Raw genomic sequence first — 72089 nt, forward strand, 5'->3', positions numbered from 1 at the left:
TGATTTACTTCTCCATCATTTGGAGGCAACCAAACTTGAAATTGGACCAAGGTTCAAGGGTACGCGCTACCGGCATAAGGCCTTTTGAACACTGGAGATTTCGTCCATTAATAGGGACGCTTCATAATTATACTTTTGTTCCTCTATCCTTTTGTTTCTCTATCCTTGCTCTGAAGAAGCGCTTGTGAAGGGCGGAACGTGTTTGGCTGTTTCCGCATTTGTACAAAGGACTTTGAAAATGAAAAGACTTGCAACAGACATGGACGTCTTCTCAATTAACTCTTCTTTTTGTGTACTGTACTATTGTTGATCTTTTGTGTTGTCTATCATCAGCTTTTTCTCATGATACAGAAACTGCTGGTTATCGAATGTGAAGAGGAACATGACAATGGCATAATCATTGGATCGGATGGAACTTAATTAAATTCAACCACTTTAAGCATTGAGAGCAAAATTGAATCATCTTATTTGAACATGGTATATCGCTCCAGCTGTACCAAGACCTGTCGGCAATCATGCTGCAAAAGAGAAGAGAGTTTCGTCCAGTAACTGCATTCCTTTGAGAGCACAATAGCTCTTACACCTGGGGCCACCCCTTCCGCTTGATTTTCACGTGGGGGGGGGGGAAATCTCTCCAACTGCGGTCCTTCAAAGCAGCCTGTACCCTTCTCCAGATCGAGCGACCGGAGGAATCAAATGTAGGGGTGAGAGGAGAGGAGGCCAAGACCGGCTGCCGGGAGAGACAAACATGGAGTCAGTGGGGCAGGGGGCCCCTAGGGCCTAATCCCGAAGCAATGGCGCAGGAGAGAAAAGCAGTTCTGGAGAGCCTGGCGGGCGATCATGGGACAGGGGAGCCAACTAACATTGTGCAATTCGCCCGGCCCACTGTCAGGGCACACATCAGAAGCCTACCGGGGCTGGGGGGACGGGGTGGGGGGGGGGGGGGTGATCACCAAGATGACTTCAGGCCACCAAGAACCCATCCATGTGGATTTCTCTTCGAAGGGTGGAGACCGCTGCGACGGGCATCTCCCTTCCATTGACTTTGTTTGTTATTCTGGAGTTTTGTATTTTCTTGTTTCTAGTTTATTCATGCTTACTTGAAATGTACCACTATGCAGCACTGGGTCAGGGCGCAAAGATGGGGGCGACAGGGACACTACTGTATAACTTCCCACACCTCGGCCTGCCTAGGTATCGCTACACAATGCTGTTAGATAGACAGCAGGGTGGGCCACTACCTCATCATAGCATACTGGACTCAGTCGCCATGACTGTAGGTGACACCTTAAAAGTAATCTCCCTAAATGTATGTGAAAGGCCATAACAATCCTGTGAAGCGCAAAGCTGTCCTTTCATATTTGGACCATACGGGGGCAGATATCTGCCTCCTCCAGGAGACTCATCTTGTCACGTGCGATTCTCAGCGGCTTAAATCTAGATCCTTCCCACAACAACTCTTCATGGCGTAAGGTGGCAGGGGTAGCTATTCTATTTTCCTGTCCCTTCCAAGGTTCAATTGACCATAAATTGATGGAACTTAAGGGCCACCTTCTGATCTACCAGATACAGTTCGGCTCACCAACACTAACCCTGGGTACCAACTACGTACCCAACGAAGGACAGGAGCACTACATTCGGGAGGATTTGGAGGGGACCCTGATTACACAAGATAGATTGGTGCTGATAGGAGGAAACTTCAACATAGTCTTCAATGCACAGGTGGATCACTCCATCCAAATGGATGGGGGAACCGGGTCGATAACAGTGGACGGGCTCGCTTGGTTCAGAGAAACTGGTATAATAGTGATAATGGAGATTCACAATCCCCAACAAAGGCGTACGCGATGTCGTTGGCGACTCAGGGATTCAATATTGCAGAAACCGGAGGTGGTCTTGCGGCTTAAGAAGGCCATTAGTGACTACTTAGCAGTTAACAACAAATCGAAGGTGCCGCTGCCCGTCATAAGGGATGCACTGAAGGCAGTTGTCAGGGGTGAACTGATATCTATCTCGGCTGCCGAAAATAAGCAGCGTAAGCTCAAACGGGCCAAGTTGCAGGAGCAGGTGAGAGAACTCAAATGTATTCATCACCGGACAGGCACCCCTAGGGTCTGGCGCCAGCTGGAGGCTGCTAGGATAATTAAAGGAAAGCGACATTCTGGAACAAGTAAAAGGATTGGCTCATGAATGAATGATGTGAGTTTCTGATAGATACTTCAAACCGGAGATGCCTAAGCTTGTATATCTCCCCAGGTGCTGCACTGAATCAGAAAACTCTTGTAACAGCTTCTGAGAGTCGACTGGTGGTGCCATAGGCCCCGGCTGCAACTCTATCGCATATCCAGAATTAGAGTGGTAAAAGGGCACCATCTATGTGCACTAACCTTCGTTTTCTATTTTTCCGCACCATTCTACACAGATTCAGAGTTTAGCTCCATTGATTTTCAAACTTGTTTTCTTCTCGAAACCTATTTTACAGTGTGCAAGGATTATCACACCCCATAATGACAGAGTTTAAACCATGACACACATGTCACAAGCAATAATTGCTTGATGCACCCAATAACCATCAGGGCGTGGCCAGCTAAACTCTACATTACCAAACATAAGAGACATGGTCCCACACCAAGTCAAAAAGCTGTTTCCATTTACAATCTTTAGGTAAGTCCTAGACGAAATCAAGAGATAAATCAATGAGAAAACACAAAAAGTCCAAATGGAGCGGTTTGCCTTCTCACTGAGGTCACATAGTGGCGCTTTAAAGGTCTGAGTCGATGTCAGATTCTGATTCAAAACCAGTCCTGGAGCTGATGCACCCAGAGTTCCCTGAGCCAGAAATCATTGACATCATAGCTGATTGCAGCCTTCAAGGAGGCCACAGGATGGTTCTGGATCCTTCTGGTGCTTCTTTGGTGCCACAGATCTGTCAGGACCTCAATTTGTGCTTCTGCGGCGGGCACTCCCCATGTGCCTATGGAATATTCCCAAAATGAAGGTGAGGAGGAGGCAGATCATTTACTTCCCCCTCATTCCATTAATGCTGGCTTATATTTTGACCATCAGAATGCCAGTGGCTTAGACACTTCACCTGAAGCTGAAATGAATTTGTCCTTGGAGAAGAGAATTCTTTTTGTAGTGTTTTAGGACCCACTGAGGTGCTAGACTTGCAGCTGCCTTCATTGGAGACAAAGGTCAAGCTTATGAATTAAAGCATAGGCCCTCCACTTTAGAGCCCTCGTTGCCATTCAAAGAAGCCTGACTGAGACCCTTTTGGTGGCCTGCTCCAAGACTTTCTCGACCCTGTGATTGAGTTACCCGCTTGCTAAACAGCACAGACATACTCCAAGTGATGCAACTTTTCTGATACAGTATCCTGCTCCTGAAAGCCTTATAGTTCAAGCCTCTATGTCCAGAATCAATTCAGCTTTTCCTGCCGCTTCACCAGAGTGAGAATCAAAGAAAATAGACCCTATTGGAAGAGGAGTTTTTTCATTGGCTATCCTGGAGCCCCCGATCCTTACATGTGTTTTTTAGGTCTCGTGACCTACAATGCGCGCAAGCGCATTGAGGGAGCGAGAATTCAAGTGCTCGAAATCCTCGTCAAACCAAGGGCTTCGTTCCTTGCGGTTTTCTTGAAGTTCACGTGGCCACAGGCACGCGCTTTTGGGCCATAAACTCTGTTCCCCACAGCCTTACATTCATTTCTCCTCCCCCTCCCCAGCCAGCTTCCCCCAGGCCGTAGCAGCACTCCTCCCACACACCAGCACCTCCCCTCTCTCTCCCCGCAAACACAGCCTTTACTTTAATTTCTCCTCCCCCTCCCCAGAAATGCCGAATTCTCCTCCCACCTCCCACGGCCGTCCTTTCTGCCCGCACAAGCCTTCTCTTCTCTCTGCTCTCCCCTCAGGCGCCGTGACATACTTCAAAGGCTTATCACTTCACACGGCCGCAGGCCGTGCAACCAGAGCACTTCAGTTGGTGCGCAGCCCCCCTCCCAGCACTGCCTTGTTACTCTCGGCAGCCAACTTTCGTTTCATGGTGGAACAAACCTCACTGATAACTATCGTCTATTGTAGCGAACAACACCAGGTTCAACTTGTGACTTCAGGCGCTACACGCATCTTTGCAGGGTGTGTGCACAACCTAACGCCATTTTTTGTAGCTACCTTTACGAGTATCATTGGGTATTACGACCCTGTCTACGTGCCTTGAAGTAGCATCCTGATGGCTTAAGGCGCTTGCTCACAAGTCCGCACTCGATGCACTCTCTTATCTTCTCCTTCCTGCTACCCAGGCTCCGCATTTCACCCATTGAAATAACTTTAGAGCAGCATAAAAGGGTATACAAACAAAGTAATGTAACTAAACAGAACATATATTCTTAACTAAATGTGGCATATACATGGATAATATATGGAACGTATGTAAGCATACCATATGTAGAGTGCAGAGTGCAGATTCAGAGTGCAGTGTGCAGAGTGCAGATTGTGAGTGCAGATTGTGAGTGCAGATTGTGAGTGCAGATTCAGAGTGCAGAGTGCAGATTGTGAGTGCAGATTGTGAGTGCAGAGTGCAGATTGTGAGTGCAGAGTGCAGATTGTGAGTGCAGAGTACAGATTCAGAGTGCAGAGTGCAGATTCAGAGTGCAGATTCAGAGTGCAGAGTGCAGATTCAGAGTGCAGATTCAGAGTGCAGAGTGCAGATTCAGAGTGCAGATTCAGAGTGCAGATTCAGAGTGCAGATTCAGAGTGCAGATTCAGAGTGCAGATTCAGAGTGCAGATTGTGAGTGCAGAGTGCAGATTGTGAGTGCAGAGTGCAGATTCAGAGTGCAGATTCAGAGTGCAGAGTCAGAGTGCAGAGTGCAGATTCAGAGTGCAGAGTGCAGATTCAGAGTGCAGATTCAGAGTGCAGATTAAGAGTGCAGAGTGCAGATTCAGAGTGCAGATTCAGAGTGCAGAGTGCAGATTCAGAGTGCAGATTCAGAGTGCAGATGCAGAGTGCAGATTCAGAGTGCAGATTCAGAGTGCAGATTAAGAGTGCAGAGTGCAGATTCAGAGTGCAGATTCAGAGTGCAGAGTGCAGATTCAGAGTGCAGATTCAGAGTGCAGATGCAGAGTGCAGATTCAGAGTGCAGATTCAGAGTGCAGATTCAGAGTGCAGAGTGCAGATTCAGAGTGCAGATTCAGAGTGCAGAGTGCAGATTCAGAGTGCAGAGTGCAGATTCAGAGTGCAGAGTGCAGATTCAGAATGCAGATTCAGAGTGCAGATTCAGAGTGCAGATTCAGAGGGCAGATTCAGAGTGCAGATTCAGAGTGCAGGTTCAGAGTGCAGAGTGCAGATTCAGAGTGCAGATTCAGAGTGCAGAGTGCAGATTCAGAGTGCAGAGTGCAGATTCAGAGTGCAGAGTGCAGATTCAGAGTGCAGATTCAGAGTGCAGAGTGCAGATTCAGAGTGCAGAGTGCAGATTCAGAGTGCAGAGTGCAGATTCCAAGTGCAGAGTGCAGATTCAGAGTGCAGATTCAGAGTTCAGATTCAGAGTGCAGATTCAGAGTGCAGATTCAGAGTGCAGATTCAGAGTGCAGAGTGCAGATTCAGAGTGCAGAGTCAGAGTGCAGATTCAGAGGGCAGAGTGCAGATTCAGAGGGCAGATTCAGAGTGCAGAGTGCAGATTCAGAGGGCAGATTCAGAGTGCAGAGTGCAGATTCAGAGTGCAGAGTGCAGATTCAGAGTGCAGATTCAGAGTGCAGAGTGCAGATTCAGAGTGCAGATTCGGAGTGCAGAGTGCAGATTCAGAGTGCAGAGTGCAGATTCAGAGTGCAGAGTGCAGATTCAGAGTGCAGAGTGCAGATTCAGAGTGCAGAGTGCAGATTCAGAGTGCAGATTCAGAGTGCAGAGTGCAGATTCAGAGTGCAGATTCAGAGTGCAGAGTGCAGATTCAGAGTGCAGAGTGCAGATTCAGAGTGCAGAGTGCAGATTCAGAGTGCAGTTGCAGAGAGAACTCAGCAGCACCACCACCACAGCATCACTCAGCACCACCACAGCATCACTCAGCACCACCACAGCATCACTCAGCACCACCACAGCATCACTCAGCACCACCACAGCATCACTCAGCACCACCACAGCATCACTCAGCACCACCACAGGATCACTCAGCACCACCACAGCACCACTCAGCGCAATCCCAGCATCACTCAGCGCCACCACTGCATCACTCAGCGCCACCACAACATCACTCAGCGCCACCACAACATCACTCAGCGTCACCACAACTTCACTCAGCGCAATCCCAGCATCACTCAGCACCACCACAGCATCACTCAGCGCCACCACAACATCACTCAGCGCCACCACAACATCACTCAGCGCCACCACAACATCACTCAGCGCAATCCCTGCATCACTCAGCACCACCACAGCATCACTCAGCGCCACCACAACATCACTCAGCGCCACCACAACATCACTCCGTGCCATCACAACATCACTCCGCGACATCACAGCATCAATCTGTGCAACCATTCAACAACAACTGGTTCAATTATGTTCTCTCAATGTTTCAAGCTTTATTACAAATGTCACAAAAAGATGTTATTTCACTTCTGTTCTTGGATTTTCATCACAATAAAATACACTGAACATAATCTTCACAAACGTTATTTACAAAAGTTTAAGCTATTGCCAATATAAATTACAATCACTTTTATTTAAGTATTAATTATTAAAAAAAATTAAAAGCCGTTGCTATTTGTAATATCAATACATCTAAGTCACGTAAATACAAAACATGTTGCATTACAAATGCTATAGTCGTCACATGTGCGAAAGTTATAACTATTGGCATTGAAAATGACAAAGCTATTAATTTAGCTATTTTCAAAATCAACACATAAATAAAAAAATTGTCATTTACAAGACCAATAGCTCAAACTTTCATAATGCGAGACCTATTGCATTGCAAATGCTTGTTCTCTTTGATCGCTACACCTATGGCCTCTGGGCCATGGTGAATTGGCTTTTACCAGCAATACTTTAATAGAAAGTGTATTTTGAGTTTTGTCCTCGACCATTTTTTGTGTTGCCCATCCTATGGGCATCAGCGCTGTCATCGGGCACCACACTTGCATGTGTGCCACCTAGTTTTCAGTGACGTCCGTGTCTGACTTGTAGAAATACCTTTTGAGGAGGAACAATTGTTTGGCGAAGAGGCAGATTCTGCCCTGGAATGTGTCCTTGGATAGGAGAGTTATGGCTCTTTCTTTGGGTTTGCTTTCCGATGCTCACCAGTTCCAACAACAGTTTCAGGAGGTCACAGGATATTGAAACACCTTGCCTATTGTGGGAGAGATGCCTTGCAACCAGTTCAACCATGCTTACTTTAGCCCTTTCTTGGCTCCAGGGATTGTGGTAGGGTAAGAGGTTACAAACAGCTGCAACTGTCCTCCTCACCCAGCGTTGCTGCCGCCAAACCCCTTTTTTCCAGGTTAAATACTTTATTTTGGTCAAAGATCTCAAAAGCACCAATGAAATATAAAAACTTGACATTGCTCATTTGTCAATTCGTAACAACAATCTTGAGGAACTTAATTTAAAAAATGTTTGTTCCCAGACCACAGTCAAAATTTGGGACTACGTATAAAAGTCTTAAAAAGAAAGTTTAAATAAGATACAGTCATGCCTAAAAATGTGTTCATGAGAGTAAAACGTACATGTTGTTGTACTAAAAAATTGGTGTGCTTAAAAGTTCTATAAAAATTATGACAATAATTGTTCTACTTTAGTAATAGATCAGTAAGAGTGCAAAAGTATGTTATTAGATAATACTATTGTGCAGGCAACTTAGTGTAACAGAACTGCAATTTGCTTTTGCCCATACAATTGATTAGTTTTTAGGCGCAGTGGTAACAGCTACTACTTGTTTTACAACCTTTTTGCGGATAGGCCAGGCCGATTCAAGGAATTTGGCAACAGAAAAAACAATACATGGCCCGGTATCTGACCAGCAGACTCTCATGGCCAATTTATATGGTTGTATTCCCAGGTATCTGTACAAGGGCACAATCCAGCGCCTTTGTTGTCTTTCATACATAGGGCAAAAGAAGGGGAAATGGTCTTCCGTTTCATCAGTTTCCCTGCAAGCTAGGCAAAGTGCACTGCCCTCTGGGCAACACCTCAATTTGCTAGTGAAAGATGCAAGCAAGAAGTAAGGTTCCCAGCCTAAATCTTATGTACAATGATCTGGTAAATAGCAGGTCGATCTCATAAAGAAATGTTTCAAATTCGGTTCACACTTTTGATTTAATAGGTCCTTGGGCCACTCTACCATGGCTTGTTGAATAGAGTAATTTCGAGCTTTCTTAGAGCCAAAAGACAAGTGTTATGCTTTTAATAGAGGAAGAGTTCATAAACTCAGGTTGTTGCCAAAGGTCAGTCAATCCTAGTGTGGAAAGTCTGTTCAACATACTTCAACCATGGCAATAAAGCAACACTCCTCGGCAGACTAAAAATATCCCTATCCCTCAGCCATTTCCTATAGGGTGCCAGCTCGGTAGTCAACCATAGTCTGGCCAATACAAGATAGGTTTTAGTCGGAGTATGGCAGTAATCAGTTGTATATCCATATCTAATTTAAAAAAGACCAGGGGCGTACTTTGGAGGAGTTTTAATACAGCCCATAAAAACATATTTATGTTACTATTGCCCCAGAGTTAAGGGCCATAGAGCCCTAGCAGCCACTGCTTGGGCTCTCCAAATTTCCAGTAAGAGAGACATTGGGTGGAAAGTAGTATTTTTTACGAAGCTCAGTGTGGCTGCTGCTCTATGGTTAAGGAGAAGCTCACTCTTGGTAATCTGGCTGTTCCATGAGCTGGTACCAGATAATCGAATACCCAAATAATCTAAATCCACTACCATCTCCAGGTTTACTCCCTCCAATCTCACCATTCCACGAAATTGTTGATGGGGATGTATTGCCCTAAATTTTGTTTGGTTGCAGTTTATGAACAACAAAACAAACCAGGGGTCTAAAGGCCAATACTGTGGCAGGCTGTCTACAACTTCACAGAGATAAGTTGGTACCTAAGTCACAAAGAAGCCAACGGATACTGAACTCACAACATTGTGAATGTGGATGTGATCCAACCCATTACCATAGGAATGGAGATCTCTATGATCAAAAGATACACCATTTCTCTAGCTGGATGACCAAATGATAATACTGATCACGACGAGAAGTTGATGGCAATCCAGATATAGGAGTTTGGTTCTTACCACATATCACTGTAGCGTTCTTCTTCTGTTGTGAGTTCCGTATCTGTTGGCTTCTTTGTGACTTAGGTACCAACTTATCTCTGTGAAGTTGTAGATAGCCTGCCACAGTATTGGCCTTTAGACCCCCGGTTTGTTTTGTTGTTCATAAGTTAGTAATTGGGGATGTGAACCTGGGCTGGTCTTTAAAATTTCCCTTTGACCCTTCCTCTCCCGGTATTGTTGTAGCTGGTTGCAGTTTATGGCTAACACATGGTTAGAAACACAAAAGTCTAAATCTGTCGAGCAAAGTTTCCAGACCCTTTGGGGTTTTCGACATGAAAAGAGTGTCGTCCATAACAACAGGGCAGGGATCTTGGTGCCACCCAGAACCGAGGAGTGATTTTTGCAGCCCATTAAGAACGCAACACAATTATTTATAAATAACAAAAAAAGTTGGGGCAAGTACACATCCCTGTCTAACATCCTTGTCGACCGGTATGCGGTCCGTCATCTCTGCGTTAGGGCCCCAACTGATTTGAGCATAATTCTTAGTATAGTTTTAAGTAAGGTAATGTGAAGGCCCAGGTCTCTCAAGACTGCCCAGAGTGTCTCTGGGGTCCATATAAAATACAGCCTTGAGGTCAACAAATTCTACATAAAGGCTCCCTCTATTTATGTCCACTGTTTTCAATCTCAGCATTTGGAATCAAAAAACTTGGTCAACAGTGCTAATTTGTAGGTGGAATTTGGATAGTATGTTGTTATCTTCTATCCAGGAACTTAGACGGACCAAAACCTGTTTACTAAAATTCTTCTGGGCTGTGTCAATCAGGCTTATACACCGATATTCAGCTGGGTCATATTGCGAGCCCTTCTTATGAATGGAAACTAGTCCTGCTCCCCTCAAGGTATGGGGAATTGGCATTCCAGCCAAACTGGCATTAAAGATTCAATTTAAGTATGGTGCCCAGACGACTGGCTTCAATTTATACAGGTCCCCTGGGATTTTATATAGGCCTGGGGCCTTGCCAGCTTTCAACTCACAGATAGCTTGCCGTGTCTCGTCGAGAGTGTAAGACATTATAACATTAGCCATCTCTCAAGGGGGCCCTTAAGAGTCATCTAGTGAGATGTTTAGGTCAGCGCTCAGTGTCTCTCAATCAGTCATGTCAGGGTCAGCCTTAGTAGTACTTTCCAGACTATAGAGGGATTGGAAGGGGTATCCCAATCCTTGGATAGTATGTTAGATTCTGGCCTCATCGAGTTGGTTTCACCTCCATGGCTGAGAGTGTCCCAAAAGGTTGCCTGGTTCTTGTTACAGGTAGCATCTAGATTATACACCCAAATGGAAGAACCCCAGGTTATCTTGACCTGCTTAAGCTTATCTTTATATCTAGCCATAGCTGCTTGTATTAGGGTTTGGAGACCCCTTGACCAGGTGAGATTGTGCTCTCTGCATTCACTTTTATACCAGGAAGGGTTGTCTATTTGTGGGAAGTTATGTCTAGGTATTGATTTGGCAAAGCAAGTATTCTTCAGGATCTCAAAGCATTTGTCACGTTGATACATTACAGCAAGTGGAGGGTGCTCTGAGTCACACAATGCAGATAGAATAGGGATTAAACTATAGTATAATTGACCAAGAGTGGCATTACTCGTCTACGCTCCCCTTCTGAATGTTGGTCTTCCGGTTGGATCTGAGGGGGGTACGGCCATTACAAGCTCTCATGCGACAAGATAGCGAGAAGTCTATAATTTGTAATGCAGCTTTAGACGTAAAAGCTATACATGGGCCTAGTTGTTGGGGTAGACCCTTCTGCTGGTGTTTATCACTTGTTATGTTCCTAATTAAAACTGAAGGCTCCAAGCATGTGTTGAAGTCGCCTCAGATTGTAGTAGTTGAAGGTTCTATTGGCCACTGATGTGCACTCTCTCAGCTGTGCTTTGACCTTAGATTCCACAGCCTTTGGAGTTTTATATTATAAACATTATACAGAAAGAGATTTTTACTATTCAATGACCGGAATTCTTGCCCTAAGATTTTGTGGGAATTAATATTTAGTTGTTTCACCTGACATCCTATTGAGGAGCAAACCCATATAATGAGGCCCCCAGAGGGTCTGCCAGCACATATTCCCAGGGCATTCTAATGCCTGCCTCAATGACCTCTGGTTAGCCCCTAGGACCAGGCCTTCAAGTTGCCATGGGTCGGTCGCCCACATCAGAGGTAAAAGGAATAGTGGTGCTACAAGTAACCAGGTCATAGGCGGTAGCACTATCAGACCTCGCCTGCCCGGAGGTGGCGCCCCTCCCTTCCTTTCTTCACACGCATCCTTAGGTTCCACAAGGCGCAACAAGGTTGACTCAATGACCAACAGCGGGGAGATGATGGGTTCTAGCTTGGAATTCAAGATAGCCTCAAATTCTGCATTGAGTGAACTGATCAAGCCCCCAAACTGATCAAGTCCCCGTTGATCAAACCCTCCCAGGAAGGAACCTCAGTTGGTGGATCTTAGTTGGTCTGGCTGGGTTTTCCTCTAATGTTTGCGGTCCTCCTCCTGCATTTGCACGCTGGGCTAGGGCTCCGAGAACGACTGGACACCTGTATCAGGTCAGTATCAGATGGCGCAATGGTGTTCAAGGTGTGAGCACATGGCTGATCAGAGAGATCCCGTGTCAAAGGGGAACTCTTGAGTCTGGGCTGGTCTGCGGATACCAAGGAATCACTCCTGGGCAACGGTTCAAGGCTCCTTCTGCGTGGTAGGAGGCCGACCTCTGTCAGAGATAGCCTATGCTGGGCCAGCTCGATCTCTTTGGAGACTACCTCAACAGCCCAGGCCAAAAAGCTGTAGACTGTAGATATTCAGGCAGGCGCCGGGGGACGGTAGTGTTTTTCATGAAGTGGCCTTTCTTTTCCCCATGCTGCTATCAACAGCTCAGTAAGCTCAGCTCAGTAAGCCCAGTAAGTGGCAAAGATACCCAAGAAATTGTATTAATAGAACTAAAACAAGTTACCTGCCCCAATCCAGAAACAGATCAGAGGGGTTGGCCCAGCCCAGGCTCTTCCAGTTGAAGGCAGACGGGGAATCGTAGGCGCTTTTCCTGGCACTATCGGAGGCTCCTCATGCTGCTGCACGAGTGCCCTCTGGCGCACTGGATTCTGGAGCAGAGAATCCCGAGGGGCAGAGAGATGCGTCCCATGGGTAATCATCAATGCTTTTCTTCCACTGTCAGAGGGTCCCCCTGCTGCAGCACAAGCTCCACAGGACAGGAAATCCACACAGGGACAGTCCTCCACCACATGCAGGACTCTCGGCTGGTTTTGAAGTTTTAATTTTTGAAAATTTTTATTTATGATGTTTTTCAGAAACATACAAGAATATATATGTAAGAAATTATGATATTACTTTTCAACATTCTCCGTGAGTGCCTCACAATGGCATGTCCGAACCATAATGCTCCTAGGCGGCAACAGTATACCTGCAAGCATAGTGCATCAATTGGTAGAGATGCTGTTACATGAACAAGGGGATAACAGGAACATAGCAATCCAATACATAAGTGTCCCTCATACAAGTTGATTGTTGGTCAACAATAGGGCAGGCATATATACCAAATTGCCATTTATCTAGTGATCTCGAGTCATCTTCCAGTAGTCATGAACCATTCTTCACAGAGGTATCGGAGCCCCCTTCCCCCCCATGAGCGAGGTATGCATGAAGTGGCCCCCATATATCCCTTGGTCTAGAGGCCACCGGCGGTGTTTCCGTATATACAGATGTTTGTTCCTGGCAATATATGACATCACGCATCCATTCCTTAAACTTTGGGGCTCGTCCCCTACCCCAACGACAAGCAACCCTGCGTTTGACTAGAAGAAAAGCAATATCAAGGAACTTTCTATGCTGCTTGGGCATGTGTGCAGTATACCCCAATATCATACCCAATGGGTCCTTCGACAGCGTGGTATCCAGCTTGTTTTCAAGGACTGCATACACCTGTGTCCAATATTCCCACACCATCGGACACTCCCATGCTAAATGCAGGAAGCCCGCTCCAGTTCTCCCACACCTATCGCACCTATCGTTATCCGACAACTGAAACCTGAACTTCTTGGCAGGCGTGTAATATACTTGCTGCAAGAATTTGTAATGTATTACTTTAAACCTGCAAGTAGCCGAAATATGTTCTGTTATCTTGCAGCAGTATCTCCATTGATAGTCTGTCACCGCCACTCCCAAGTCTTCACTCCAATGTATGCGGGCTGAACCCTCTATACTCTGTCGATGCATGCGTATGCACCTATACAGTCCCGACACCATATGCTTCCCATCCGGAGAGCTAAGCATGTAATGTAGCGGACCAAAAGTCTCCGGCTCACGGGGGAAATCTGGAATAACCACCTTCATCCCTTGCCTCAATCGCAAATACAAAGACATCTAAGGGCGTGGGTTGCACCCCCCGAAACAATTGCTCCACGAAACGAAACAAACCATCCTGGAACAGGTCTCCCCAAGTATTGACATGAAGCCATTTGCACAGAGCCCGAAATCCCGCTTCCTGCAGTAAGACCATATTTGGGTGATATGTTAGTGGAAGCCGCGGAGGGTATAATAATGGGAACCCCAGGAGAGCCACCATGCGCCTCAAAGCATCCACAGTGCTAGTGACCGTCGTGAGTGGTGTCTCTATAGCACGCACAGGTCCATGTATAAGACCACTCAGTGGAAGAGGATGTGCCAGCCAATCCTTAGTAGCCAATTGTGGCATGTACGGCGTAGGTCTCACCCAGTATATGCATAATGTGCCTGCGCACTAATATAGGATATTTAAAAATCTGGGATGTCGAATCCACCCCATTGTAGGGTTGCGTGAGGATGGACCATTTAAGTCGTGGCTGCCTACCTCCCCATAGTAGGCGAGTCAATTTGGCGCGTAGGGTTTTAAAGAAAACGTTCCGGGATAATAAGGGACATTTAAAAATAAGTAAAGGAACTGGGAGAGAACTACCATTTATGAGAGACACTCTTCCTGCAAGCGACAGGGGCAGAGAGGTCCAACGCGTGACATTATTTGTCAATCTCGTTATCGCTGTACCATAATTTAATCGGATCGTTTCCTCCCTATCCCTGGACACCTGTATGCCCAAGTATCGAAGAGCGGAGTCACACCATTCAAGGGGGAAGTCTAACTGAAATTTGGAGACCGCAGACGTAAGCGGAAAAAATTTGATTTTCCCCAATTGATATTAACACCTGACAGATGACCGAACACTAGAAACTCCCACAGTAGGGGGTTAATATTCTGTTGCGGATCTCTAATGTATAGTGTGACGTCGTCAGCATATAATGAGATCAGGACCTGCCGCTGGAAACACTGAAACGCCCTGTCCCGATGGAGCTGACGTAGCCTAGAGGCCAGTGGCTCAATCCCAATAGCAAAGAGTAGCGGGGAAAGCCCCGCGATATGGAAAGAGTGGGGCACAGATAACCATTTATCAACACCCTAGCCGAGGGCTGATGCTACAACAGTTGCACCCATGATATAAATAACTTAGGGAATCCCATTCTCTGCAGGACACCAAAGAGATATCCCCACTCTACAGAATCAAATGCCTTGGAGGCATCTAAAAAAGCAGCAGCAACTGGGAATTCTGGCGACGCAGTCTGTATTAGGGAGTATAGGGTACGTAAGTTATGAGTAGTAGCCCTTCCAGGGACGAACCCAGACTGATCGGGAAGGATGATTTTATCCATAAGCAGAGTCAGTCGCTCAGCCAACACCTTGGCTAAGATTTTTGTATCGCAATTAATAAGGGATCGCGGTATACAAGAGTCGAAAACCCTGGGAGATTTACCGGGTTTTAATAGGGATGTTATTACCACTTCTCTCATTGAGGGGGGAAGTATTCCCACTTCAAGGGACTCTTCGAAAACTTCCTTTAGGACAGGTGCCATTACATCTATGTAGCATTTATAAAACTCGGCAGGTATGCCATCCAAGACTGGATCCTTCCCCTTCTTCAAGGTCATGATGGCTTCTCTAATCTCATCAATCTCAAATGGAGAGCTGAGAAACTCCCTATGTACATCGCTGAGCCAACACAGCGCTACATCCCCCATAAATGCATTAAGATCCACCTCCCCTTGTCTTTGCGTGGTGTATAAAGCAGCAGTTGCACAGACATAATATCGACTCCAAAATATCGTTTGGACAGAATATCGAGTTTTAAATATCGTTTGGACAAAATATCGACAGGACAGAATATAGACAGCCAAAATATCGTTTTTAAGGTAAGTGAAGTAATATCGACTGTAAATAATATAGAAAGTGAAAATATCGAAGTATATAATATAGATAGTAAATATCGTTTTTTAAATAATATTTAATTATTTATAGTTTTTTTTCATGTTATAATATGTGTGAAAAGTGTCATTTTATGTTATAATTATTTTTAATTAATGATTTTTTTATTTTATTATTGTGTAATTTAATTCTGTAGCGGGTTGTGGGTTTATAGGGGAATAGGGTGGGAAGTGATTTAATTATAATTAATTAAATATGTAAATTTATTAATTGGTAGTAATATTTAATAAATTGTTAATTAATAAATATTTGTTAATTATTTGAAATTTAATTGGTAATTAATTTAATTTAATTGATTAATTGCTAATTATGTTAAATTAAATTATTTATTTCCTGTAGCGGGTTGTGGGTTTATAGGGGAATAGAGTGGGAAGTAATTTAATAAAAATTAATGAAATAATAACATTTATTTAATTGTATTTAATAGAAAATAATTGTAAATTAATTTTTAATTATCAAATAAATAATTGGTAATTAGTTATAAATTAGTATGAATAGATATAGTGGTCTCGAAGATGTAGATTGACTCCCAAGGCAAGCAGTTTTTCAAGTAGCGGAAGGAGCCCTTTTACCTTTGCCCCTAGGGATCCTAGAATCCTTATCCCTGACGACAGAATTTACGCTTACCAACCCCCCAGTTTTAGAAGTAATGCCTCAAGTTCTGTTAAAAGAGGGGGGTTTGAACAATTTATGTACTCTGGAATCTCAAGAAGTAGCGCAGCAACTGGATATACCCCTTATGACTCCCTTGCCACCCACTCAGAATGCTCCAGTAGATGCGAAGGGGACCACTGTAGACAGGGCTCTTATCCAACACCAGAACGAGCCCCTACAAATGTCTAATAGAGTAGCTGCAACGTTGGCAGGTCTGGAGTCTATCCCGGCTGTATCTGTCAACTCTTCAAGGCAGGTTACCCCAGGTAAACCTCTGATCAAGATCCTAAGTTGGAATGTGGCAGGGCTTGCCCGCAACCTTGACATTCCAGAGTGGAACGCCTTTGTGGACCCTTTTGACATCTGTCTTTTGCAAGAAACCTGGTGCTTAGAACCCAGGCACAGAGTAGGTTTTACGACTTACTATGTTCCAGCTTCCCAACAACATGGCAGCAAAGGTCGCCCGTCTGGCGGCCTTCTCATATGGGTTAGCATTGCACTGGGTGTAAGTGTAAATTATAAAACCACTCAATCTCTTGATCTGCAGAGGATATCCATACACTGTCAGGGGGGTAGGAAGCTAGAAGTATTTAATCTATATCTAAGGGGGGCCAGGGGAGGGCAATCATCGCTATCTTCTACAGGATTAAACAGTGAATTACACACTTGTAGCATGGATTCCTATGTTCTCCTCGCAGGCGATTTTAATTGCTGTTTCGAGCCTCTGGCCAGGGAGGACATTCTGGACACATGGTATGATGATGCAAGGAGAGGAATCCCCACCCTGACCCTCGATCCGATCAAAAAATGGACGCAGAGTGCTATAGACATCAATGCTCTCTGTATGGAACACGACCTGAGAGCAACGAATGGTCGATCCAAATCGGACCTTAAGGGTGTGCACACTTACAATAGGGTGGGATATACCTCCAGAATTGACTATATCTTGTTGAACCACAACCTATGGCCATTGCATCAAGATATGGAAGTTATATTATCTTGTGACAGCGACCACAATCCTTTATCCTTAACCCTTATTCTGCCTTGGCATGATAGGAACCCAGCCAAGTCTATCCACACGTGGAAATCCTCCCATGAACTTGTGCCTTCACACTGTGGTAGGCGGTTAAAATGGGCCAAAGTAGCAGCGGATGAGGGAAGGATGTCGCAAACAAGGTCCATAATGACAGCTGTGGGGCCGCGTCTCGACGCCTTGGAAATCACCAGACAACCTGTCCTGACGTTATTTACAGAAACAATTAAGGCACTAAGTGAACTGTTTATTATTCCCCAAAATAGGGTGAGGGCTGTAACGAGAGGTATTCCCCAAGCAAGAGACAAGTGGTACTCTTCAAAATGCCGGGTTGCCAAAGGGGAACTTATCTCTGCAGTGAAGACCAAGGACCCAGGCACCATAAGACTTGCTAGGAAATCATACAAAAAAACTGTAGCCATGGCTAAGGAGGCTCATGATCATAATTTCTGGAGTGAGTTAATGGAAGCGAGTACTAGAAAAGATTCTAAGGGGTTTTGGAATCTGCTGAGAGCCAGGGACAAGCCCCTTGATGTACAACTCACTTGTAATATCCCTGGAGAGGTTTGGTTCAACCACTTCTCCAAACTTTACTCTGCCCCACCAGGTGTATTACAATTAACCACGGGTCTTCTAGCCAGATCTCCACATGCCTCCACAATTAATGATTTCCCCTTCAGCATTAAGGAAGTAGAAGGGGCAATCAGGTGCCTTGTTACCAACAAGGCTGCTGGCCCAGACGGAATTCCTGGGGATTTATTAAAAGAAAATCCATACTTGTGGAGTAGCATAATCTCCTCGCTCCTGAACGAGGCTGTGTTGGGAGGCTCTCTTCCTGATTCTTGGAGGGGCGCTGAGGTCGTCCCCATTTTTAAGAAAGGCTGTCGGGACGACCCAGCCAACTATCGCCCAATCAGCCTGCTTGACTCGTCACAAAAGGTTGCGGGTAAAGTAGTACTAGGCAGTATCTTGCAATGGGCCGAAGAAAACCAGGTTTTATCAGATTTCCAGGCAGGATTTAGAACGGGGACAGGTACCATCGAGCAGACATTCCGCCTTTTAATGTTGTATTGGAAAGTGGTCGTACTGGGCACAGGCAGTTTGTATTTAGTCTTTATAGACTTGCGGACTGCCTTTGACCTGGTCCCACAAGCCCAACTGTGGAGTGTCCTAGATGGGTTGGGTATTCCACCTTATTTGTTGGCTTTGCTTATCAAGTTCCATGAAAGCAACTTTGCCCAGATTAGATGGGGAGACCAGGGGCAAAAAACATCCCATATTCCTGTAGATAGGGGCGTCCGCCAGGGTTGCGTGCTAGCCCCCACTCTGTTTTCACTTTATGTTAACGGAGTGGTGGAGCACCTTCTTCAACAACCTTCAGACGCACCATCCCTGGCTGGTAGGAAAATATCTACGCTCCTATTTGCAGATGACACCCTCCTAATCTCAAAATCTCCAGCAGGCATCCAAAAGTTGCTCTCTAGCTTCAAGGTCTTTTGTGATACCAAGGGCCTATCCATAAACATAAGCAAGACCAAATTCCTTGTTCTTAACCCGCCGAGGAAATCTGTCATTCCTCCCGCTTTAGACTCAGTCCCACTTGAAAGAGTCAAAGAGTTTGACTATCTGGGCATTCGACTCTGCGACACCATGACCTGGAAGGTACACCACCAAAAGGTTTTTTTGACCCACAAGAGGGTCACAGGGGCCCTGCTTAAAGAACAACGAGCCTCATCTCTTAAACCTATTGGGGCTCTATTAGACATCTACAGGGCAAGGGTGGTGAGTGCTGCACTGTACGGTGCTGAACTGTGGGGTGTGCAGAGAGTCGATACCCTAACCTATCTCGAGAATAACTTCCATAAAGATCTCATGAAGTTACCCCACAGTGTTCCCTCACTCCCCCTCTTATTTGATGCAGGTACTCGCCCAATATGTGAACAAGCTAGGCTACGCCCCCTCTTATTATGGGCCAGGATATGGAATGTACCAGAACTGTGCAGCTATGCCGATGCCCTAAGAGAACTCCTATCCCTACCGGAATGGCACAAGGTCTGCTGGCTCAGGGAAGTCAAGTGGCTTCTCCATGAGTTGGGTCTTGGAGATGCTTGGGTCAATAGAACGGCACCATCTAAACAGATGCTTAAGAAAATTTATTGGTTATGGGTGGCAACAAGAGAATGTGCAATTCTAAGTTATGTAAATCTGCTGTTGAGTTTCTTTTAATTAAGGAGCTCCCCATTAGAGAACCATATCTGGATCTAATTTATAACCAGGGTGACAGAGCATTGTACTTCAAATTTAGGGTAGGAGTACTTCCCTTAGGGCTGTTAACTTCTACCTGGAAGCCACCACTACAAACCATTCCATATTGCCCGTTCTGTGATTCAAGGGTTGCGTCCACTGCCCATCTGTTGTTTGAGTGTTGTGCATATTCAGCGCCTAGGTCGAGATGGCTGAAGCCACTATGTAGGAGCTTGGGCACCAGCTCACATCTGGAAGCAATACGAATATTACGTTCAGATGCTCGTCCCTTCTTTGCCTGTTGCATGGCAAAATTTTTGGGCTGGGCTTGGCGGATAAGATCTGCAAAGAAATTGTTGCTCCCCTGATGTGTCTTTTGCTTGAAATTGTTTTTATGTCTACTAATTACTTACTTTCTTAAAATTTCTGTCGATCTTATAGATTTTTATAGTGTGTATTGCTAAATCGTTTTATCTATTGCTGAAATGTAATGCTTTTATGATATGCTTTTATATCTAAATAAAGCTATACAACAACAATTAATAGGTAACTAATTGAAATAATTATAGTTAAGTAGTAATTTTAATATATTAATTATTATGTTATATTAAATAGTTAATCATTTTAAAATAAATTTATATTGATATTATTTTGTAATTTATTTATTAATATATGAAGTATTTACTTTCCCTAATGTTGCACCCACTGGAGTGGGAATAGTAATTTTAACCCCTACGCTATCCAACGCTTTCCCTACTGTTGCACCCACTAGAGTGGAAATAGTAATTTTAACCCCTACGCTATCCTACGCTTTCCCTACTGTTGCACCCACTGGAGTGGGAATAGTAATTTTAACCCTTACGCTATCCAACGCTTTCCCTACTGTTGCACCCACTGGAGTGGGAATAGTAATTTTACCCCCTACGCTATCCAACGCTTTCCCTACTGTTGCACCCACTGGAGTGGGAATAGTAATTTTAACCCCTGCGCTATCCAACGCTTTCCCTACTGTTGCACCCACTGGAGTGGGAATAGTAATTTTGACCCCTATGCTATCCTACGCTTTCCCTACTGTTGCACTCTTTGGAGTGGGAATAGTAATTTTAACCCTTACGCTATCCAATGCTTTCCCTACTGTTGCACCCACTGGAGTGGGAATAGTAATTTTAACCCCTACGCTATCCAACGCTTTTCCTACTGTTGCACCCACTGGAGTGGGAATAGTAATTTTAACCCCTACGCTATCCAACGCTTTCCCTACTGTTGCACCCACTGGAGTGGGAATAGTAATTTTAACCCTTACGCTATCCAACGCTTTCCCTACTGTTGCACTCTTTGGAGTGGGAATAGTAATTTTTACCCCTACGCTATCCAACGCTTTCTCTACTGTTGCACCCACTGGAGTGGGAATAGTAATTTTAACCCTTACGCTATCCAACGCTTTCCCTACTGTTGCACTCTTTGGAGTGGGAATAGTAATTTTTACCCCCACGCTATCCAACGCTTTCCCTACTGTTGCACTTTTTGGAGTGGGAATAGTAATTTTAACCCCTACGCTATCCAACGCTTTCCCTACTGTTGCACCCACTGGAGTGGGAATAGTAATTTTTACTCTTTTGTAATTGTACGTTAATAATATTGGTTATTATTTAATTAAATTTTGTTACTATATATATATGTTTTAAGAAATATGAATAAAAAAACATTATTTTTTTACTTTCATTAATTATTTAATTATTAAAAGTTATTTTAAGTATTGTTAAGTATATTTTAGTAATTCATTTTTTATATTAATGTAATTAAACATTGTTTTCATTAAAGTAGATATTTTTTACAACTATATTTTTGTAAACGATATTTAAAACTCGATATTTTTGTACTTACCTGTTTGTACATAGAAAGTCGATATTTTGACAGTCTATATTTTGTCAACGATATTCTTGAAGGTCGATATTTTGTCACTCGATATTATTTCAGTGATCCAAAGCAGCATAATGTGAAGTGAAGGTTTCAAGGATACCCAGGGTGTCTTGACAAATCGCTCCCCCGATTTCTCTAACTCCAATACCTGAGTGTTGAATCGTGGGCTTCGTGTTATCTCAGCCAAAGCCCTCCCCGGACGCTCACCTTCCCTATACCTAGGTGCCCTACCAGTATCGCCCCCTAAATTTAACCTCCCTTGGCAGCCTCCTCCTCATATTCAGATAGTTTGGCCCTAAACTCCTTCTGTACCTGCCCGGTTTCCCCACCCAACATTGGACCTTCCAGCCTCTTCAGTTCTTGTTCTAACTTCCTCAATGTACGCTGTATGTCTCTCAGTACTCCAAAGCTTTTGGAAATGCAATACCCCCGTATCGTGACTTTAAAAGCCTCCCATATAACCTCCACACTTTCTACTGATCCTTTGTTCTGTACAAAAAAATCCTTTATTTCCTCCCCAAGTTCGGTTTGGAAGACTGTGTCCAGCAAAGCATTCAGTTGCATTCTCCAAGTTGGCCGGGGCCTATCATAACCAGGTATAGTGAGTGTAATTCGTATAGGGCAATGATCAGAATAAGTTCTGGCGAGATGTGTAGCATTACCTATGCCAAGTCTCAACCCCTTGGAAATCAAGCAATAATCCAGCCTTGCCCATGTCCCGGTGTGTGATGTGAAGTGGGTCCCCTCCCTTTTCAGTGGGTGTAGTTGCCACCAGCTATCTATCAGGCCCCCCTCTTCTACAATGCCGTCCAGCCCCTCTCGGGACCTGTTGTTATAATGTGCTGCAGCATCAGAGCTGTCCTGAGCAGGAACCAAGGCAACATTAAAACCTCCCCCAGATAATATGTGCAGATCCCAGATCCAATATTTTACCCCACAGGGATGTGAAAAATTCAGGCGTATCCACATTGGGGGTGTAACGATTCACAATCGTAACAGAATCCCTACCCATTATCCCCCATACGATGGTATATCTCCCTTGGAGGTCCACCAATGTACCAGCAAGTACAAAGGGCGTCCTTTGTTTAACCAATATGGCTGTGCCTCGCGCATAGGAGGATTAAGAAGAAAATGATCGTACACTCGCCCATTTACAGGCAAAGGTGTTATGGGATTTCGGATGTATATGCGTCTCTTGCAGCAATGCCACCTGTATCTGCTGCCGATCCAGATAATTCAAAATTTGCCTGCATTTCCTGGCATCACTCAGCCCTCTGACATTCCAGGACATCGCCCTCAAATCTGAATCATCCCCCTTCGTTGCCATACGTCCTTATGTCATCATACTGGCAAGCCTGCGACATGCAACAACATATCACATCGTCCCAAAGTATGTCACTTATCACACCCACAGAGCATATGGTACTGCCATCAAAGCTGTAAACGTCCCTTCCCCTACCTCCCCCCGCCCACTGTAACATCCCAATCATGCCAGCATTGTGCAATCCCACCCCCCACCCCCCAACAACCAAGAACAACAATACAACAGGCGTACTCCCGTTAGGAGTAATGCTACCAGGTGGCCCATGGGTACCTCGCACCTACTCAGGAGGCCCACAACAGCTGTGAAGTCCTCTTAAAGGCAGCGAGGGTGTCCGGCTCTCCATGTGAACCACGTTCTGCCCGCTACAGCAATCCCAGCCAGAGGTCCATATTTATTTAGTTATTTATTTATTTATTGACCTTTATAAAGCGCAAACAAATGCCCGTGGGCGTCTCGGCGCTAAAGATTCAGAACAAGATTCGGGCCGGTTACCGGTCGAACAGTCATGTCTTCAACAGTTTTCGAAATTGCAAAAGAGTTTGGCTTAATCGAATCTGGAGTGGGAGAGCATTCCAGAGTCTGGCTGCTGTGACCACAAATCGTCTGTCTCCCCAGGAAACAGTCTTGGTACGTGGCACCACTAGTTGACAGGCTGCCGCAGATCTAAGTTGTCTTGCGGGGCAGTAAACGGTGACCTGTTCCACAAGAAACTGAGGACCCTGTTTGTGTAACACCTTATAGGAAAGGCATAAGGTTTTAAATTTGATGCGATTCTTTATAGTCAATCAGTGATAGTTGCGGATGGTTTGCGAGATCGGTTTAAATTTGGGCGTCCTAGAGAGCATTCTTGCAGCGGCATTTTGTACCGTCTGCATTTTATTGATGACCCTAGTTTGTGCGTTTGCAAATAAGCCATTGCAGTAATCCAATGAGGAAAGTACCAGAGTACTGACAAGTGTTTTACCCGCACTTTCAGGTAGGTAAGGGATTATTTTTGTAATCAGTTTTAGTGCATAAAAGGCAGTAGATGGCACCTGGTTGGCATGGGAAACGAAATTTAGGTTGTCATCGAAGATGATTCCCAAGTTCCTAACCTTTGGGACCGGGATAGGCAAAGATCCCATCGATGATGGCCACCAGGAGGAAGACCAACCTGGGAAAAGTTTTCCAAAGATGACGACCTCCGTCTTTTCCGAATTTAATTTAAGGCAGTTACTAGCCATCCACTCCTTGATGGCCAGCATGCCTTCTTGGAAACGTTCTGCCACTTCTTCCCCATCATTGTTTATGGCCAGCACCAACTGCGTATCGTCAGCGTAAGAGGTAAGGCTCATCCCATAAGATTTTATAACTCTAGCTAGGTCCGACACGTAGATGTTAAAGAGTGTCGGACTTAGGGATGAGCCTTGAGGAACCCCACATGGTAGAGACAACTCAGCTGACTGAAAGGGTCCTAAAGTAACTGCCTGTGTTCTTCCAGACAGGAAAGAGGCAAGCAGGTGTTTAGCTCTATCTCGAATGCCCATATTTTCGACACGGTCGATCAGAATGGAATGATCGACCGTGTCGAAGGCCGCAGATAGAGCCAGCAATATGAGTACCGCTGTCCCACCCTGGTCTCTAATGAGTCTAATATCCTCAGTGGCTTTTATCAGAGCGGTTTCCGTGCCGTGAAGCTTACGGAACCCGAACTGCGTGTCGTCCAACAGGTGGTGTTCTTCAATGTATTCAGAGAGCTGAAAATTCATTGCTCTCTCTACTATCTTGGCCATAAAAGGCAGACTGGCTATTGGCCGATAGTTCTTTAATTCATCCTTGTCCAACTGTGGTGTTTTTAAAAGCGGTTTGAGGAGGGTGTTCTTTAGCATATTAGGATATATCCCTGATATGAACATGGCGTTACATATTTGCGTGATCACCTGTGTTATTGAGTCAATTACGGGAAATAACACTTTAGAAGGACAGGGTTCTAGAGCAGAGCCAGTGTTTATCTGTTTGATGATATCAGTTATATGCAACTCATTGATTTCTTTGAAATGCTTTAGACTGTGGTTGAGGGGTGTGTTGCTAACCAACTGAGTGACTGGGTTGTCCTTAGATGAGAAGTCAGAATATATATCATTCACTTTTGCGTAAAAGTAGTTGGCCAAGGCATCACATAAGACTTGTGAGGGAATAGGAGCAATGTCAGGCGTTTGCCCTGCTAACTGCTTCACTACTTCGTATAACTGTTTGTTGGAGTTCTTTGCGGTTTCTATTTGATCACTATAGAACTTCCTTTTAGCCTCAACAAACATTTTTTTATATTGTGCGAGTTCTTCCTTATAACGTGTTTTGTTTTCCAAGGTATATGTCTTGCGCCAATGTCTTTCGTGGTTCCTACATTTTTGTTTTTGTTCTCTGAGAGTTTCTGTATACCAGAGCGCAGATGGCGAGGACCTGTTTTTTTAAATTGATTTTGTAGGGACCGCTAAGTTGGTAGCATTGCTTATCCATTTCGTATATTGATCCATTGCTAAATTTGGATCAGTGGAAATCTCTGGGCATGTGCTATTCAAAAGCGTTCTCAATTGAGTATTGTTAGTGTCTTTCCAGACCTTAAATGGTCCTTGACTAGTTACAGCCACTTTCTTTGCAGGGGCATGATTGATTAATATTGTGCAAAGAATAGCATGATGGTCGGACCATATGAGCGGGAGAATGTCTTGTATGTGAACCTCTTTTAAATTGAAAAAAATATCATCCAATATATGGCCAGCCTCATGCGTGGGTGAGGTGACCAACTGAGATAGACCTAATGTTTCCATGTCTGTCAATAAGGCTTGTGTTTCGTTATTGTCAATTTTTTCCAAATGAAAATTCAGATCACCTAAGACCATAAAGGAGTCCTCAATCACTAGGGACTCTAACATGGTGTTCAGGTTTGAAAGAAACTCTGAACGCACCCCCGGAGGTCTGTATAAGAGTACTCCTTTTAGATTGTAGGAAGGAGTCAGCATATTAGAGAATTGAAGAGCTTCACATGTCGGAGAAGGCACCAAGGAGGTCCGTACTTTAAATATATTGCGAGAGATTATGGCCAAGCCGCCTCCCTTCTTTCCCTGTCTGTCCTGTCGGTAAACCCTGTAACCTTTGGGTACTGCGACCACTAGATCGGGATCGGACGCCGTATCCATCCAGGTCTCGGGGACAAAGAGTATATCTACGTTCCTGTCAGTAATCAGATCAGCTATATCTTGTCTGTGTTTACCCAGGGAGCGTGCATTAACCAGTGCAATGAATATATTTGTATGTTTAATGTTGTTTGCATCCCGCAGTTTTTGACAAAGGGTAATAGAGACTTACAATAAGGACAGCTTGTTATTGAGTTCTTTAAAATGTTCTCCGGCTCTAACCTTATACAATTGTCACATGGATCTGGTCTAAACTGAAATAAAAAGCTTTTGGAGTAGGGGATCTGGGAGTCTATCCTGCATGGGCCAGGGGTGGTGGCCCTGGGCCCGGTACTGGCGCAGACGGGCTTGCCTTTGGCGCGGACGGGATGTGATGGTCATTGTATAGAGGACCGAGGAGGGCGTGAGGCAGCCAGCAGCTGGACCGCAACCCTTCCCTCCACCCAATATGGCGGCTAAACCCTGTCTCCCACCGCGTCAGCACCTAATCGTCTGCGCGGGGAGCTGGGTTGAAGATGCGGCATGTAAGGTATTTGCAGCGAAATCAGCCGTTTTCCTTAAAATTATCAAAGTTTTAAACAGCAAACTAAAATACTAATGCACACTTTAAAAATTGTCAGGCTAAGCCCCCGGATTTTCGCCTTAGGGGTGAATCACACATTGTATCACACTACAAAAAAGTGTATCATTAATTGTCCATTAAAGAGGTCGAGCGCCGTCACATTTGCAATGAGAGCCTGAAAATAAAGCAAAACAAGGATATCGCAAACTGTGGAGGAGCTCATTCCAAATCTGCCAAGTGCTTCTCGATATGTCGTCAGTCTCTGGAGTCATGGCCTTTCTTTGTTTAAGTTTCTTGAGGAAGTCTTCCACTTGTTGCGGTTTCGTGTATATATTTTGAGTGCCCTGGTAAGTAACTCGCAACCGCGCCGGGTATAATAGGGCATAATCCACCTGAGATTGTCTCAATTTCTGTTTCACTACATTGAATTTGCGCCTTTCCTCCTGCACATGCACCGTAAAATCAGGGAAAACAGTGAAGGAGACACCATCATAGTTCAGTTGCTTCTTCTCTCTTGCAACTCTTAATACAGTGTCCCTGTCCCCCGTATTCGTGCTTTCAGGTACTCCCAAAATACGAACATTGTTACCCCTACTTCGGGCGTCAATGTCTTCATTCTTTACGTTGATAATTTTCATCAGTTTATCTATCTGGGTTACTGCGTTTTTTAGTTGCATCATGACATCCTCTGTATCGGATATTCTTTGCTCTGCTTCCTTTAGACATGTGTCATGCCCTTCTAACACGCGCTTCTAATTTACGAACTATAGCATCCATGCGCGTGTTGATAGTGTCCATTTTGTCTGCCATCGTTGCGAATCCCTGGCACACTTCCAACAAAATGGAGTGCATATCATTACTCGGTCCATCACCTTTCTCAGGGGGTGCCCCCTCTGCGCCATTCTCCGCCTCCACAGCCTGTTGACGTGCGCTCCTTTTGGATTCAAAGATGAGTCGCAGGGGGTGCGTCCATCCTCCCCATCGTGTAGTGCCCTGGCCAGCGAGGGCACCATTCAATATTGTTGCGTGGTCAAGAATAGTAGTCAACCCTTTTGCACCACTGTTACAATGCGGTTCTCACTAACCTGAAAAGCCGGATACAGCAGGAGCGATGAGGATACTGGATTTCTCCTTCGCCTGTATGGTACCACCTGAGAGTAATAGTAACACTCCCCAGATATCACCACATTCGGGGAAGGGGAAAAAGGGAGAAAAGAAACAATAACGTAGCAGCAGTCAAAATAATGTAGACCAGTAATGCAGACAATAGAGCTGAAGTGCCGTCCTCTGGTTTGTCAACGTTTCCTGTAGGGAGAGAACCAAACACACTTAAAAGGCACACATCACCAGCAGTCACTATCAATATTCATATGTGTGGACATTAACTTACAGTTATGAGCTGCTGCACATTCTTCATACAATAAAGGGTCAAAAGGTAAAAATAAAGTAAAGAGAAAATAAACAATGTCTGTATCACTTGGATACTCAGTGATAAAGCAGAGCTACCATTCCAGGATAGTCTAAGGTTTTCACCATATGCACATAGTACTTATCTGTTGCCAGGCCGACCTCTGGCACCTTGGGAATCTGTGAGGTAGGATTCCAACTCCTTATGTACTCTAATCCGAGCCCTCGACAGCTCAATGGGGCTAAGAGGTCCAGGATATGAAACTTGAAAACCAATCCTTAGAACATTAAAGAATTCACCAAAAAACAAATGAAGAAGGCTCTTGCGCAAATACTGAATCCAAAAGGCTGAATTCTGGGTGAATAGAAGATGCCATAATAGGCTCCAGCAAAGCTCAAAGAATCCATCAATGACGCCCAGCGTCTAATGGAACCCACGGGAGCAGAAAACAAAAAGCGCTCCCCTTATACGTTTGGATATTCCATAGCGCAACTCGCGCTATTCTCTTCACAAACAAAATGAAAGTATGGTACTCGCGCGCCTTCACTATGGAAGTGCCCCCAGCGCGTAGAATCCTCCTAAGCTTCAGCACGATATCATGCTGAATAGTAATTACTCTGCGGCGGCAAGGTTTCCCGGGGGAGATCTCCTCAATGGCCCCCCCTGGCTCGAGAGTTCTTTTGTTCGTCAGCGCGGCTTCAGCGCTGACAGGATCGTAAATCAATGGCGGTCCTCGAATGCCGAATGCACGGACAAAGGTGCCCCAGGCGCGAGGCACAGCAAGGATGACAGCGCGTCCCACCGCTGAGATGGTGGCAACAAACTATCGGGAAGCATAGATTCTGTAAGAAGCTTAGTCCAGAAATACAGGTGACAAGCACCTTCTCCTAGGCTCAACGAGAATAAAAAGGAGAAAAAGGGGCAAGAGAGAAAGGACTACCATCACCCTCAGAGACTTCTGGGAGATGTAGTTCACACGTTCATAACGCATTCACACTCATTTAGCCCTTAATCTGCCCTGAGTTGTGACAAGCACACCTGTGGTCTCGTGTCTCCTCAGGGGGCGCAATTCACATCCAGCGCCAATCAGCACAGCTCAGCGCCCTCCCGGCCGTTTCTGTGTCAGACGCCACTTCCTTATTTCCCTGCTGATGTATAGGGCTAGCTCCGAAATCATATATGTCCCTCACTTACAGCCTGCAGGTAAGTGTCAGCTAGGCCGAGCTATAGTCTCTCCTGACCCAGCACAGAAGCACACCTCGTGGCACTATGGGCAGTCAGCAGCAGAGTGTCAGGCCCCCCTGATAGAGCGCAGAACAGTTCCAATCAGGGCTCTGGCATCACTTGGCGCCAAAGATCCTTATGTCCTGCATTCATGCAATACAGGGGAACTTCCACAAAATCAGCACATACACTGTGGTGCGCGTGATAACAAAAGCAGCAACTCCATGCGGGATCTGCACTAAATCAGGTTACTGTAGGTTTACTGTGCAGCAGAGAAACATCCAGTCTTTAACATTGCGCCTTCCACAGCACGCCACAAGCGGCCGCCATGTTTTCAATCAGAGTGCTCAGTGGAGCAGGCAGCAGTCACCCTCTGTATCGCTCTCACCTTGCGATGATAAACTCAAGTCTCAGGCGCCGTGATGTGGGTCTCACGCTGTGTAAGCTCCCCAATATGCTTCACTTCTAACAGTGTGGCTCCCTCTCAGAATGACCTCTTGTTTGTACGCGGCCGCTCGGCCCACACACCACGTGGCGTCCGCAGCACTCGCGTACCTCTCGCTGCCTAGTCACTGCTCCAGGACACTGCGGGGGTCCGTCCGCTCAGCAGCTCCCGACGTGCGCAAGTCTGCCATCGTGTCGCTCCGGGCATCAAGATTAACACCGCTCACACCCCAGATATTAGTGTGCACAGTGAGGCGTGAATAATTCACGTAGCAGGATCGAAAACACAGGATAAATGTAAAATTATTGGCCGGACTGCGGGAGCCTCATGAAGTCGCGCCATTCCGCTCCAGCGCCCCCTGGGCTGGTTTTCAAGTTGATGACCCGTCACTCACCACCGCACCCCACAGATCCCCCGCCGACGATGGGGCAAAGTAACCAAGGAATTGCTGGAAGATCACCTCGCAATCAACCCACCGACCAGCCCCACCGACCCAGAGGAGGGGGCCCGCACCCTCAGACTCTGGATGGAAAACTGCGCCAACACCATAGCACCAGTGCGACTACCCGCCGACAGAGACACCAGCCAGAGAGCCAGCTGGTTCACCCCGGAGCTCCTGGCCTCCAAGCGCACCTGCCGGAAACTCAAAAACATCTGGCTCAGCGATAGAACACCCGCCAACCACGCAGCCCACAAAGACGCCAATCGCAACCATCACCGCCTCATCAGGACCACCAAAAGAGCCTCATTCAAAGACCACCTCGACAACAACGCACACAACAGCAAAGAGCTCTTCAACATCGTGAAGGAACTCTCCAGTCCCAGCTCCTGCACCAAAGACATCCAGCTGTCGCAAGACCTGTGCGACACCCTCGCTGCCTTCTTCCGACACAAAATCACCAACATCCACAACCGCTTCAACCCCCAGATGAACCCAACGAACCCCACTTTGACGAACACACCCAACTCCACCGACCACGACCTTCTGACCACATGGACCAACGTGAGCACCGAAGACATAATCAAGACCATGAGCACCATCCATTCAGGCTCCCCTTCGGACCCTCTCCCCCACCACATCGCCAACAAAGCCAACAACCTCATCGCACCCCACCTGAGTAAACTCATCAACCTCTCCTTCGAAACCGCCACTCTGCCTGAGAGCTGGAAGCACGCCGAGATCAATGCCCTACTAAAGAAGCCCAAGGCGGGCCCGAGCGACCTCAAGAACTTCCGGCCCATCTCCCTGCTCCCGTTCCCAGCAAAAGTCATCGAAAAGACTGTCAACACCCAGCTCACCCGCTACCTAGAAGACAACAGCATCCTGGACCCTTCCCAGTCTGTCTTCCGCAGCAACCACAGCACCGAGACCGCCCTCATCGCCGCCACAGACGACATCAGAATCCTCCTCGACAACGGCGAGACAGCAGCCCTCATCCTCTTGGACCTCTCCGCCGCCTTCGACACCGTCTGCCACCACACACTTTGCACACGCCTCTTCGACGCAGGGATCCGAGACAAAGCCCTGGATTGGACCACCTCTTTCCTCACCGACAGAACCCAGAGAGTCCTCCTCCCCCCGTTCCAATCCGGTACCACCAAAACCATCTGCGGCGTCCCGCAGGGATCCTCCCTCAGCCCGGCGCTGTTCAACGTCTACATGGCTCCCCTCGCTCGTATCTCCAGACTACACGACCTCAACATAATCTCCTACGCCGACGACACCCAGCTGATCCTCTCCCTCACCAAGGACCCCCTCATCGCCAAATCCAACCTGCACCAGGGTATGAAGGCCGTCGCCGTCTGAATGGAGGCAAGCAGGCTCAAGCTGAACATGGACAAGTCGGAGATCCTCATCCTCGGGCCCAACCCCTCGGCGTGGGACCACTCCTGGTGGCCTCCATCCCTGGGAACCCCCCCAGCACTGACCAACCACGCACGCAACCTAGGGGTCATCCTCGACTCTACGCTCAGCATGACCAACCAAGTCAGCGCAGTCTCCTCCTCATGCTTCCACACCCTCCGCATGCTCCGCAAGATCTACAGATGGATCCCGACAAACACACGGAAAACAGTCACCCACGCCCTCATCAGCAGCCGACTCGACTACGTCCAAACTCATCAGCAAACTCCAAAGAATCCACAACGCCTCCTCACGCCTGGTCCTAGACGTCTCACGTCGACAAAAGAATCACTTTCAAACTCATGATCCACGCACACAAAGCACTCCACAAGACCAGCCCAGCCTATCTCAACAGCAGACTCTCCTTCTAAGTACCCAACAGGATACTCCGCTCCGCCGACCTTTCCCTGGCCGCCGTCCCACGCATCCACAAAACCACCTCCGGGGGCAGATCCTTCTCCCACCTCGCCGCCAAGACCTGGAACGCCCTCCCCCTCCTCCTACGACAGACCACAGACCTCCCGGCATTCAGAAGACTGCTCCAGAACTGGCTCTTCGACCACTAGCTGCAGCTCCCCCCCTCCCCACCCAGCGCCTTGAGACCCTAGCGAGTAAGTAGCGCGCTTTACAAATTCATTGATTGATTGATTGATGACAGCCATGAAAATACCCAGCAACCACATGTGAACAAGAAGCCTAGCACCACCACAGATGTACAGTGTATGGGGATATAGTCAGCCTCTAACACTTCTGTGCTATGTAGGGTGCAGGCGCAGGCCTATACAGACTTGACCACTTACTCACTGTAATGGTGCCAGGATTGTGCCCACTCAGTGTTCACTGCAGCCCACTCAGTGTTCACTGCAGCCCATGTCGCTGCCAGGCTTAGTGCCCCCAATTTACTGCTGCTGTCTTCATGGGCCGCTTACAAGTGCAGGTAATTACCACCAATGCGGTCAAAAGAAGCGCCACTGCTCGGAGGCGCCAACCTCCTCCGTCACATCTCCCGCGGGCACAGAATCCCTTGAGGGCTGCACTGAAGAAAGCTCTGGGATGCCACCGCCGGGCAGAGGAACTCGTGTGGTCCCAGGTGCCTGCACCACTCAAACAAAGAGTCCGATGTTTCCCAGGTGAACAGAGTGCCACGCACCTCCGACAGTGAAGTCACTTCTCTGACGTCGTGCTCAGGGCCTGAGCTCCGGCAACCATTGGTGGCGCCCCTTTACTTTTTACTCCATCAGCCAATTGGTGCCTTAGGGGGATGAATCCAGAAAGCTCTACACCACTTCATCACGTCAGACTAATTGGTCTTTCAGATTATTCAACAAGGTTATGCCCTCCCTTTTTTGTGTACTATATTTATAGATTGCTGCCTGAGATCTGTATGTTTTTTTGTAAAACAAAAGATTAATAGCGGGGCCTCGCCGAAGCAGCCAAGATAGAGAATGCCGCTTGAGGACGCTCCAGCGACCTCCTGCTAAATCCCTTTGCATCCTGGGACCCCTAAAGTCCTGCCACCGCCTCCCTGATCGCCCTGTATGGAGTGGAGACCTTTGGTAAGTCCCACGTTTCTTCCCGGAGCTGAGGAGTTCAGTGTGCAGTCCGATCGGGCCGCAACTGTGGTTTATCAAAATGGAGGCAGCGGTGCACCATGAATTTGGGAGGACCATCACACTGGTGGGGCACCCTTGGACCAGATTGCCTTGTCACTCCCCATTGGCCCAGGGGACTTACCTCTGCCGGGCCGCTCCTGCGCTGCACTTGTTTGGTGCCTGCAGCAAAGCCGACCCTGCCCGTCTGACTGTTGTCGGGCCGTAAGGCAGCGCTGGCCAGGGCCACGTGGTGGTGTTCACGCCCCCCCACCTCCCTCTTTTCTCTTGCCGTGGTGCACCGAGGAGACCAGTGATCGCCCAGCAGCACTGACCAGGGCCGGTTGATGGGAGCGGCGGCCCCGGCCTTGCTATGTCAAGATCTCCGTAAGGTAGCAGGCCATGTGACGGAGGGTGAAAGTCGCCTGTCTACTCCCGAAGATGAGTCTTCAGACATCAAAACGACAATGTCCACCCTGCAGGCCACAGCTTGGATCCGTGAGGCGCGGGCGGGAGACACCGAAAATCGATCCCGCCAAAGCAGTCTTCGCCTGGTGGGATTTGCAGAGGGTAAGGTAAATTTTTATTATGTATAGTTAATTAAAACCAATACAATCGTTACGTTTAAAACAAATTCTTAAAATGTGATAAAAGAATGTAGTCCGTGTAATCATCCTTATCGAAGACCATACAGTAACAGACCGAGAATGGTTGTCTAGCAGTGTTCCCTGAGCCGGGGCGGGCTGGGCATTTGTAGTCCAAAGTTCATCCGTTAGGTGCCAGAACCAATGGTTACCGCCAGTTGTAAATGTTGTAGTCTTTGCTCTATCGTAGTCAGAAACTTGACATATCTACAGTTCAGTTTTGTATTCGCAGGGTTCAAGCATGCAAGCACTGCCTGCCTTCGCGTGCTGGTCCCTATCTGCTTGAACTGGTCCCTTAGTAGGTGTCGGCGGACTTGTCGGAGCTCTTCACAGAGACAGGTCATGTGGAGTATGTCTCCCGTTGCTAGGTTGCAGAGCGGACAGACTTCATGGCCATTGCTCCTGAGCCATGGTGGTTGGTGCTCTCTGCGGGGCAGGATCCCTAATCTATATTTCAAAAACTTCACTTTTGTGATTTTTGGGTAGCCCTGGCTGAAGTAAAGTTGTGGTGTCAGGGATTTATATGTGTTTAATGTCATCCACGCATGGTTTCCTTTTTGCAAAAGCGGCCTTGTCCTCTAATAGGGAAAGGGTTTTTACGTTTTTCCAAACTGCTTTTTTAAAAGGGTCGTGCCCCAGTTGCATGTCCCAAAGTGCGGTTGCCTTGACTGCCCCCAGTGCTGTCTTCAAGTAGGAGTGTGCCTGAGATACATCCCTGCTTTGTATGTCTTGCCACAACATCGCATTTAAAGTATCATTGGAGGCAGAGCAGAGTTTGTGGCAGCAGATAATGAAGGCTCCTTGTCTTGCAAGGTCTTGTTTTTTTAGTCCAAACTCCAGCCTTATTTGGGCAGGCGAGGTGTAAGACGGAAGTGAGAACAGAGTTCTATATGCTTTTACCTGGATGTTATCTAGGTTCCTGGCGTCTCTTCCACGTAGTGCCTCGCTGCCGTAGGAAATTGAGGGGAGCAATTTAGCCTGAATGACTTTTAAATAAGGTGTCAGGGTTGGCCCCGATAGTTGATTTGCTAGATTTTTAAGTGTGATGGTGATCGAGGCCCCTCTTCTTTTAGTTTCCTCCATCTGCCGGGCGAATGAGCCGTCGGTGTCAAAGATAAGGCCCAAGTATTTGTATTCGCGTGAAGACTCTATTTTTTGGCCACCCAGAGTCCAGGACTTCTGATGTTTGTTCCTGGTGTTGATCGACAACGTACGCGTTTTGCTTAGATTGATTTTTAAGTTATTTTCCGTTGCGTAGCTGTGCATTTCGAACAGCAAATTCTGGAGGCCAATATGTGTGTGACTAAGAAGTACCACGTCATCCGCGTATAGTAGATTACTTAGGGTATTTCCTCCCAGCCGTGGAGAGTGGGAGTTGCAAGTGTCGAGTCGGCCTGATAAATCTGCCATAAACAGGTTAAACAAAGTCGGGGCCAACACGCACCCTTGTTTTAGCCCTTTGGTCGAGCAAACTTTGGAAGACAGATGGGTCCCGCTTCACCTGCACCCAGGTGTCATAGTGGAGTAAATTCAGCATATTTAGAAGCGTTTGAGGTATGCCCCATTGTGCAAGTTTCCGCCACAGCATGCCTCTCTCGATGTTATCAAAGGCTGCGCTGAAGTCGATGTAGCACAGGTACAGCGGAAGTTTTTTTGTTTTAGGTCCGGATTTGCAGAGGGGGTGGAGGCCCCCTGCGCAAGGGCGTTCATTGAGACTTGGCTTCAATCCTGGCTACCTGGGAGTTCCCTATCACCATGATTCGTGGTGGAGCGAGCCCACACATCGCTGACACCCCCTTTGGGGGCCCCCCTCACCCACTGATCATATGGATCCTTAACTACTGGGACCGCAATGCATTTTGCATGAGGCACGTACCCCGGAAACTCTTCTTTATCAATCATCATGTAAAATGGTATTTCCAGAGTACACGACGGCCACCCAGCTGCAACGGAAATCCTTGGATGCGGTGAAGCAGAATCTCAGAGACATCTTCGTTCCCTATGTGCTGCTCTTCCCAGCCCGGCTGTGAATGGTACATGGCCCCTGCACTCACTTCTTTGATACCCTGGAGGCGGCATAGGAATGGGCCACTGAGCAGAGGTCCCTCAGCAGTCCTGATCCCTCAGGAGGCACCAGGCTGGGTGCTCCGAAGGCCACACAAAAATCTGCTGCCTCCGTTAATCCAGAAGCAGGAATGGAAGCTGTGCTAGATCCCTTACATCATCAGATTATGAACACATGTCGAAGCCCCACCCTGGGAAGATGCAGCTCTTCAACAACCCAGACTCCTAGGCAACAGAGGACATAGCAGAGTCTCCAGACATACCATCTTTAACAGTCTCATTGTGATGATTTTTCGAGCTTTCTGAACTGACATTTATTCACTCTTTACCTAGGATGACTACTATTGCTTTTATCCATCCTTTCATAAGCAGGAGGTTTTATTTGAAGGCCCAGTTTTGTGTTATATGCTAGCTGGGGGAAGTTGTTGGACGACATATGTTTCTGGGATGGAGGTATGGGGTGAGGGGGTGTTGAGGTTCTGTTTTGGTTGACTGCACTGTAATTGTCATAGCCATCTGTTTTTTTTTTTATTTCATGCCACCATACTCTCTCCGCGACAGCCCTACCCACCCTACTTTTGAAGCCCACTCAGGCACATTCCGACCAACTAAATGTGAAGCCATAGTATCCTTTCCTGGAATGTCAATGGTCTTCTGGACTGCATTAAACAGACAATGGCCCATAAGTTTATATACCAACACCGTGCAGGAATAGTACTTTTGCAATAGACCCATAAAATGGACACTAAATACCCCTTTCTCTGGAGATTGGCTACATTTGTGTCTACCATGCTGGCTTTGCTAGAGGGTCCAGCGATACAGCAATCTCCCACTTGTGGTCACCCAGAATCTTCACAATCCCATGTGGGGGTGACGGGTGAGCTGGAAGGTAAACAATATACCATTTGTAGCGTCTATGTTCCTCCACACATGCAACTCTACCTGATCTGACCCAGCTTATATCCGACTTAAATGACTGGCTGACTGCCTTGGTACTTTGTGACGGACGGAGGGTTAATAGCCCACGTGAGAGGGCATAATCCCATTTGTCGGCCTCTGCTAAGTCGCTGTCCCGAGTGGATTATATCTTCCTGTCAGCCCTAGATATTTCTGCCACTCAGGAGTGTCGATGCTTCCCAATGGCATCTCTGAACACTCACCACAACTTCTTTGACTGGGTGTGTCTGCCTCCTCTATTCGACCTATGTGGTTTCTTTATTCAGGTTTCCTGGTAGATGTGGGACTTGTAGAGCACCTAGAGTTAATCTCCACTGAGTCTACGTTGACTCAGGCGTACACTGAGATGCTCACCCACCAGCTGGACATAGATATGGCCGCACTAAGGCAACTACTCTCCATTGAAGCATGCCTTTGTTTGAGGGCGACCACCCAGTTTGTTTAAGAACATGGTGACAAAAACGGTGCACTCTTGTATCAACTGGTGACCCAAGACATTGCCTCCCTCTTTATTTTGGCAATAATGGATGGCTCAGGGTCCATGTTCACTACCATCTTTGAGATTGCAGCAGAATTCGCATCCTATTTTAGGCAGCCATATGCCCGCAGTCCAAGACCCCCCAAAGAGAAAACTCATCCGCTCCTTAATGATATTCCGGCTCCTTCCTTAACTCCGACCCGCAAAGTGCCCTAGAGGAGCTGATCACAGAAAACTAAATATATGCTGCCATTAGAGTCCTGAATTCCGGAGATAACCCTTTGCGTAAATGGCTTTCTCCTTGAATAGTACTCCATATTCCATGATACTCTGGCTCCCCATCTTCTTCAGCTCTTTAAGGCAGCCATCGGAAAGGGGGTTTCCATCATCGTCATTCCTAAGACCACTCCATATTTGCTAGATTGCTGTTCTTTCCACCCTATTTACTTAATTAATGCAGAAATTAAAATATTCGCTAAGATTCTGGTGCACAGACTCCACCTGATCCTCCCATCCCTAATACTCCCTGATCAATGTGGCTACATGCTGAATCGCAGTACCAAGCAATGCATCCAATGACTGCAATGTGCCCTCGCTGCACAGAGGAGCTGCCAGGAGATTTGATGCTGTTCCTTGTTGACTTCGAAAAAGTCTTGGACACCGTCGACTGGGATTATCTAGAAGCGGTATTGCAGTGTATGGGTTTTGAGCCCTATTTTTGTGCGATAGTGTCCCTTCTTTACTTGCACCTGACAGCTCAAGTCCAAAGCAACGGGGCACTCTCCAATGAATTTCCTATTGAATGGGGCACCCGGCAGGGTTGTACCCTTTACCCTCTGCTCTTTACCTTGGCCATTGAGCCCTTGGCATGTTTGGTCTGATGCGATGCACACCTTAAAGGTTGGCATTGAGAAACTGCCTTCGAGGATAGAATCGTATTATACCCGAGGACGTTCTCCCTTATCTTGCAAACCCTTCAATTTCAGGGCCCCGTGCTTTCGAGCTCCTATGTATTTTCGAGGAATCTTCTGGCCTGTACCCCAATTGGGCGAAGTCCCTACTTGTCCCTTTGAGAGGGGATACTATGTCATTTAGCTGGCTGACCCTCAAATACTTGGGCATGCACCTGGCGACGATGTTGGACCTAACCTGGGCCCTTAACCTGACGCCTCTCTTGCGTACTTCCAAGACCTGTTAACATGCGTGGCTGTACCTCCCATTAAATCTCCTTGGCAGAGTTGCATTAATAATCACCACTGCGTCCCTACAAGTTGAGGGACGACCCTCTGGGCGCAACTTGAAGTTGAAATCGCTTATGCGATATTTTCAATCTGATAAATATAATCCAATAGTTGTATTCAATCAATTAACATCATCCAATCTGGATTATAACTGGTATATTTATTCCATCTTTTATAATTTCAAATTGTCATGTTGTACATCACATTCAATTTATATCCGTTATTTCATATTCTCACAAGGTCCCAATGCATTTCGTGCCATCAGGCACTTCATCAGGGGAATCTGTAAATTAATGTATATGATGAGGAACCACATTCAAGTATCACGTGTAACAAAATACTATAACATCCTGTTTAAACAACAGTCAGAATCTACCTCTCAAAACGTGTCTCCAATGATTTACACTTACAAAGTATGATGCGTATTAAATAAAACATCAGTGTGACAGTAAGCTGTTGTACAAATTTGCAGCAAGTGGGCAGCAAAATCGTAAATGAAAATGATAATGGCTGTTCGTAAATCATAAATAATGTTAATTGTATAATCTAAATTCATTCACTATGAATATGATTACGGGGTTATGACCAGTGAAATTCGTCGGGAAAACAGTGTTTCCACAAGACGAGTGCATAATAGATTAGTGGCGCATAATTTTAAACTAAAGACGATAGTGACGAAATGAACTCGGATACCATGTAGGTTCAGAGTGTCAAATAAGTGCCAGAGCTTAAAAATAGATCTAAGGATAGGCTCGCTCTTACGGGTTAAACCGCAATGTGGCTGCGTTTGGTGCGAAATGCTCTCTTGAACGCCGAAGCATTATGCCCTCTTTCCACCATTAAAAGCAGGTTCTACCAAGTTTAGAAATAAATGATGTCACGCTGAACGCTATGAAAACGTTCAATAGTCTGGCGGCCATATTGAAATGTGTATGGAAAGGCTATGTGCCACTATTAACAAAGTACACCGCATGATGGAAATCAGGTGTATAAAATCTTGCGTCATATATGTGTGTGAACTTTAGGTGATACCATAGGCTATACCTCATTCAACTAAAAAAACAATGCAAAATGACATATGTCAAATAAACATCCCGTAATTGCTACTAACAGATCGGTATCAAATCATTAGTATTTATCTCAGATAGCACGAGAATTCCGTGCGGTCATTAAGCCCATGGGGCTTCAAAGCATCCAATTTGAAAATCCATTCATTTTCTTTCAGCAATAGTTTCCGGTTAAGATCAACATATTCATCATTCTCAAGTATGTCTAAAACCAAAAATTTCAATTGCGAAACATTATGTCTGCATTCATTAAAGTGTAATGCAACAGTTGACTTTTCATAATTCCTTCTAATACTGCTCTTGTGTTCAAAAAGTCTGGTTTTAATCTTTCTGATGGTTTTCCCGACGTACACAAGGCCACAGAGGCACTTCAATAGATAAACTAAATTTTTAGAGTTGCATTAATAAAAATGATGATACTGTCCAGCTATCCCTATATAATGCAAAACTTCCCACTCTATATTCCTAACACTTGATTGGCAGGGGTGAAGTTGATTCTTCGCTCCTTACTCTGGCACGGCCACCCTACCCATATAGCTCAAAACAGGACGTTTGGTCTATGAGGGAGGGATTTGGGGGGTGGATATTCATTTGTATTACTGGGCCTCCCACCTTCTAGTTATAAATGATTGGTTGACAGGTGGCTGGGATGACCCGGCATACCAGCTGGAGCTGAAAGGCCTGAACCTGAACGGCGTAATACACTACATGTGTTGTTGCCCACTTCCCGTCTCACTTCTGTAGGTCACAGAGTGGTCTTCTTGATCTGGAGGGGGCCCTTCGCTTCCCGGGATAGAATAGGCGCCTTACGGGAAAAGCTCCCTTTTGGCGTGGTCGTTGGCTGGCACATCTGATGAGGCTTAAGGGGCTCCACCTTTGGGATCTGATTGGCATATCCACGCTGGCTGACATTTGGAGTGGATCCACCATGTACTCTTTTGCTGATACCAGTCACAGTTCTACCTTACCAATACTCAGTTCCATCAATACCTGCAAATACGCCATGACATTGACTCTTACAGTGAGGATCTGCGCGCAGTCCCACACTTCAACCCTCTCGAGGCATGACTGTTGATGGTGAAATTAGTTAAGGGTGGAATCTCCCAATTATTCTGAGCCCTGGAGGGCCACCTAAATGACTTCCCAGAGTCTGGGTCACGAGCCGATCCTCCATGATGCCAGAGGTGCACTCTGCCAATCCTCGGAAGCCGACTTCTTTCGCATTGGTGTGGTTGTGCCAGCAGATTACCCTGTATTGGTCCTGGGTGGGTGCTGCCTTATCTGCGGGTCTCGAATCCCCCATACAATTAACACTCAAGGTGGCACAGCTGGGTTTGCTTGGGGAGCTGGAGGAGGGTCTCATGGGGACAGGACATTACTTAGATTAGCGCCTCTGGTGGCTAAAAGGGAAACTGCTCATGCTTGTAGGCAACCCTGACGTTGAAACAATGGTGATCTGTCATGGACTGGTGTGCTAAATTGGAAGAATCAATCTACATTGCCAGGGGCTGAACTGCTACACTCTCCAAAATTTGGGGCAAATGGTGGGAGTACTACAGACTGTATTCAACAGAGGATTCTTTGGTGAGTCATGTAATCTAAGCTTTGGAGGCGGGTGGGATGGCTTGATACACTATTGTTGCTTTTGTCCTTTCCTGTTTTTTCACTCTTACTATTGTTATTTGAAATTTGATAAAATCTGGTTATCAAAAAAAAGAATAATGGCCCTGACATCCTGGGATATTTCTACCAGGGTGTATGGATCATTTTGTATTTTATTTTGTTCCGAACCTCGAGGCTTTCCCTGGCAGTACCAAACAGGAAAAAAAATATGTCTGACCATCGACTCCAAATACTATTAACAGTCTGTGGTACTTAGACCGGCAGCCCAAATTCCATTGTGCTGCTGGCCTAAGGTTTCTGCCAGCTCTGCTGGCATAATGGTCCTCTAGGCTCTAAATCAAGCAGACCGACTGCCAGTCTATTAGACAGGGTACTCCACCACATTCTTCTGTCAACCTCTAAATAAGTCCTTAAGTTACTTATCTTCTGTAACACTCTTTCTGGTATACTCTAACACCAGTTTTCTCACAGCAAGCTCACCTCCCCATTCTGTTGAGTGGACTTTTGTTTTCAGTCTGTCCGTCATGCTGCAAATCTGAGGGCACGGAAAAGACCAGTAAATAAACTGATGTTAGCACTCCAGGTGGCCATCTATTCAGGTCTGTATCACCCTGTCGAGAGGCGAGATGGAGTCACAGTGGATGTGAATGTCAACTCTTTCCTGTGTGCAGGAGCTATTGCAAGAGTTTTTGGATCCACTCTGGCACCTGGCGAGATTCACAAGGTGAGGAATATGCAGTTAGATAGAGTATTGACCAGAAGGAGTTTTACCAAAGGTAAGTAGCTTGTTCATCTGAGCTCATGGCTCCCCCAGTAATGACTCTAGATCACAGCACATATTACAGTTTGAATTTGTGAGCCCTGAAGTTGGTTGTCATAAGCCTGAAATTTGATAGCGATGGCAATTAGGCCTAAAGTGATGTCAAAGATGCCCATGTAGATGACTGCGATAAGCCTAGGTTGGGCGAGACAATTCCTGAGGGTTATTGTGATGACACAGGCAGTGGCAGTGATAACCCAGTACAGGGGCGATTTGGGGGTATGGCAATGATAACTGAGTAGTGTGTTGATCTTTTTGGATGAAACTGATAACCCGGTACTTTGGTGACTTAGGGGGATGGCTATGACAACCCAGTACCTTAGTGACCTAGGGAGGTGGCTATGATAACCCAAATATCTGGGTTTGATCCATCACCGTTCTTTAGCCCACTCTGCCACCCCAGTTCAGACATGGCTATATGCAAATCAGTCTGACCCTGTGCCTCATGGGAACAGTCCAGCCCGAACTGCCAAGCCATGCCTTCCCTGGACCGGAAACAAGCTTCCGAGGACCGGTTTCTGGCATTCCAGCCGTCTTCAGCCCGGCTTGCTTGAATCCAGTGGCAAAGTGAGCAAGGGACTCACGTCTGAGCATACCCTGCCACACTTATGGCGGCCAAAAGCGGTACAAAAGGGGGTGGTGATGGACGGGGCATCAGCACCAATCATACACTCACACCCAGTCAAAAGATCTGGGTTTGATCCATCACCGTTCTTTAGCCCACTCTGCCACCCCAGTTCAGTCATGGCTATATGCAAATTAGTCTGACCCTGTGCCTCATGGGTACAGTCCAGCCCGAACTGCCAAGCCATGCCTTCCCTGGACCGGAAACAAGCTTCCGGGATCCGGTTTCTGGCATTCCAGCCGTCTTCAGCCCGGCTTGCTTGAATCCAGTGGCAAAGTGAGCAAGGGACTCAAGTCTGAGCATACCCTGCCACACTTATGGCGGCCAAAAGCGGTACAAAAGGGGGTGGTGATGGACGGAGCATCAGAACCAATCAAACACTCACACCCAGTCAAAAGATCTGGGTTTGATCCATCACCGTTCTTTAGCCCACTCTGCCACCCCAGTTCAGACATGGCTATATGCAAATCAGTCTGACCCTGTGCCTCATGGGAACAGTCCAGCCCGAACTGCCAAGCCATGCCTTCCCTGGACCGGAAACAAGCTTCCGAGGACCGGTTTCTGGCATTCCAGCCGTCTTCAGCCCGGCTTGCTTGAATCCAGTGGCAAAGGGAGCAAGGGACTCACGTCTGAGCATACCTTGCCACACTTATGACGGCCAAAAGCGGTACAAAAGGGGGTGGTGATGGACGGAGCATCAGAACCAATCAAACACTCACACCCAGTCAAAAGATCTGGGTTTGATCCATCACCGTTCTTTAGCCCACTCTGCCACCCCAGTTCAGACATGGCTATATGCAAATCAGTCTGACCCTGTGCCTCATGGGAACAGTCCAGCCCGAACTGCCAAGCCATGCCTTCCCTGGACCGGAAACAAACTTCTGAGGACCGGTTTCTGGCATTCCATCCGTCTTCAGCCCGGCTTGCTTGAATCCAGTGGCAAAGTGAGCAAGGGACTCACGTCTGAGCATACCCTGCCACACTTGACAGCACTGGCCCCATGGGGTGGCAGTGATCACTTTAGGGAATGTCATTGTTTCACCAGGGTTCAAGGCGTACAGGTTATGATGCCCTGACCTACACACTGGTTAATACTGTGCATTGGTTCAAGGTCCAGTGATGGTGGGAGCTGGGGGTACACAGCAGCCTAGTGCAGGACAAACGGTATGTAACCTTTACAACGCAACTTTTACAACGCACTACCATTACAACGAAACTTTTACAACGCAGAAACCATTACAACGTATGTATTTACAACGCATGTTTTTACAACGCAGATACCTTTACAACGCATACCATTACAACGTAAGTATTGGTAAGTATATAATTATATTTAAAATGTTGTATGTTTGGGTTTTTGGGTAAAGGGGTATTTTTAGGGTTCAGGGTCAGTTTTGGGTTTTTGGGTAAAGGGGTATTTTTAGGGTTCAGGGTCAGTTTTGGGTTTTTGGGTAAAGGGGAGTTCAGGGTCAGTTTTGGGTTTTTGGGTAAAGGGGTATTTTTAGGGTTCAGGGTCAGTTTTGGATTTTTGGGGTACAGGGGTACAGGGTAAAATAAAGTAAAATTCAATATAAATTAAATTAATTAAATGAAATTAAATTAAATGAAATTAATTTCAATTTATTTAAATTAAAAAAATTATTATATACTTACCAATACTTACGTTGTAATGGTATGCGTTGTAAAGGTATCTGCGTTGTAAAAACATGCGTTGTAAATACATGCGTTGTAATGGTTTTTGCGTTGTAAACATTTCGTTGTAAAGGTATGCGTTGTAAAAGTATGCGTTGTAACGTCATACATCCAGGACAAACTACGCGTTACTATCTTGGCCTGGGACTTTCTCTAACCTGCACAATTCATAGACGAGCTGAAGATCACTTACCTGGAATGTGACAGGACGAGGCCCTGTATCTAGAGTCATTTGTGATAATGGATCTGGAAGCCTAAATAATCCGCTAGTCGCGTGAAGTCCTTAGCACGACCCGTAATAGCAAAAGATGCTTTTAGAGCCTTCATGTTAAAAGTGGGACTTCTGTAAAACGTTCCCTCCGGAAGTCAGGAGCTTTTCAAGTGCGGCACCAGCAGTGGGACCTGTTTGGTGTGGGGAGAATCCATGTTGCCAGTTAACTAGGTCAGACCAAGAGAGAAGTAACATGATCGGCTGCTGGACTCAAAACATGGGCAAGGCACTCTTGGCTATACTGGGCATTCTTACTACAAAAGCATCTTTCAAGGATGCTCACTTGCACAGTAAACACATGGCAGCCATCCTCGGACTGTTTCAGCCTCAGCAGCCTTTCTTCATACATCCACTTGAATCCACATACTGCAGGTCTGTAAACCCACCCTATACACCCACAGCGCATTCCTCTCCACCACCCCCTCAGTTCTTTGCTTACAGCCTAAGTGTCACAGGGGACTGCCCTGCATTAATGTAAGCCTGGGTTGAGTGATGCTCTCTGCTCAGATGTAGATTCAACACTAAATACTCTAGACACCGTAACCCCGTCCCTTCCTCTTTTGAGAAGCAGACTGACAAGTTCTACCCTGTTTTGGCTCTGCAACCTTCACTAGCAGGATGACGCCGGTAGCCTCACTAGCGGATGACAGTGAAGGCCCTGAGGGAGGGAAGTGATGGCCTCACTGGATTGCAGCGGCACCTTGGGAACGCCACTGATGTCAAGAAGTGGCAGTGATGGTTCTGGGAGTGTCAATGAATGATGGACGAGCCCTTAGGATATTGGTGACCTTGAGGGAGGACAGTGATTCCATCAAGGTTAGCAAAAATGGGGTACCAAATAATCTAGGTTTCACAGCGTCGATATTCGAGGATAGTGTAGTGACCCAGAGTCACGGTCAGCAGTCTAGTGCTTTGTAAGCCAGCACACTGAACACCCACCCACCACTGATGTCACTGGTCAGGTGACACAGCTTAAATAAAAGAGGCGGAGCGCACGTGCTCTTGGCCAGTTGTACCAAGTATCTGACTGTGTCTGTGTCAGTCCTTTTAGCTATGAGGGCCCAGGGCCCCCAACATTGCATTGGCGACGAGGCGGACGCTAGCCAGGCGTGCCACAGCTGAAAATCCGCGGGAAAAAGAAGGGAAGTGCCCATGTGCAGGGCACCCCTCTGGGGAAGCGGCGCCGGCCGCCGAGAGGCCTGCAGGGCGTAAGCCGAGCCCTGGGCCTGCATGCAGACGAGAAGGTGACTGGGAGCCTACCCCACACCTTATGAGCCCAGCCTGCACGGCCCCCTGCGTGGGGTGAAGAGGAGCGACCGACCGGAGCCCACCCGCGTCGGCCGCGAATGAGCCCCCTGCCTGGGGTGAAGAGAAAGCCGTGCAGAGCCCACCTGCATCGGCCGCCACCGAGCCGAAACTGGATGCCCCACAGACGCGGCAACCACGTATGCTGAGACCAGCGCGGAGCCCACCCGCGTGGTCGAACAGGCCCGTCGGCCGGAGGTAAGCCCGGGCACTGAAGAAGCCTCGGCCTGCCTGAATCGTCCCCTGCCCCCACTCCGTGTAGCGTGTGAAAGGGAGCTGCCGCGGGCGGGGAGAGGAAAAGCGAAAGCCCCTCATGACTGCACGCTGAACACCCACCCTCCACTGATGTCACTGGTCAGGTGACACAGCTTAAATAAAAGAGGCGGAGCACACGTGCTCTTGGTCAGTTGTACCAAGTATCTGACTGTGTCTGTGTCAGTCCTTTTAGCTATGAGGGCCCAGGGCCTCCAACATTACAGATAGCAGTGGATGGTCATGAACAGGAAGTTGTGGTAGTGGTTACTCAAACAGTAAAGGATGATAGTTGAGCATAGAGGTACTTATTACTAAACTGGAAATGAGGATAGCTACGCATGACAGTGGTTATAACTAAACTGCAATTGAGGCTAGTTGAGAGTGGCAGTGGTCATTCATACATGGGAAGTGATGACAGCTCAGTATGGTAGTGGTTATTCATAAAAAGGAAGTGATGATAGCTGGGGATTGTAGAGGTTATTTTTTTTTTAATTAATAAACTGGAAGTGAGGTTAGCTGAGCATGAATATTTGAAAGCAGGAGGTGATAGTCAAGGATGGTGCTGGATACTGAAAAACAGGAAGTGATTAAAGCTGACCATGGCAGTGGTTATTCGTCAACTGCAAGTGAGGAAGGGCTTTATTAAAGCTATTTTGAAGTCACAAAGGCTCCGATTAATAAAGACCTTTTGGGTATGTTCCAAACCCAAATTGCGATTTATAACTCTTTACCAAATCATAAAATAGGTTTGCCCTTACATAATGCATTGCAGATTGAAAGGGCCATGTTTAGGCCTTCCTTTCCATTGCGGTCACAAATCATTGATAGGTTACCAATACCTCAAAGAAAGTAGTAAACCGTTCGCAAATGGGAAGGTGTCCCTTCCCCTTTGTGAATGTAAAATACCACTAACACCACTGCTTACAAGTAAACAAAGTTGTTGAAACTTTTCTTTTTTTTAAACACATCCCGTTTTCCTTTAAAGAAAGCATGCTGCTTTATTTAAAAGCAATCACAGGCATGGTGGTCTGCTGATCCCTGTGATGGCAGCGATTCGTAGTGGGTCACAATGTATGATCTACCTCATACATATTAATGCGGTAGGCCAAATTGCAAATCCCTATGAATCAGAAATTTACAAACCAACATGTTTGAACATATGCTGGTTGGCAAAAAAAAATACATTTGGTAAAAGTCGGTGCGCGAATTGGTAACACTTCCACTGAATGCATTTGATGAACACGAGGTCCGAATGTATAAAGTCAAAGTCAAAATTTATTATGATTTGGCTCTCATTGAGGGCCACATAAAAAGATACACACATATTAACACAATATTATACATACAAAACATCATACGACATAGAAAATAGCCACAAGAATTATCTGCACGAGAGGCAATTATCAACATCTCCAGGAAATTCATTAATAAATATCTAAAAACGCTTTAAAATAGTTAAAAATTCTGGAACAGAACATTTCGCTTGGGGGGCAATAAAGTGCATGGAAAAACATTTTTACATTCACAATTCCCAATTGTAAACAAATTGGTTTTATCCATTTTTGGCGCATGGGACCCAATACCGGGCAAATAAGCAAAACATGATTAAAATCCTGAACAGCATTTTTACAAAAACTGCACAGAGGCGAAACCCCATACCATTTGGCTAACAATGAATTCAGTGGAAGCAAATTATGGCGTAGAAGGTACCAGAATCTACGGACGCCATGTGGAATATTCCAAATTAAATATTGTTGGGCTACTTTGGGAGTATATGTCGTAACCAGTGCTTCCCTTTCTTTTTGCTTCGGTTGGGCAAGTATATCTGACTTGATACAGAGTTCCCAGGACATACTTTTTAACTTCAACTTTAACTCTAATGGAGAAAGTAAGAATAATGTGCTTTCATCCAGTTCAAGCAGCGATACCGCTTTTCTAAAATTTCTTACCAGCAGCGAGAACTCATTAAAGTTGCCTAATAGTTCTTTTTTTATAATTTCCCGTAAGGTTCCCGGTTTACCTCTGGCCAGACAAGCTACCCATCTCACAAGGGCTACCAACCCCTGTGCCCAACAACTTCGAAGTCCGAATTCCAGCCTGCATGAGGATGTAGAGCAGGCTGAGTTAAATGACAATATTTTTCTTAGTATCTTTCCTTCCATTTTTTGCATGAAACCCCATTGTTTCAACTCCACTAGTTCCATTCCATAAAGGAGAGTTGCAGGAATTTTCATTCGGAATACCTCCAAGCATATGGAGAAATGTCTCTTCCCAGTAGCTTTATACAAGGAACATAATCCCATACCATGGGTCATCGCTTTTCTGGAATTATGTTCGATGTGAGACTTCTCACTAAGGTTAGCAGATATTATTTTGCCTAAAAACGTGTAGGTTTTTACCACCTCAAGTTTTTCTCCGCTAATTGTCCAATTATAGCTACTAGACCTGCTTTTCTTCTTACCGAAGATGCACATAACTTTACTTTTGGAACTATTAATTTTCATATAATGTACATCTGCGAATTGATTCAATGCATGAAGACGATTAGAAAGACCTTTCGGAGTCAGATCTAAGACAAGTATATCGTCCGCATACATTAAAATTGATATAGCTGACCCTCCAATTTTCGGGGCTAACCCCTCACAAACTGAAACAGTCCTAGGGAGATCAGCCGTATATAAAGAAAACAATATGGGTGCCAATATACAGCCTTGTTTTAATCCGTTCAGGGAGGGGATAGAATTAGAAAGACCCCTCTCACCTCCTTGTAACACCTTACACCATGTGCACGAGTGTAAGGACTTAACTAAGTCTAATAGGTATCCCGGCATACCCATAGCCGCCAATTTTCTCCACAGCGTTGGACGATCCACTTTGTCAAACGCTGTGGAGAAATCAATGAATGCAGCGTATACGCCACCACCTCGGACACGTGCATATTTATCCATTATTACCTGTAGCAATGTTAAATTATCTAAAGTTCCATGATCTTTACGAAATCCTGTCTGTTCCATGGGTAAAATATTGTGTTGATTTATCCATTTCATTATTAATAATAATATCAGTTTAGCAAAAATTTTCCCTATTGAGTCTAATAGAGCTATTAGACGATAATTAGAGGGGTTGTCCCGATCACCTTTTTTAAAAATTGGGATTAGGATACTTCCCCGCCAAGAGTCGGGGACTGTTCGTAATTTAAAACATGCCAGAAATACTGGAAGAAGAATCTTGCTCCAAGTCATAACATCTTGTTTAATTATAGACATGGGCAATTCATCAGGCCCCATAGCCCCGGAAGAGCGCATGCTCTTTATTACGGTTGCTATGGATTGCTCAGTGGGGAGTTCCATTATACAGTCACTATTTAGCCCTGGCAGCCGAGGGTCCGCCCCTGCGCCATTAGACGCGTATAGGGTGGACACGAATACGGTCCAGACATCTTCCGTAATAACTATCGGAGTAGGCGTTGTTATAGAGCCACATCCTTGTCTTATTATGGACCAGAAATCTCTAGAGTTATTACAAATTGAAGCCTCTCTTAACTTGATCCATAAATTATCTTCTTTTTCTTTTTTTAATTTATATCTCAATCTTACCCTCCTTCTTTTTAATAAAGCTAACTGAGATTCAATTTCCCCCGATCTATTGAGGTATTGCTTCCTCACAAGTTTATTTATTTCTTTATTTAACCTTAATAGAGGACTAGGAGAAAAATGTTTCTTTTTTGGTTTTCCTGAAATCTTAGCCACCGCGGTGACTTTTTTTATAAGGTTTTCAAGAAAGAGGAATTCCCTACCTTGCCAGTAGTCCAACTCCAATAATAATTGGCTAAGGATAATTAGTACATCCTTACTAGTAATTTTTCCCCAATAGCATCTATTTGTGTTGCACTTGATTGAAAAATCTCTATTCTTTAAAGACCAGAGGCTCGTTGCAGGGGGTGATAATGAGACTGTTATATTGATAATTTTATGATCACTCAAAGGGGAGTGAGAGATCACCAAATCTTTAAGAAAAAAGAACATATCAAAATCCGTTATTACATAATCCAAAATAGATTCACCCCTAAAAGATCCATGTGTATAATTTGCAGGAGTATCAGAAAGCATCCTGCCATTTATAATAATTCCCTCCAAGGAGCAAAGTTCCCCGAGAAGAATCTTGCCTCTTTTGTTAGTTTTAATATGGGCAGGCAGGACTGCTTCAGGTATATTATATGCTTCTTCCTTATCTTTATTTCTAAACATGGCCAGAGAAGTGTTAGACACTTTACAATTTAAGTCCCCCACCAGCAGTAAATATGGCGGGTGATCCACCTCTATTAGTTGTTTAACATGGGAAAACATACGTTTTAAAACTTTCGTGTAATTATCTTCTGGAGGAATATAGGCATTTAATATTATAAGCGAGGACCGTTGACTAACAGAGTCCATATTGGATATGGTTATGGATTGGAATAGATTACTCTCGTCCTTATGATGGGAAAATTGCCATTGTAGTGCGTTTGATAACAAACAGGCAATTCCTCCCTTAGCATGGCCTTTTTTTGATGATGTTGCAGGAGCCTCTAAGACAAAGTAATCTTTCCCTCCATAAGGGAGAGTTTTACACCATGTTTCTTGGATACATATCACATCTGCTTTCAGAGAAGAAAGAAAATCAAATTTCTCAGGGCAATTCGACAAACCGGCGGCATTCCAAGAAACAATTTTTAAACAAGTGTTAAAGATGCGAAAAAGGTCGTGGGTTTCTCGAGGTTGTATTTGATAAGACTCCTGGTAACCAGTTCCACATCAAATTGTCTTCATTTAGAGGAACGTCTGTACTAACAGGTAATGGAAGCACCTGTGAAACCATTCGTTTGCCTTTGGAGACCCAAATTTTTAGGTCTTTATTGCACATAGAAAAATCATCATGAACAGAAGCCAACTTTGTGTTTCTTTCACTAGATGAAAGGCACGAATTATTATTCACAAAAGGTAGCACGTCAATTCCTCTACATTGAAATGCTTCCGCCTGGTGAAGAACTAAATTAGTTATTATTTTTGAGTAAAACTTTACCCTTGTACGTTGCCCATTTATAGATTTTATTGGGAGAACTAAATCAATATCATTTGTTAAAACTAACTTTAGACTTTCTATCTCTTTAAAGCAGTTTAATAACCAGGCTCTATTCATTTTTAAATCTGAATCAAATAATGGGAGAAAATCTAATGACAAAGTATCCACATTTAAAATTGGGCTTTTTGCTGAATGAGGGATTGAGTTCCTGACAACCTCTGTCTGTGGCCGAAATATAGGAGCAGACGGATTAAATACTCTTGTTACTATCGGCGTATGTACAGTGTTTTCGGAACTTATTGGCAGAGGAACAGAGACATTTTCTAATGGACATGGGACTTCCTCCTTCAAAGATACTTCAAGCGGGGTACTCCCATATACAGCTTTTTTGCTACCTCCCACTTCCACCATACCGGGGATATCTAGGGCTGGATTATAACCACTGTCTATAAGAACAGGCCTTTCAGATGTTATATTTTTTTGAAAAATAATTTGCCTAGGTCTTTTCTTTTTATATTTACGTATCAGTTTCCTATTTTTCCCTCTTGATTTTACTTTAGGAGCGCCAATAGTCCCCAAAGGGCCTTCAGGCTCCTTTTTATCTTGTACAAAAATAGGAAAAAGTTCATGACCCTCCGTTTGCATCTCAACAACCACATTTTCATCCTGTTCAGCCAACACAGAATCATTTATCTGTGGCAAGGAAGATGGGGAAGAAAGATTTGGGGGCCTATGAATATCCGCCTCTATAGACAATCCTATGGGGGCAGTTCCCCCCACCTCTGCAGTGTTATCAACAACTTTTTGGACAACAGAAACAGAATTAGTAGGTATAATAAGAGGATTAATCATATTTTCAGCATTTTTTACATTTTGTGCCAGCAATACCTGCAATATCTCAGTAACCGAAGACAAAATACAATCAGAATTTACAGCAAATTTACCCATTAAAAGTAATATGGAAGACAAAATCTGCTCAAGGGCTATGAGAGACTCAGAAATAGGTTTATCATTTTTTGGATAACTGGATGATGTAAAAGCACAAATCCCCGATAAATTAAGTTCCGGAGATTGTACACCACTCTGCGAGGAAAGGTTGTCTGTGGATTTAACGGAGGGAGTGCTGCTATAAAGTAGCAATCCTGATGGTGTTTCTCCAGTGGGGGTTTTATTAGGCACCAGATGAAACAAAGATGGCTTATCCACATATCGTCCGCAGAGGTCAAAATCAATGCTGGTGGCTATTGAAACATCAGCCTTATCCTTTTCCAAGTTATCATTTCCCAAGAGAATACTACGTCCCATTGTTTGTGCTGGAATTAGCAAAGGTTCAACGCCAGACACATGTACTGGGCATGTAGGAATATTTACTTCGCTTGACTGACTCAGTGTCCTTTTTGTTTCCAGCATAGGATCAAACTGACAAGCTCCCTCCATATTAGGACAACGTTCCGATTGAGGTAACAAATCAGTATCAGTTTTCTTGGGAGCGTCAAGGGATTTATTCAAGCTTTTTTCCCAGATTTGAGACAGTTGCAACTGGCCTTTCATAGTATCACATTGAACATGCTTTTTCCTCAATTGAGTTGAACCGGGTATTGTACCGGGTTTCTCCATTACAACTTTCCCAGATCGGAGTGTTTTTGCCTCCATAATTCAGACAAGACTGGTCCTACAACTAAATTCCCCACTAATGAAGGTAATACACAATGAATAATAATATGACCTATTAGTAAAAAGAATTAAAAAAAAACCAGGGGGGTGAACACAAGAGTCAAACCTGCAGATAAAATAGTCTGTGGCTACAGTTCTATCGGCGTATTTGCATGCCTATAAGATATAATAACTCAGGCAGCATGCAAAAACAATAAAAAGAAAAATATTCAAAAATACCAGGGCCCGCCCCGGCCTACCTCGGCCACTGAGGGCCACAGAGGGCCCGCCCTTTGCCCGGGCTTAGCCCGGCGTCGCCCGCGCGCGTCCCGCGATGCGCGTGCCTGCTCCTCAATTATCCCCAGGTGAGGGGGGCGTGTCAGGGCGGTGCTCCAGGGCCAAGAGGTTTGTGGTTCCTGGAGTCCTGTTGTAATCACAGTCCGCCGACCAGGGATGCGAGTGTTTCCCGCGCAGCGGGAAACGCGAGCTGTGATAGCGTGGTCACAAAATTGAAGTCAGAGCACAGCTCAGTAGCGCTTCCAGACAGAAAGCACTAAGAAACCTTTTCCACGGACAAAGGCTCTGCCAGCACACACAGCAAAACGAAGGACGCACAGCAGCGATTTCAGCAGCATTCACCAACAGTCCAGCGTGCCTGCTCCTCAATTATCCCCAGGTGAGGGGGGCGTGTCAGGGCGGTGCTCCAGGGCCAAGAGGTTTGTGGTTCCTGGAGTCCTGTTGTAATCACAGTCCGCCGACCAGGGATGCGAGTGTTTCCCGCGCAGCGGGAAACGCGAGCTGTGATAGCGTGGTCACAAAATTGAAGTCAGAGCACAGCTCAGTAGCGCTTCCAGACAGAAAGCACTAAGAAACCTTTTCCACGGACAAAGGCTCTGCCAGCACACACAGCAAAACGAAGGACGCACAGCAGCGATTTCAGCAGCATTCACCAACAGTCCAGCGTGCCTGCTCCTCAATTATCCCCAGGTGAGGGGGGCGTGTCAGGGCGGTGCTCCAGGGCCAAGAGGTTTGTGGTTCCTGGAGTCCTGTTGTAATCACAGTCCGCCGACCAGGGATGCGAGTGTTTCCCGCGCAGCGGGAAACGCGAGCTGTGATAGCGTGGTCACAAAATTGAAGTCAGAGCACAGCTCAGTAGCGCTTCCAGACAGAAAGCACTAAGAAACCTTTTCCACGGACAAAGGCTCTGCCAGCACACACAGCAAAACGAAGGACGCACAGCAGCGATTTCAGCAGCATTCACCGAATGTATAAGAAAAGCAATGAATATTAATAAACTGCAAGTGAAGAAAGCTGAGCATGGCAGGGGTCATTACTACAATGAAAGTTTTGATGGCAGTGGCAAGCTGAGCATGGCTGTGGTTATCCTTTAGCTGAAGGTGAGGATGGCGAGGTTCCGACTACATTCAAAGCGAGTATAGGTGCGGATGGCAGGGCTTATTACTTAACTTGAATTGAGCATAGCTGAGCCGGGCGTTGTTATTCCTAAACTAGAAGTGAGAGTAGCTGCAGTGTTTTCTTTTTAAAGTGAGTATAGTTGAGGGGGAACAGTGGTTGTAGAAAAGTAGGATCTGCTTCTTATGGTTACCCCCACTTTTTTCTAGATGTAATGCTGTTTTTGACTAGTCTGATTGGGATCCTGCTAATCAAAACGCCAGTCTATCTGCTTTCCCCCCTAAACTGTTGTGAGATGCACTTAGGTACAGCCCAGATTGGATACTGGGGTACCCTTGTCAGTCCCTAGTATAGGGTAACCATGTATCCAGGGCATGGGTACCCCAGAGGTCTTCCATGGGCTGCAGCATGTATTATACCACTCAGGAGAGACCATTCAAAATAGAACTACAGGCCTGCCATTGCAGCCTGTGAAGTCGGTGCATGCACCACTTACTTAAGATAAAGGTTTACTATATCTAAGGGTCACTGCACCTAAAACCTATAAGTCACCCCTATAACAGGCCTTTACAAACCGGAGGGCAGGGTGCTTGGTTCTAAGTGAGAAGGTGCACCTGCAGGACACCTCTGCAGCCTATGGGGTCCATTCTCCTTGGTTGTCAGTGAAGCAGCCATATAGTAATATAGAGGGGCATTACACAACTGTGTGATGACCATCTCAAAAACGGCTGCAACAAACCCTATTGTGTTTGGTGTCAAACATGTTGGAAAAATATTTTCGCGGCCACAACATTTAAATCAACATCATTAAAAATATAACAAAGTAAGTATGTAACTTAACCTAAAAAGAAAGTCAATTATTTAGATTTTTTTAAACGTAATAAAAATATAAAACATAGCTCACAACTACTTTTCTTTCTTACAGCTTCCACAAAATTCAACAAAACAAGAACATCAACAAAAGACATTTCATCAACGAAAAATAGTAAATATATAATTTGTATTACAAAAAGTTTTAAAATAAAAACTAATGATCACATGCATCAAGCCTATTACCGGTCGCAAACGAGCCGATTTGAAGGATAGCCTCATTTGAGACCGGTAAAAGTACTTTAAGGATACATCAACTCAAAAAGCAATAGCAAAATAGATACTATCAAACTGCAAACAGTTTCCAATTAATTACTATGGCCCTCTAGGCCCAAAGGAATGAATGACAAAAGATTCTACTCCCTATTACAGATTGTGTACAAATAGCTATTTATTTAGCGATCCCTACGTGCATTAATCATTGTGACTCTTAAATAGCGAATCCTTAAAAATCTCCACAATTATTTAGCTACATACATGTGGTCATAAGCTATGAAAGTAATGTAATTAACTAAAATTATAACCATTTCTCCTTTATTTCACAGCTTACACTTCACTACAACTGCACCAAAAACTGTGACAACAAACAACTGTGAAGAAAACTACAAAATCTACATTAAAGAAAAATATCAAACTTAGGGGCCTATTACAATGCCGTAACGGATCGTGGGACCGCCCTCCGATGCTGCGGTGGTCCCGCCATGCACATTAGGATGCGCCCGCCACACTGGCGGCGCATCCTGTGCCTTTTCCATTGCGGGTAGATCTGCTGGCTGCAGACCCGCCCGCAAAGGAAAAGGACTGTGCACGACACTGCTATGCAATATATGGCAGGCACCACATGGTGCCTGCCACGTAGTGCATGGCAATGAGGGGTTGTACCATACGTACCCCCCCATGTGCATCCCCCAGCCCCCCTTCATCCCTCGGGGCCCGCAAGGGGCCCCCAAAGCAAAGCCGCCGCGGAAAGGCCAGTGACCGCCAGCATTGTAACATGGATGGCGCTGTCTCTCAGACACCGCCACCCTATACAGGCACTTTTTCTACCGGTCGACGAGGCCCCACCCCCTCTGCCTGTGACGACTCCTGGTGGGCGACCACACTGGGAACAGCACCAACACCCACGGACCACGCACGCAACCTAGGATTCATCCTCGACTCCTCCCTCTCCATGTCGAAGCAGGTCAACGCCATCTCCTCTGCCTGCTACAACACCCTCCGCATGTTCCGCAGGATCTACAAATGGATCCCGACCGAAACAAGAAGAACAGTGACCCAAGCCCTCGTCAGCAGCAGACTGGACTACGGCAACACACTCTATGCAGGAATCCCTGCCAAACACCTACGATGACTACAACGCATCCAAAATGCCACCGCCTGACTGATCCTCAACATCCCTCGTCGCAGCCACATCACCCCCCACCTGAGACACCTGCACTGGCTCCCTGTCAACAAGAGGATCACCTTCAAGCTCCTCACCCACGCACACAAAGCGCTCCACAACACCGGACCAGCCTACCTGAACAGCAGACTCAGCTTCTACACCCCAACCCGCCAGCTCTGCTCTGCCAGCCTCGCCCTCGCAGACGTCCCCCGCATCCATTGAACAGCCTCCGGCGGCAGATCCTTCTCCTTGCTCGCCGCCAAGACCTGGAACACCCTCCCTACCCACCTGCGACAGACCTAAGACCTGCTCACCTTCAGAAGACTCCTTCAAGACCTGGCTCTTTGAGCCGTAGCAGCACCCCCTCCCCTCAGTGCCCTGAGACCCTCGCGGGTAAGTAGTGCGCTTTACAAGTGACGGATTGATTGATTGACTGAAAAGTAGCGGACGGTCTTTCCGTCCGCCACCGACCCCCCAGCCATCATAATATGATGGGAGTCTTTGCTGTGTGGATGGTGGGCAGATCGCCCCCGCCCGGGCAGGCAGCAGTCACCGACGGCCTGGCGGGGGCGATTCACCTGCCATTCTAATGGGCCCCTTAGTATCTAAATTAACTAACAAATGGAACAAACTAATAAACGATAAATTAAATAAAAAAGCAATTTTAACTAATACTTTTATCTTCACAGCTTCTACAAACTGCACCAACAAACATCAACAAAATTAAATTCATCAACTACAATTAGTAAGAATTAATTGTTTTACTACTAAATACAAAAATATACAATTAAAAAAATATATGTAACATTTCAATAACAAACATTTTGCTTTCATGCCAACAGAAAATCTAACAGTGGATATACAACGACCATCAAAACATACCACCAAGAAAAGTAAAGCAACACCAATATAAGCATATTTACTATGATATTAATTATACTAACATGTTTATTATTCAAAATTGCATAATCATTAAACATATACATATCTTCACAGATATACAAAAAAATGGCAGAAGGAGTAAAATACATAACATCGCAAAAGAAGAAACTACTGCTTTGCTACATGGGCTACACTTACACACAAGAAAAGGTTATTGAAAATAAAACCCATTGGAAATGTAGCAAATATTACTCCAATGCTTGTAATGGAAGAGCCACTACAGTAGAAACTAATGCAGTCAATGTTAGAGAACACAACCATCCCCCCAATGTAATTGAAGTTGAAGTAAGAGATGCCCTAGAGACAATAAGGGAAGCAAGCCCATGTTCCCAACAAACAAGCACCAAACTACCTAAGAACGTTTAAACTTGAGTTCCAGAAAAATTATACATAATAAATAACAAATAATTACTATTACTAACTTCCAAATACACTAAACTGAGAAAAAGCTGAATAATACCCCCCTAAAATTACTATCCCAACTACAAAAATAACTATAAAGTGCTGGATAATAATTCAAAATAATTTACTATTCCAACTACAAATCCAAGTAAACTCAGGGAAAGTGCTGGATAGTAAACCATAATAATTCACTATTCCAATTCCAAATCCAAATAAACTCAGGGAAAGTGCTGGATAGTAAACCATAATAATTTACTATTCCAACTTCAAACCCAAGTAAACTCAGGGAACGTGCTGGACAATAAATCAAAATATTTTACTATTCCAAATCCAAATAAACTCAGGGAAAGTGCTGGATAAACCATAATAATTTACTATTCCAACTCCAAATACAACTAAACTGCAGGAAAATAATGAATAAACCCCCTCCTATTTTCGTTTTTCTAACTACCAAAATGTATTATTAACAAAAATGTACTTATTTTATTAACTTTTTTATGGGTAATACTATTTTTAAACTTAAAAAAATGATATTTTGTAATAATTCAAAATTATTAACAAAAATGTTAAACAGTGTAAATACATTTTTTAATTATTCACTAAATTTTATAAAACTAATATTTAAAAATACAACTTTATTAAAATAAATGTTTACATATTTTAAAAAGTAAAATGTGAAAATACACGTCACAACCAAAATAAATATTTAAAACTACACTATAAATTACAAAGAAACATACTTATTTTATAATCCAATATTAAACCCTTTGGAAACTAATTTTACACTAAAAAATATTAGAAAAACGAAATTGTAGTTCTAATATAAAATGTAATATAAATAACTATTAAAACAATTTTTAAATAAATTGTTCAATTTTTTTTAAATTAGCTAAGTTTTTTACACAATTTACATCACAAATTTCGCATTCCAAAACAAATTTGCATTTTTACAAATTTTTTCATTTAAATGTCTTTTTTTAACCAACATTCTTAAATTACACACCACCCATATCCCCTATATACCCAATATACTGCTCCTAAAATGTAATAAAAAGTAGTATACCTTTTTATTTTCCCCACAATATTTTTAAATTACTCCCCACCCTTATCCCCTACAAACCCAACATTCCGTTTCTAAAAAATATTTTAAAACCAAAAAAAATAAAATTATTTCAACATAAAAAAATAATTTTAACATATAAAATTACTAATACCAAATTACAAAAAAAAAGAACATTAGAAAAAAAATGAAAATCAATAATATTTATATCGATATTTTTGCCATCGATCCTTACATATTCAATATTTCTATATAACAATAAAATAGATATTTTTAAAAAAGAGAAAAAAGTTACCTCGCTATTTTGCACCATCTATATTCTTGACTCGATATTCTTGCAATTTTATATTTTTTCGCTGATATTCTGTCTCTGCATCCTCCTGCTTGTGGTGAGTCTCCTGGACCTTGCTGGTCCGAACAGTACACTTTTTTGACTTCCTGTGTGGGTTGCTTTGCCAGGGCTTGTTGGTGCTATCGCCGGACAACGACCCCTCAGCTCTTGACATCCTACGTGGTACAGCTCGTAGCCAGCTCCTGGTCATCCTCAGTGTCGCCTGGTACCTACAGCTGCAGAGTCAAGGTCATCGGCATCCATCCTGAACCACTCAAAATCGGTGGGCATTCATCTACCGAGCCCCTGGTCACTCCCTGTGACCCAGATTCTGTCCCATCTGCTTTCAGGTACTCTTCATCAAGAATCCACGTTTGTACTACTCCAGAAACGTCCCCCTCTTCCAGCAGCGGCACATACCTGAAGTCCTCCATTCGGTTTAACAGCGGTTTCCCACGCCACTTCACACCTATACGCCCGACTTCCCCGGGATAGGTGACTTGGGTACCACGGTATCCACGGTGTGGTGGCTCTCCAACCGACTGTCTTACACTTGTTTTTTTCAGGGTCCTCTGGGAAGGGTCCTTAATCTTTGAAATTCCAACTGCAACTGGCACATAGACTTGTACGGAGCGCGCGGTTGTGTTCACATACTGCACACGCACTCCGTCGGGTTCCCGTCTACTTACCTTGGGTGTTTCCTTGGGGTCTCAGCAATTCTACAGCCTCTCGACATTGTCCTAACTCAAGTTGTGGTTCTTACACCACTTTTTCAGTATATGGTTTTGTCCCCCAACGGGGCCCGCTGTGTATTAGTTCTATTTACTGTGATTTCTTCGCTAAAGTATTGTGTACTTTGAGTCTATCTCTGTGTGGGAGATACTGTAACGTACTAGGTTGTTTTACATAATAAATACATCTTTTTATAACTACTGTGTGATTCTCTTTTCATTTAATCTATAATATAAGATTGCATTCTGGTAAAACAAGTGGATTTACACTTCGTCAAGACTAAGCCTGAAGACTGCTCTCCACAGCTACCACTTGGTTAGCTTTCTAAGGTTGTCTGAGACCTCTTAAATCACCATAAGGGTTGTCTGGACTGGTGCAAGGTGCCCACCTACATTAGTGGGCATCATATACCAGGTCAGCCTTTCACAGGAGCCTCAGAAGCACATAACCTGGTAAGGGTGGAATCTCCATATCAAAGATGTCATCAATGTCTTTTAAGGCTCTTCCCAATTGCGTTTGTGTTTGGTCACGGTACCCGGTTGGCCACAGTTCAGCCAGCAGTATCCGAATTGCGAGTCAACCCCACCCCCGTCTTGTGTGTCTGCCGAGGTTGAAACAGCTTCTAGGGCGAACACACAGTTTTTGAGCTGCTGTAGGCTGGCTGGTGTGGCGCTTGTCTTAGGTTTTGTTGTGTTTTCACCCATTCTTAGACCCCCTGCATCTCTACTCTGCCTATTGCTGGAAGAATTATCCCCCCCACCCCAAAAATGTTTTTAGCCCCCACCCCCAAATTCTGTCTCTAGTTGCCAATGGCGGCTGGTCGACAGGGGCGCCGTGGCAGCGACCCACTACGCATCATCGACAACACAAAAAGAAACTGCTCACTGCAGTTTGGGCAGCAAGAATGTAAGCAGACGAATTGACAGCTTTGACAATTCCTCTGTTTACATTTCTGGCCTGTGCTTCACTCAGGTGAAGTGCGCATGTCAACGCACAGCGCACACAGGCCGGAGTCCAGAAGATGGACTGCGCATGTACAAGAGGAGTGCCCTTTATTTCAGCTCCATGCTCCATTCACAATCCATTAGGTATGCTGCGCATGCCTAGTGTAGTGTAGGCGTCGGAAGATAGGATCCTGCTCGGGCGGTGACATGTTTTTCACACATTCGCCCCATGCCCTAATAAATGCCAGGATACAGCCGAGTAGCCGCCCCCAGTCGCATCCAGTTTTCTGATTTGGCATTTCCTGTTGAGCGGCAGTTCGACCAAAAGCGCGAAAGAGTTGCGTGAAGTTAGTTTTCAGCCTGGCCCCTTCTCCCTCTGTGCCTGTGATCCCGGTGCCTTTTTTGGCACACACAGCGTTTCTTTGCCAGCGCCGGTGAGCCCCTTGCTTGCTGTTGTATTTGGGGTCATGCGGAGGATGTTCAGCGGCGCCCACGGCATTGCCCTGTGGTTTACAGAGAGGGCTGGCAACCAGTAAGTCACTGGTATGCTTTCTGGAGGTTTTAGCGGTATTGATCTCAAACACCTAAGGTCCTGACACACTCACATAATCAATAGACCCCCAAGAGACACTACCCCATTCCCACTACGTATTACAGGACAGACACAAGACTACAACACCTCCCCTATGTTGCAGCCTAGAGGTACGGCTTGCCTCTGCTCTAGTACAGCACAGACATGAGAGTACATCACCCCTGCTGTGTTGCAACTCAGTGAGACAACGCCATCACCTATTGCATAACATCTCAGACACGACTGCAACACATCTGTTAAATTACACGACAGACAAGAACGCATCACCTTTGCTACATTACAGCAGAAACTAGGACTGGACTGCTGCATTACAGCACCGAGGCAACAGTGCAGCGCTATTTCTGTATTCAGAACTGTTGTGGCTGCATCACCCCTGCTATCACAGCTCAGGCATGCCTGCATCACCTCAGCACAGGCATGTCTGCATCACCTCAATCACAGCAGAACATTATGTTATGTTAGTTGCATTTATAGAGCGCACGGTTACCCTGGGGTGTCCTGGTGCTAGCACTGGATGCTGGGGGAAGAGAATGTATGCTACTGCGCAATGAGCCAGGTCTTTAACCCTTTCCTAAAGGAGAAGAGATCCGGGGCTCTCCTGGGATGGAGGGGAAGCTCGTTCCAAGCTCTGGAGGCACAGTACATAAAACCCCTACCTCCCCAGTTGACTCTTTTAAATGGGGGGACTTGAACGTATTTGGCTCCTGAGGAGCGTAGCGTTCTCCCCAGAACATACCAGAGAAATTTACGCCTGCATTACCTCAGCACAGGCATGACTGCATCATCTCAATCACAGCACACGCATGCCTGCATCTCCTCTGCTATACTACAACAGAGACACAGCTCCATCACTCTGCTATTTAACAGCACAGACATCACTACACGTCTCAGCCCCGACTCCTCGAGGGGCTGACTCAGCCTATCATCTTTCTAAGGATATTAAGCCAAGTACTCGTGAGCTGAGTAATGCTATTTCCTGTTACTTACAGCCACAAAGCTAGTCAGTATTATTACTTCTCACCCTCCTGCTGGTGCTTGATCTGCGGGACTGTGGCGAAGGGCGCGTGTGGACACTCAGTTCAAGCAATACCAGGACACATAGGACGAAGAGGGTTACATAGCTGCCAGAGATTCTCCTAACGCTGCATCCGAAATGGAGGACTTCCCTCTGGTCAGCCTAGCCTAGTCTGTGTCTTTTGGTCGTCGCAGTAGAGATAAGCCCTATTCATGTGGCATGCCAGCAAGGGCCTTTGCATCACGGAACAAGCACGCACTTCCTGTTTTCTCTCCTCAAGCGGCCAAATTACAACTTGTTTTGCAAGCAAAGCTGTCCACGTGCCAATCGCCGTCACCTTGTACACGGTCTTTGCGTGGTAAAGTGTGATTCGGGCTCATGATCTAGGCGAAGTGTGACTCAATGCTTCTAATCTCTAGTCATCTATCTAGTCAGAGAAAAGATTGGGGCGCGAGTTTCCAGAATTCCGAACGTGGCGCCTCTAACTGGTTGAACTTGTTTGTAAAATGTAATTTGTTCCCTGTAAGTTCTATCCTACTGACAACGTGAGAAGTATAAACGACTCACCGGAGAGGCGAAGCTTTCTAATCAGAAAGCTGGCAAAGAGAACCGAAAGATAACTGTCAAGGGAGCCACAGTAACAATCATAAGTTTTCAATTTCATAGGCTGATCTATTTCTGAAGCACAGAGAGTTTGACTTAGGAAAGAATAAGCGATATGAATGAAACATTTAAAAGACAATCCTGGTGCAATTAGGTTTCAGTGCACTGCTGCTTTTGTACCGTTTCAGTTTGCCACTTTGAGTAAATGTTCCCAGGCAGTACGATATTATAATTAATTATTCCGTCTATGCCAACTGAGGAGGTTTTCAGTTGGTGGATTTAAGGCCTGTCAATTAGTAACAGGGGCACATTAGACTTGTGAAAAAAGCACACAGTGGCACAGATGGACAGAGCTCGTGGTAGGCCGGAGTCTGATATGCATCCGATCAGACTAACAGTTTTGCCAGTCATTGTCCTTGGTAGAACAGATTCACAATTGCTTTATTAACCTTCCTGGTTTCTCAAATTTGCTTAAAAATGTACCATTTGCCCCCAGGCCCCCCAGTAGGTGGTTTGGATTCGCTCGCTACGCTCGCTCACCACAGTGCAGTACAAACAGTACAGTACAATTATTGTTTTACGCCTCACCACTTTCCAATGTCAACAACCGTCACTGCTAGTTGCTCCTCTGGTGCACAGCATACACCAGGCCAGCCTCTCACTGTGCTTCTGGATAAAGCTGGAGTGATGATCGCCGAGGATGGTGGTGGTCAAGCGCGCAACACCCATTGCCCTTTAAGGGCTTCAACCCCCCCCCCCCGTGTGTGGCCGCCCCGGATGAGACAGCTTCCTGGGCACACACGCAGCCGCACCCAAGCGCTTCACAGGTCTTTAACCCCTTGTGTGCTGGTGATGGAACCACTCCGTCACCAGCCAAGGACGTGCTGTGCTGGTGACAGAGTGGTTCCGTCACGGCGTGCCGACCCGCCCACGCTGCCACGATTCCACGCCTGCGCGGCGCGTTCTATTAAGCGGGCGTGGCCGTGACGGAACCACTCCGTCACAAGCACAGCGCGCCTGTGGCTCGTGACGGAGTGGTTCTGTCATGAGCATGGCAGCGCCACGCGGCCCCCTCCCCCCCATCACCGCAGCGGAATTACCGTCGCGGCCAAGGAGTTAAAAGATCATTTGCATGTTAATGAGGCCTTGCTGTTCTTTCACCCCTTCTAAGAGCCCCTGCAGCTCCACTATGCATGTTGCTTAAAGATTCAGCCTCCCCCCCCCCCCAAAAAAAAAATTCTTAGCCCTCCACCCCCTTCAAATTTGGCTCTAGTTGCGCTTCTGGCGGTGGTTAATACTAAACTGGAAGTGAGGATGCCGCAGCGCCAACCTGGCAGTGATTGCCCCTATGCTGGCAGTGACTGCCCCTGGGCTGGCACTCGGTGCTCCTAGGCTGGTTGTGAGCATAGCTATGCACTGCAACAACAGCCTCTGCATGACCCAATGGCCCTTTCCCAATTTCATCATTGATTTATTCGTTGCAGGAGCCGCGTCCAATCAGTAGATGGCAGTACACTTAAAAAAGTGTGCCTTTGAAACACTTAATCGTTCTGGTTCTGCCTTTCTCGGACTAAAAGGACGCCACTATTCAGGCCCCGGCCAGTAGAAGCGGCTACATCCAAACACACCGCAAATGCATGTTACATCTCAGAGAGGTGCGTGAGTAACCCCCTCCTCTGTCCAGCGAGGTCAAACTTTCAAACACGGGAGATGCGAATTACTTTCTTTCCCAGGAGCCTGGAGGCCTGGGCTTTTCTCCCTGCACTTAATGACTTACCATTCTGAGCATCTGCCTATTTCCCTGTCTCTCATCTGTGCAGAGTTCGGTCTGCTTCGGATGTTTATAATACGCTATACTCTATACAGCAGTGGTCTTCAAACTTTTTGATGTCGAGACCCCCTTTTCAAACCATTTTAGACGTAAGGACCCCCTCTGACAACATTTTCTAGAAACTGGTTCTCCTCCTCATCAGCATCTATCGACAACCATCAATGCCCCTGTTAGACCTGGCATCCTTTGGCACGTTTCCCGTGTTTTTTTCCTTTCTGACCTTCTCATGAAATATGGCGCATTCCAGTCATTTTCCCTTCACAAGGTGCTGCCTAGCACCAACATAGCAGGATTGTTTTTGTACGGGAAGAGGCACTTTCCTTCACCAAAGCAATCCTGAGGGGCATTTTCCTATTTCTATGTGAGCTGCAGAATGCAGCACACATGGAAAGATGAAAAAACGAGGGGAAATGAAAACATTTCTCCTTGTTGCGCCTCTGCTGGCGAGGCGTCCGTTTTTAGAGCTGCCCCAGGTTTACATGATTTTGTAAATAGGGTCAGCTTCAAAATCCATAGGCTTTGTGTGGGAACCCCAGGCAAAGCCCATGGAACACCTCCTTGATCAGACCCCCCAGGATAATGCAGCATAGATTTGAACATTTTGCGGCACAAAAATTAAAGTTTAGTGGCACAAAAATTGAAATTTTGCGGCATTATTGCGGCACTTTATTTTACTTGTAATCATTCCTTTCCAGTTTTAAATGATTGAAACTGCTTTAGCAGAGCATTCCAATTTGAAGTAGACATGTTTAAAGTGTGTGAGAGAGTTTGTTTGCCTTATTCTCCTTTGTGGTAACATTCTGGATCATAGGTTAAGCCATGCACAATAGCCCAGGGTTGCTAGTCCTCCTGTTTTATGTGGCACTGTGCTGACTTGGGGCTAGTGGTTCCATGCCCCAAAAGGAAAGAGGTGGCATGAGGTCGCTTGGTCATGTAGAGCATGTCTGCAGACTCCTCGGAGGGAAGCCTGGCTTCGGACCTGGGTGACTGAGGGTGTAAGTGGTGCAGATGGAAGGGACTCTTGACTTGGGAATGAAGGGCCGGCCTACGGACGACTGGAACATGCAGAGCACATCTAAATGCCCCTCAGAGAGCAGCCTGGCATCGGGTAAGTGATTGAAGGTGGAAGTGGGACAGATGGAAGGGACCTTTAACTTGGGAATTAAGGGCCTATCAATGTCTGGTGCATGCAGAGCATGTCTACAGACTCCTCTGAGCATGTCTCGAGACTCCTTGGAGGGCAGCCTGGCAAAGGGCATGGGCTGTTGATGGTGGCAGTAGGGGGTAGGTGGTACTGTCACTGGAAGGGAAGGGCCCTTGACTTGTAATTGCATTGATATAGTGCTTACTACCCTGACAAGGCGTCAAGGTGCTTTTCGGTGAGTACACGCTATTCCGGAACCTAAAATGGATTAGTGGTGAATTAGTATAGGATAATACTAAATGAATTTGAGCGGTGTACGTGTGAGTCTGTTAGTTGGTTTGAAAAGGATAGTGGAGTAATAGAAGAGGGAAGGGTCTAAAAAGTGTGTATTTGGAGATCATAACATTAGGAGGTTTGGGATGAGTAAAGAAGAGATGGAGGGGCAAGAGTCTAGAAGTGGATTAGGGAGAAAGAGGAGGAATTGCATGAGTCTAGGAGGGATACATGAGGGAAGGGTGTAGAAAGGCTTGTATTTATGGAATTATGTGTATAGCAGAACTTAAAAATAAGCTCAGCACAACACAGTACCAGGAGAGCTTGAAATACATTAGTTTTATTCCGGTGAAAGACACAGCCACGCTCCTAACAACTTTTACCCATGTAACTCATCTTGCAAATGTGCCATCCTGGCACATATTTTGCCTCTACAAACTCCTGCAACAAGAGCAAATTTGCGGCAAATAAGCATCATGCCCCTAAATATTACAAGGCATCTTGTAAGGACGCGCAGGATTCACAGTTCTCATTTAAAATGGGACGCCCAAAAACAAACACAATAGAACGTCCAAAAAAGATTGTCAGTCACCTTTGGAAAAAGTCTCATAACCCTATTTAACAGGATTAACATTACAATTTGAGCAAATGTTACCCTTCTAACAGCTACTTACAAATTGCTACTTCATCTCACACAAACCAGCACATCAAAAGAATAAATAGAACAATGGCAAGCAAAAGAATGGAACCACCGTAGTCAACCTTAAATTGTGGCAAAATTACAATTACTGTGCTAGTCTGTACAAGATTGAAGTGGCCATGCACTCGCATTAATGAGAAACGCAAATACTGTCCTGGGAAACGCAAACGTTTAAAATTCCAAAATAGAAAGATGGATTTCCAGGCCGAGTCCTACGGAGGAAAGCAATAAACCACTTTCACTGGAAAAATTGTTATTTTGACTAAAGCCTTGCTTGCTCCTTACTAAAATCATGGAACACAACTCTCCCTCTTCTGCCCCAAAATCTCCCACCTAAACAACCTGAACTTCAGTTTATTGTGAAATTCACGAGCTGAGGAGGAGGCAGGAGTCTTTGGCAAAGACACCACGCTGTGGGACTCCACCTAAATGTGTACCCATCCATCCTTCAGTCACACAGCTTCATCTCTAGTCGACCTAGAGATCTCAGCTAAAATGACTCGTAAAGTTACTAACACATTTTAGTGCTAGCTTTAGGTCTGCCCATATCAACCAATTGAAACCCAGTTGTATTATCGACCTTGGAAGGATGGAAGAGTGAGTTGTAACAGCTCACAGTAGAATCTTGCCACATAAAGACCTGTTTTTCCAGTACTGGCTGAACCTGTGACCTGCTCAGCCCCAATATACACATCAGATGTCAAGAGCAAGGTCAGGCTGCCTCGATTTTAGAGGACGCAGTACCGACTATACTCTGTTTTACACATTTACAGGGATCTTTGTGCCGCCTTTGAATACATGTTTTGCGTGCAGAAGAGAAGCTTTCTTGGATGCCGTGGTTTGGATTTTTGGTGTAATGCATTTATTTTAGCTATGCTGGCTGTGCGGTATTTTTAACAGCTACTATTGTGGAAAATTAGTACGTTTTGGTGAACATTATCTGCGCCATCTTGCCTCTTCCCCTGATGCCACACTTTTGTCGTGCGCGCCCGCCATTTTGTTAGATGCCCCGATCAGAACGGACCCTTTTGCATGCCGCTGGCCCCTGACATAGCCCTTCGCCTTCACTAAGCCTGCACGCTGACCACCCCCTGCTTGCACCTGCCTTGAGTCATAAACCCCTCTTCGGCGCTGCTCTGCCCCAGGCCCTCATCCTGTTCCCAGCGCGACACCTCCCTGCTCTCCTTTCATGATCTCCGGCCCTTAGATGCAAACCCCCTTTTTCCCCGTGTGCCCGTTTTGTCTTCCCCGTTCCCAGGCCGACACCCAGCTCTGCTGATACCATCCTTGCCCCTCCCCGTACAATAGAAAGCTTCCCCCATCAAAGAATCCCCGGGTTGATCAAAGCCCCCACCCCATGAGATCCGATCAAACTCCCCACATTCCGTGAATCGGCGGATTATCCAGCTGCGCGATGCTCATCACCTGTTGTGACTAGGGTGGGGACTTCAACTGTAAATGTGTGTGGGAACGGGCCCAAAGGGGAGTTCCGAGAATGTCTTTTCCGTACATCAAAGCTTTCACATGTATGTGTAATCTACAAATAAAGTCATAAATGTGTGTATAAGAGGCCAGGCCTCAGGAATACAGTTAGAGCACCTCAGAACGATACCTTCTGTCCGTTTCGTTGTGTTCTCCTCCGGAGAGAATAAAAAAACCTTGTTTCCTGCTTTCCAGTCTCCAGCGCCTGCCTCTTCATTGATTTAAATAACTAGAGGGTCACAGAGGCAATACCGCCGGGCAAATATCGATTGTCCCTGACCCGATTGAACTTTTTACAATTGGCGTCCCAAGCGTGGGGCCCATCAGCGACTCGTGGATCCAGTGGGAGAGGTCCCGACGACAGAGTGAACGACTGCAACGATCGGGAGAGCTCTTGCCCAATAGACCCTCGTCTGGCAGCCGATCATCCGAACTTCACTAGTTCCGAACAGACCTCTCTCGAGTGATCTACGGTCCTGACTGGGAACCATCAGGAGTGCCGTGAGAAATACGAGAAAAAGAGGACGATCGGGCGCTGGATTCGGAAGACAAGAAACTGTCCACATGGTCCGGGTAAGGTCGTGTTGCCACGACAAGTTGCGAAAAAATTTGTTTGATTGCTTGATTGTTCAAAAATACTAGTATTGCCCCTTTTATTTTTATTTTTTTTATTTGGAGATTCACTGTCTGCAAACGGAGAAACAACAGGCTCTCTCTCTTTGCAAGCAGTGGAGGATAGGTAGGGTAGCAGCCGTGCTTGTTTTCTTTCTCCCCCACTTAATAATTGCTTGAAACTGAACTGTTGTTCGCAAAAATATTGTTTCCTGGAGATTCCCTGTCTGCAAACAGGGAAGTGACCACCCTTTTTGCAGATAGTGAAAAGGGTAGGTAACGCAGATCTTTGCGGACCTACTCATTCTCCCCATTGTTATTTATTGGTCTTTTGGTTTTTGGTCCATGAGGTATTCACTACCTGCAAACAACGTAGAATAGAAATATTCTGTCTAGTCTTTGCACCTAGTGATAAGATAGGCAGTGCTGACTTTTTTAGTCCCTCGTTACGAGCCGTCATGTCTGTCTTCTCCCCACTGATAAATAGCCTGTTTAGCCCGGACCGGGTGTTGGAGGTGGACCATATAGCTCCACTAGAAGGCACCCCTAATAAGGACATGTTCATAAACTATGGGTTAGTCACCATAGCTTATAATAAATTATGGCACAGGTATACCGAAGAGAGTCAAGACAAACAGTGGCCACTGGCAGGATCCTTTGACCTTGATAAAATAGAAACGTTAGAAATAGCCCTTCGAAATAATAAGACAACGCCAATTATGCTCGACAGTCTCGGTATGTGGCGCAGAGAGGCTACGAAACGACAGAGAAAAGACGAGGACAAACCAAATAGAGAAATATACCGACAGGACAACCCCAGGACACCGCTACCCACAACTTATCCCCCGACACTATGCAAAGGACGACCAGACTTAGGGTCAAACCAATGCGCTTTTTGTAGGTACGTCGGACACTGGAAAGCCCAATGCCCGACTCTACTGAGCGTGAGTAAAGGCAAAGGGCCGACAGGAACGACAAACCGGCAGTACGAGAAAAAGCGCGAGACAAAGAAGAACCCGACTTACATAGACAGACCAGACAGAACCACCACGTTTGATTATGCCCGATGGCACAGATTTCGCCAGGAAAATCTCAGCGGCATGCTCAAGTTCTCCTAGGTCGGGCAATGTCAAGACGGGAACCCAGCCTCGTTTAAAATTCACAGACGGAAAGAAATAATTATGACCAATAACTGTTTTTATATTTGTCTTGGGTCTTTGTATGTCGTACTTGTACTGTCCCCCGTCTGAGTTTGTGTGTATGTAATGTACAAATCTGCGTCATCCCTCTACACGTGTTTCCGTGTTACTCGACCTCTGTTAGCAGAAACTTAGCATAAAAGCAACCTGGAAAGAAAGAAATGGTAAAGCAAAATCCGTAGACCATTAATGAACTTGAACTTTTAATTTAACACAACAAACAAGGAATAATAACGGTAAACTGTAGAAAATGAAAGTCAAACAGAACATTCGCCCCCCCCCCCCATTCTGGAACCTTCCAAAGTAGGGCAGGGTTACGGCTACGCCCAACCAACGGCAACCCATATAAGGCGAGCCCCGCCGCCAACTCTTGGTCAGGAAATCTTAACGTATGGGGGAGCCGGAGGAGAGGCAGGAGCCCGCAGCCTGGGCATTTGCAGGTAGTCCCGCCACATGTCTCCTTGGCCGGCCGCAACGGGCCTGGAAAGACTAAGGTAGTCCCGCCACATGTCCAGAGGAGAACGAGGCACCTCTTCCTTTTCTCTTCCGTCACAGCCGCAGCAGTCCTGGACGGCGGGATGTCCTGCACGTACCTCCACAACAGTTTGTCCAAGTTGGGCTGGGAGGGAGAGGCGACGCGGACGAGCCTCTCCCACCTCCACCGGTAGGAGGTTTCCCAGCCCCCAGCCCGACGCCGAACACCCCCAGTCAGGCGATGGTGCCCATACTTCCACAGCACCGAACACACCATGGTGGCACCCCAGTACTTGCGCAGCACCGAACGTACAATGGTGGCACCCCAGTATTTGCGCAGCACCGAACGTACAATGGTGGCACTTGGGGAACACCGGATGTGGAGAGGCCTTCATGCGGGGCGATGAAAAGGAGCGGCATGGAGTACACCGGGAGAAGGAGACGATGCGAACGAGTCTCCCTTGCCCCCAGGTGGGGGCATCACAGCCGCACCCCAGCCGAACGTCCCGCTTTCACAAAACAGGGACCTCTTCCTTTCACTCCGAAGGGTCTCTTCCACTCTTGCAAACTCAACGAGAGTGGCCCCGGTAGGGCCTCAAAATGGCGTCTGGGTCCGCTGGAAGGTGGGCCCCGGCCACTAGAGTAACTTTGACCAGCAATATAACTCGAACATTTGCCCTCTGGAGCACGAGCCCCCATCTCCGACAGCATCTCCGCAGCCTTGAAGATCATACAAAGGTCCCCGGCGGAACCTTCGGCCTTTGCAGGTTTCCGGTAAGGGACGGCTGCCTTGATCGCCAACGAAACAAATATGACATTGCCACACCTTCTGTTAGCGTGAATTCTAGAACTGCCGAAAAGGACTCTGGTCCAAACTGCCAGTAATGGAAACATTTCCCCCTGATGCTGCTTCCGGACTGAGCCGGCCCCGCCCAAAATGGCGCTGGTATCAATCGGAACTTACGAACACCTCGTGGTGTTCCGTCGCACTAATATAAACTTGATGTTCTGAGATTTTATATGATCCTTTGTACACTTGGCTAGAAAAGACAAGGAGAACTCACTCGACGAACAGTATGAAAGAATCCCCATTACAAATGTTGATTACAAATGTACAATGTATTATATTTTTATAACTGATGTAAACCTCATTTACGACGCACACGTACGGTATGCATATAGGAAATCTGATTACAGCTATTATGATTATGCTTCTAAATTATGAAAATATA

The sequence above is a fragment of the Lissotriton helveticus genome, chromosome 12 (genome assembly GCF_964261635.1).
Source record: "Lissotriton helveticus chromosome 12, aLisHel1.1, whole genome shotgun sequence".
Classification (NCBI taxonomy): Eukaryota; Metazoa; Chordata; class Amphibia; order Caudata; family Salamandridae; genus Lissotriton; species Lissotriton helveticus.